The 72089-nt window shown below is 32.1% G+C and overlaps 2 protein-coding genes across 2 annotated transcripts in view; both read right to left on the minus strand.

The window, feature by feature from the left end:
- Positions 1-29796: 29796 nt before the first annotated feature.
- LOC134717997 (uncharacterized) lies at positions 29797-58175 on the minus strand. The gene is made up of 5 exons (XM_063580495.1): positions 57974-58175; positions 56705-56884; positions 53547-54433; positions 52611-52702; positions 29797-29965 (listed from the first exon to the last, which is right to left on the minus strand). The coding sequence occupies exons 1-5, from the start codon at positions 58041-58043 to the stop codon at positions 29797-29799; spliced, it is 1398 nt and encodes a 465-aa protein (XP_063436565.1). The 5' UTR covers positions 58044-58175.
- Positions 58176-71542: 13367 nt separating this feature from the next.
- LOC134719683 (uncharacterized) overlaps positions 71543-72089 on the minus strand; it is a 6194-nt gene continuing 5647 nt past the window's right edge. The window contains exon 9 of the mRNA XM_063582657.1: positions 71543-71650. Coding sequence (XP_063438727.1) covers positions 71618-71650 — 33 coding nt within the window. The 3' untranslated portion in view covers positions 71543-71617. The remainder of the gene's footprint in view (positions 71651-72089) is intronic.

The following is a 72089-nucleotide window of genomic DNA, read 5'->3' on the forward strand; positions in this document are numbered from 1 at the left end:
ACATGTAAAATAGATAACTGGAAACATTCAAAACAGTTGCTATCAACCTTTAAAGAGAAACTCATGCGGAATGAGCAATTTCTATGAAAACTAAATAACATATGAAGTTGAATTTCATTATTGTTCAGAGGTTGCAGAGTTTTGTCGATATGCCCATTTGTTACAATTTGACACTGCAGATATTATCTGTGCGTTTATATTTTAAATAATTTAGTTATGTTTTGTTTCAAATAAACGAATCAATATAGTTTTGACAAAAAGGCATTGGCGTGGTTGTTAATAGATAAAATATCAATGAAATACATAATCAATTAGAATATATCAAGAGGAACAGTTCGTTTGTTTCTGATTTCAAAATAATTGTTTGATCGGTAATTAGACACTAAACAAATTCAGGAAGATGCTGCGTAATAAATCATGGGATTTTTTCTCTTTTTTATTTAACCTGACCATATGTCCATTCTTGGCTATACTTTCGGTCCTTTTGGTTGATCAGCTCTTTTACGTTTGTATTAGATTCAGGATTTTCAATATTCTGACTTTTAGCATTTTTCAAGAGATATTAATTGTCGAAATACCGGTGCAGTAAACTTTACTGTTTGTATTATTAAACCACCTAATTTGTCGGGTTGAGGGTAGTTTTGGTTGTTAGTTACAATATTGTTTTCATGTAAGCTTGTTTATCTTAATTAAATGTTATGAAAGTTACTAACGATTAACACATGTTTTAGTGTACATCGTGGGTAATCCGTTGACATAGGATTTTTGGTTTCTTCCTCCGTCTAGATATGCAATCGGAAAAACAATCAAATACCTCACAAAACAGTCTTAGAAAACAATAAAGTGTGCAATACGAACAACACCATTAGATGATGTCAGGTGATTTGGACAGATTATAAGATATTGCGCCACTAGCCACAGCCACCGTGCTACTGATGATAATAACACATTCGGTGATGTCACAATCCAGGAAAATATGACGGGAATTTTTTACGACAATCCGTCGTTTTCGGCATTCTGGTAAATTTCGAAAGTGTACAACAAAGCGTCTTGGTTGGTTAACAACGTCATAAACAATTGAAATTCAACAATTGACATGAAGTTATTTTTAATTTTGGCGACGAACAATACAATTAGCCATAGTCCTTTAGATTCTGAACCAGCCTATTGGAGAAAGTCTGTGGTAATACATGTGTGTGACACTGATATATTCTGTATCGGTCACCAAACTAGTAATGGCGTCTGTTCGACGTCCGAATGTATAAAAAAAAATTCTACTTGGACCTTTTGGTTCATAAGCTTTTAAGCATGCAGAAATCCTCTTCCAAGAAAATCTTCATATGAAACACATATTATTTTACCAATATTAACGATTCTTAATTCTGCTTTTCTTGTAATACATATTTATACGCGTGAAAGGCGGGAAGTAGGATGTTATAATTTCATTTTTTTAATAAAAACAACGTCATAGAGTTTTCACGTATCAACCAAGTTGCATAAGTTGATGCGCATAAACAATATGCTGTTTGGTTTATAATGAATAAACAACTAATTCTCAAAAGGATGTTTAGTTACATTTACGGATACTGTTCAATCGATTCATCAATTGTCTTCAAGGGATTTTTCTATTGGGCCTTTCTACCTCTTTATATTCTAGCTTCACTTATGAAGTTTGTTAGCGAAACGCATCTGACGTACACAATTATTACCCGGGTATCTATAGCTATGATGAGTTTATTTATATAACAACTTGTTTACTCTATTTTGCGGATTTGATTGTACTCATAATTGTTTACAGAAGTCTCACCCTCATCCAGCAATGTTTTCAATCAGTTTACCGGATATGTCCTGTCTATTAAAACGGCTCTGAATATGATCAAATACGTTTCTTAATTTTGTATACAAGGTCAATTCATGAAATTTTGTCAAACAAGTTTATCAAATAATGGAACTAAAACATTTCTATTGATTAGTTCGTTAGATTTATCAATAAAATGCTTATACATTTTTTGTAATAACCAACTGAACGTTAAATACCTGTCACAATCGAAAATATGACAAGATAAAGGAGAAAAAGCAGAATGTCGACTTATAGTTGAAAAGTTAGAAAAATAATAACTAAATAACACGAATAATAAACGAGATTAATAGGTCTTACTTTTCCCCGTTACATACATAGTTGAGAATGAAAATGAGAAACATGTCCAAGAGACAACAACTCATTCAAAGAGCAGGCAATAGTCCATGGCCACCAATGGTTAAAAAGATCTAGCACCCAAAGGTGGTGCTCAGCTGACCCTTACATAAAACTGTATATTAGTTAAATGAAAATAGATGACATACCTAATTTAAGAAAATGAAAATTAACTAAATTTAAAAAAAAACCAGACAAGACTAGCAAATGCTGAAGGCTCCTGACTACTTTTTTTTTATGTAAAATGTTGTTACTATAATGCAAAACTATACACAATTAAAAACCAATTGTTCAAAGAACAATTGAAGGTCTTTCCACCAATAAGTATCTATTTTGATATGAAAATATTAAAATTCAGTTGAAAATGTCAGTTCCTATGGCTTAATGATGTATAAATATGAATTTCAAGCAAAGGTCAAAATCTAGAACGTCCAATTAACCTATGACCTTGACCTCAATTTTAAGGTCATAAACCAAGGATTCCAAATCAAAAGACCCTAGGTCTGTATTATGCATGGTTCATGAGTAATATCCCTTTACGCATAATTCTGAATATAAAAGGGGCAAAAACTCCCATTTATTGTCTACGCACCCTTCCAATCAAAATTTATAAGTTACGACATGTCGCAACTAACAACTTATTAAAAATAATTTGTCGAAATCTTATAAAGTTAATGAAAAAGAGTGAAAATAAGCCAAAATCAAAATTTAGAATTTGACCTTGACCTTTGACATTGACCTAATTTTCATTTTTTTGGACCAAGGACCTCAAATCAAAAGATCCTTGGTATCTAGCACTTATGGTTTACAAGATAGAAATGCATATCACTTATATCAAATGCATAAGGGGAAATAACTCTCATATGGAGCGTTCATATCACTTCGTTTAAAATAGGACAAATCATGCGAAGGATATAATGAGCAATTTTGTAAAATAAATAATTTGTCATAATATTTTACTGTAGCGAAGGAGTTGCGCTCATAAGGAAAACAGTGTTTGGGGAGATAACTCCTACAAAGAAAAGTATTCGTTTACGCAGGGTAAATTTCAAAAGCGCATAAACTGTTGGATATCATATACCAAATATCTAAGCGACATATTGTGAAACAAATGTTTATCGCAAGAACAAAATTAGGCGGAAGAAAAAAAAATAATCAGAAGAAAAACAATAGGTCTTTCCACAGAAAAGTGGAAAGACCTAATGATACATCTGTACAATTTCACAGACTGTTTTATGAATCTTCTAGTTCATTCTCTGACATTGTCTTGAACAATTAGTTGCCGTTTTATACCTGCTTCCCTTTGACAGTCATTTCGTCCAAAAAAAACCCAGTGATAAACAGAAGAGAACATTGGTTTGTTTCCTTATCACCCATGTGTCATATAAAATTTCCAAAGCATACATTTTTGCCGAATTGAATAGGTATTGTTTCCGTTTTCCCTCTTCTGTAGATATAAAGAAACATAAATCCCAAGAGTTCATCGTAATCCAATTTTTTTTTAATAGAATAGCACTTAAGATGTAATAAGATTGGAATGAAACATCCAAGCGTAGAACATTGTGTCCGCGCAACAAGTAATGTATATTTTGTACAGCATTTGCAGACTATTCTGCCCTGCCGAGTTTCTTATTAATTAAATATTTGAGTAGAAAATAAAAAAAATATTGATGTCAATAACGGCATTACAGTGCCAATGGCACAACCTGTAAGCTATTTTTATTTTTTGTATGGAAATACCGACAAATCTGAACATTTCATACACTAAAGCGTCGGGGGTGATCGGAAGTTCGGTTGGTAAAAATGAAACAAAAGTAGACACTTGTAACAGTGAAGATCTGATACCATACCCCAGTGCATTTAATGAATAACTTTAAATGAATCTACAAGTACAATATGATGGAATGCACTTAATATGTTCCTCATCCATGTGGTCCAACAACCATTCACAATCTTTATGCAATTTAGCAGAGTACAGTAATGACAAGACATTCAGGTATCCAGATAAACCACTTTTATTAAATAAAATTGAGAATGGAAATGGGGAATGTGTCAAAGAGACAACAACCTGACCAAATAAAAAAAAAAACAACAGCAGAAGGTCACCAACAGGTCTTCAATGTAGCGAGAAATTCCCGCACCCGGAGGCGTCCTTCAGCTGGCCTCTCAACAAATATATACTAGTTCAGTAATGAAAGAATATTAACGATCCAAATAAGCGAAAATCTCTAGACTGTGTATTTGGAATTCGAATAGCTTTTGAAGAAATATAACTAGCCGTATAGATACGGAGTAACAGTGACGATAGAGTATTGTGTGTTCAAAAATAGTTTCACTATGTTTAATACGATCTAAAGTATCCCAAATAAATTTTATAAAATCAGTAGTAATTTCGTTTGAACGTGCAAGTATTCTTTGATTAAAAACTGACGACGAATGACGGAAGATCGAAGTACTTACTGTGTACAAAGACACATGTGCTTCAACTTTGTACTTGTTTGGCTTTATAAATATTTTGATATGAGCGTCACTGATGAGTCTTATGTAGACGAAACGCGCGTCTGGCGTACTAAATTATAATCCTGGTACCTTTGATAACTAATTGCACTGTTTGTTTTTAGCAAAGTATTCCGTTTTACAAATTCACGTGATCTGAAATAGGCAAATTTGTTATTCATTTTGAGAAAAACAGACAATTAAATCCTATGCTAAAAAGATCTAACAATATGTTTTGCGGATTATAATCTAACACTATCGTTTAGCTTTCCGTCAAATAAATTTTCTGTTGGAATGAGATAATTAGGACAAAATTCAGATATAATCCAGTGCACATTTTAGCGATACATAGCTGTATACAGTCAAATAGCTGTTCCTTTTTCCAAATATTGTTGTTGTTCTCTTCTATAACATAAAATAAAAATGTTTTAAAATAGAATGAACATATGCACTCTAAATTTATAACTTCCCGATTTAACATTTAAGAACAACGTAACATTTAAATATGACATCAAGTTTCCGATCCTGCAAAGAGAGGGATATTCTCCATTCTAGATCTATTTCAGTTGAAAGTGGCTGACCTTTTCTTACACCAAAGAGTACAAGTGATTTCAGCTCTTGAATCATATCGGGCGTAGGCCATTCAAAATATCTTTGACGACATAGCCATTCTCGTGCTCATTCACTACAAAAGTCATAAAGTCTGAAAAGACCAGTTTATGTCTTGATTTGCATGAACTTTTACTTGACATTCTCCAAAAGAAGACTCGTGTCTTAATTTTTTCTTGACAAATTCTCATTTATATCAAATTTGTATGAAATTTACTCGACATATTCTTGACATTCTGAATATGGTCTTAAAATTTCTTGACAATTTTTTGACATTTGAATACTGTCTTGACATTTCTCGACATATTCTCGACATTCTTATTCTTTCTCAGTATGGCTTGAAATATTCTGAACATTTTGAATTGTGTCTTTACTTGACAGTTCTTAGTTTTACAAATCATGACCAATATTCATAATATAACTTCAATCTTAATTTCTTTTTACGTAATATACTGTTATTTTAAGTTACACTTCTCACAACAAATATGAAAGTTGGGCATGTAAAATAATTGAAAATTTGAGTATCTAAATAGTTTCACAAATGCAAATATGGCTATGATATCTAATGTACTAAATAATTTAAATGAGGGTGTGTTGATATAAAACAATTTAAATGTGTTTTTTTTTTAAATTACAAATTTTGTTTCCTAAATCATATTAATTTAATGATTAAAACCAATCATACGGTAGACATATTTCACTCTACATTCATAATATCCAATGTTAATACGGTAAATGCTTATGATGATATAAAGATTATTCATTTAACAGAAGAAAACTTTGTGTAATGTCATCTGTTGGAATATATATTAAGTATTACACATGGACAGGATGTTCCCCATAAAATAAAGTATTACTCATCCCAGAATACACACAACTGTCAAATAGAAATTACTTATTTACCTGTAAGCAGCCATACAACATATCAGTTGACCTGCCATAATGATTCAAAAGATTAAAAGAAAACTATTATCTTCACAAGGAATAATAATAAAAAAGTATTTATAATGGGTCCTATTAATGATTTCTATTTCTTATTTCAATTTGAGTGTTGAATTTTATAATTTTTAATCAATGATTTCATTGGTCTCAAACATACATACATAATATAGATCTAAACATATTTTTTTTCTTTTCAAGAAGGATTAATCACAAATTTTTGTGGATAAAAAATTATAAAATCAGCCAAATCAGTAAAAGGACTCAGAGCTTTGCATGAGGGATAATACATTCCTTATTTTATAATAATTTCTAATAGTTTGTAACAGCAAATTTTAATAACATAAAAATCCGTATTTTCATGCCAGTACCGAAGAACTGGCTACTGGGCTGGTGATACCCTGGATATAAGGTACACTTTGTTGGTTTAGACGGAGGACGTATCCATAATACTAAAATAACAAGGTCCAATTTGTCAGACGTCATCGCGATGAATCAACGAATTTAACTTTATATATAACTAATATAGTACAATGGTGTTGATTAAAAATTACACCACTCCAGGATAATTTGTTTTCAACGTGATTAATATTGCCAATAATAAAGAAGTTCCGTGTCGAGTCCGACACCAATATCAATAGTATATTCACCTGTTACATATTGCCTTACCTGTACCTTCCGCATCTGACAGGTGAACCACCAAACGGTGTACTTAGAATTTTGATGTATACTTTTGTATAAAAAATACTTCATTCCAGGCCCTTTTGTTTTCCAAATTATTAATATTATCAATAATTAATAGGTCCTAGGTCGACGACTTCAAATAGAAAGATTTAGAAAGCAGAGAAAACTGTGCACCTTATAATTGGCATGACTTTATCTGATGACAATACCAATACTAAAATAAGGCATACGAATTGTTATATACTTTAATTCAGTCACGGACCCGCGAAATCACGGGTTCTTTCATTTTCTATTTAAATTTACCTGTCCACCTCTAGTTGAATACCTGTAATATTGACATATTGTTCACAACAAGTCACAATAAACGGAATGGTTCCCTTCAGAATTCGACCAAGTGAGGATTACCAAATTGTTGAGTTTTTACTGATAGTATACTATTGATAAAGGTCGTAATCAAATACTTGTTTCAATTCAGGATATTCCCGCAATTAAAAGGTAAGAACATAAATAATAAATAAGGAGACATTTCATAACATATGTTGCAGTTCGTATTTAGTGGTCGAACTTAAAACTTGTACCCATTTTGGTAATTAGTTACCAAAAGTAAAAGGATTATAATTTTATACGCCAGACGCGCGTTTTGTCTACATAAGACTCATCAGTGACGCTCAGATCAAAACAGTTAAATTAAGCCAAACAAATACAAAGTTGAAGAGCATTGAGGACCCAAAATTCCAAAAAGTTGTGCCAAATACGGCTAATTAGACGTTTATCTACTTCGTCTGTCGATATATTTTCCCTCTTACATTGACTGTCTAAAATCTAGACCCCTCCCTATTTTCCGAGTCTTGATTCCCCATTCAATATTTCATACGCACGACTGGCGTAAATACAAAATTTAACCCTGGTATTTATGATGAGTTTATTTATATGTCAGCCAGTCCTGACGAAAGGGTACAAATAGTCCTTTTCATAAACTTTACAGGACACGTTATCAAAGTTTGTTATTATATTTTTGAAAAAAAAAAACATTTTATCCTGAAAAAATAACATTAATGTAAGCATTCATAGGATTGTCAATTATATTCAAAATTTTTCAAATAAAATAGAAAAAGACGTAAGATATCTGAATTTTGGGTATTTCAACAAGTGTAAAATCGTTTGTTCCCCGGACTAATGCTATACCAACCAGAAATGAAATAAATTACGACACTAAAGAGACAAAAGTCAATAATTTCCTTCAGTTCTACAGGTTTACAGAAAGTAAGACAACATTAAAACATGAGGGAAAATACAAACAGTATGACATCTTGTGTTTTAGAAATTGAAATTTAAGTCAAGTTAAATTATTTAATATAATATAAAGTAACCTTCGTTGCACTGGATTCGAACCGTTGCCTGTTTTGATTGCATTGATATCAGCATCGTAAGCGATAGTCTTACTTCAACTGCTACCGGGGTTAACATTATCTAATCAACCCATTTAAACTGTACTTTGATATTTGAAATATATGAAATAGTTCATTAACAATCTTGATAAAACTGAAAAAGGAGGGAGGTGGTCTTAACACTCGCAGGTGCGTGTAGTTCAAAGATTAAGAATATGAGGAGAAGTAAATGTGTTTAATAAATCACAAGTCTACTTCCAATAAGTATGCACACTTTTTAGAATTTCGTAATTTTTTCGATTTTGTACCTTCTCGCATGCACTCGCTCATGCTTTACCTAAATCGTTGATTTAATTATATCTAAATATCTATTTCATTATCATGATGCAATTATATAAAATCAATTATAAATACATACACGCATCATGTACTAATATATTTTTATAAACGTGAAAAAAGAAAAGAAGCCAAGTTCAATTACTAATATTTCCTTCCAAAGCTATTCCTTTTAAGATTTTTTAATGTTATATACTACTCCATAAGTTGTTAACCTTTTATTTCTAAAGGACGAAATTTAATATGTTTTGGTTCTTATCAGATAAATATATTTATAGAAAACACTGCATCAAAATATGATTCTTCTTACATTGAAAATATTGTAACTGGGTAAGCTACTTTTAACCTTTTTCGTATAATAACACACTCTGATAAACCTGAATGTATGGACTATTTAGGTATTAAAACTATTATTTACCTGTCAACATATTATATGGGGTATTTTCAACAAATGTATGGTCTTTCTGTTTAATCCTAAATGATATAATACACACATTTAGGGTATTTGAAAATGACCGTACTTTGCGAAAAAGTAAGTAAGGAAGTATAATTCACTTTCAAATCATAAAACGTAATTCTTTCATCACGAATTTCAAACAAAATAATGGAAAGTAAAATTAAGCTAAATTCAAAACAGTTAATAAATAGTGAAAAATTCAAACTTATATAAAAGAAAGAAAAAAAAAGTTTAACTTATTTGTTGAATGCATAATAAATTAATATTTATAATAAAGAAACTGGAAATATTCAGATTGACCATGAAGTAACTTTTTTTTATAATCATCAATAAATTTAAGTTTTAGATAATGAATTACACTTGTCCGAATACAACTTGACGTCGTTTCTTAATTGCGTCCTCAATGTTTAGCAGTTTTACGTGGAAAGTTGATGAAAATATGATATAGTTTTTCGTAATTGCTCATTTGCACATTTGCAAGTAGTTGACATCTGATCTAATGTCTTTGAAGTGTTCATTTTTAAGCTCAGTATAAAGCGAACAGTAAATAACAAAATGTGATTCGTCTACAATTCTGTTTTCGGTACAAAAATGCGTTCCTTTCGTTGTCCACCAATGAACCTTCCAGTCTCTTAGCTGTAGAATTCCACACCGTAATTGTGCTACACACAATCGTTATGATATGTTGAGATTCAGCTTAAAATATGATTATTGTTTTCAGTTTAACGTCTGTTCTAAGCTTGGAAACGTTAATAATGTCCCTTTTCCACATATATAGGTAGAAGTCTTGTAATCGTAAGTCCAATAACGACATATTGATGATTACTTTGCGTTCAAAATGGCTGACTAAATCTATTTAAGAATGGTTTTAAGTGAGGTTTTGGAATTTGAGTCAAAAGTTCGGACTCCTTGGTGTTTTTCCATACACTACAATGTAAAATATTTGCCCCATAACACCTATTTTTTTCATATAAGACCAAATAGCCTATGAAAGGTCAATTCCCAAAATTTTAGAAGATTCTTAATTTGTGGTCCTTTGTTTTGAAACCTTATAATACCAATGCAAATATAAGGTAAAAGTCGGAGTCAGTCTTTTCCAGCCATATTTTAAATCTCAAATATCACAAAAGGAGCTCCATGACCTATCAATATTTTAGCTTATTTTTATCCTTAATTGACTCTCTACCAGCTTATGGTATCAATTTTAACTTCTTAATTTACATATTTTCACCTAACCTCATCTAATTACATCCATAATAAGGATGTTTTTAAAATCAAAGCACCAAATGTTTCGGCATCTCTCATATTCAAATTCGAAAGCAAGTTTTGTAATCCGCTGATCGTCGAACGATATAAGTATATTCCAAAGACGGGCTATGTTAATGTAATATCGAAAATGACAAGGTAGCCATCCGATATCACCATAAATCGCCAATAAGGGTGCAAAGCGATGTACTCCTAAGAAATAACGTATAGCTCTATTTTGAATATTCTCCAAAGCTTGGAACTTAAGGCATTCCCAAATTCCTGATCCATAGTCCAATAAAATTATAGTCACTACACAGGCATAAAACAGTTTTTAGTACGATGTAATTCAAAATTTTTTAAACCGGTGAATACTTGATATTATTTTCGTCTTGATTCCTTTGATAATGCTTCAGTATGCGTTGACAAGTTTCCATTATAATTAAACACGACTCCTAAATACTTATACTCATTAACATTTTTAAGTGAATATTAAGTTGAGGTTATAATGTAAATAAACAAATGTCAGAAGAGAAAAATTTGGTTAACCACGGACAGTACAACAAACTATCTGTCTTATGATTGTGTTTATTTCAATTCGTTGATGTAAGGCAGATTATTTATCAGCTCATTTATCAGAGGCACTTACTATAAATTGTTTGATTATGATTCTATTAGATATCAACTACAAATAATAACATTAATTTAGGTCTACAATTTTTGAAATAGAGCATATATCATCTACACTTTAAAAACCTGTGCTACAAGTGTTAAATTTAGTAGGGCTTATACTTTTGTTCTATCAAATATCTAATTACTTCGTGAATCACTCAGTTGGCACACAATTACAATAATATATAAAAAAATATCACGTTTATTCTAATTCGCCAGCTCAAACGAATATAAATTATTTAATAAATAAAACAACACATAGATGGGATAAGAGTGCCTACAGCTGTAGCATCCTTTAATTAAATTTTATATTCAATATGATTCTCAAACTAAAGTCCTTCACTATTAATTCAGACACACTACCAATCTAATCATACAATAGCACTGTAATATAAAGGGAACAGGGAAAACATAATAACCAATGCTGCTACGTTGAACTATAGGCAGACTTAGAATAACTTTATTTTCTTAAACTTTCCCCTTACGTAATACTTAATCGTGCTTTTCACGAACATCTAGAGGGCATATTCCCGTAAAACCGACATAACGGGTGTATGCCATCCAATCAAATACAAAACACACACACGTGTTTATAGTAAACAATCACTTGACCCTTACAACGTCATATGACTTTATATATATAGTATGGCAAGCGTTTACATTATTTTAAACTGAAAACACAGTAAGATGGTTTGGGTGTCTTTCGTCAACTTTGATTGTAAAACACAGCGATTCTAAGGTTAAGATTTTTAATCAAGTAAGCTCAATTTGATGCAGGAATGCAGATTACTAGACGTAAGTGTGAATTTTCATTGAAAAGAACAAATTTACATTAATAATAAAGTGTTTATAATTTTGGTTGATTTTTTTTCTAATTGGCATGGTAGGTAACTGTTAAGCTGTGCGTTTTCTGAAGAAATCGAAAAGGAAGTTTCCTATTTTTTTTAAGCGTTACGGTGACCCTATCTTTACTTTCGATATTCTGAAAATTTAAAAAGCTACCGTTTTAAATTTATTTTACACTTCTATCAGTAAGATTACTTTCCAATAAAAAAGAATGAATTTTCTGTATAATCTACACAAAATGTGTCATTTTGTCACAACCTGCAGCTTGGGAAAATGCAGATTGACCTATCATTTTTATTATATTTTTAAAAATATATCAATATATACTACGTCTAAGCAAAGTATGAACAAATTCCATCATTTTTATTTAAGACTTCCATTCCACCTACGTATTAGATAAACTTCATAATACTCTTTTTTTCAGTTGCAAACTGAACTGAAGCGGCATATAAAATGAATGTCCTGACTACTGAAAGCTATATATCAGTATATTATATTTCCAGCTTGATTGAGTCTGTTTAATAAAGTGCGTAAAGAATTGCTAGATTATTACATAGACAAGGTTTAAAATATAGCAAATCCTATGTATATTACATAATTTGACTCACCATTCTAATACGCCAGACTCTTTAGCTATATTAAAAACTAAATTAATATCATTGTTATTTTCAAAAGCTGTATACAAACAACTTTTGTCTACTCTAGTTAACAAAAATGAACTCACAGGAGGAGGGGGATAGCATGTGGCTGTTTGACGTCCTTGAACATATTGGTGTGAACGATGAGTATAGAAGAACTTGGCAACAAACAGGCATCACGTGTGAGATCCTTGACACTGTCAAATCTTTAATCACTAGTAATAACTATGGAAAGGGACATGAGACCACAGTGACACAATTCCAAAGTTGTGGTTGTAAAGAGACTTGTCTGAACGCATACACAATTTGCAAGTTTCCGGATATCTTCGAAAACATAAGAACCTTTTATTTCATGGGAAGTATAGTTGAAGCCACATTTACACCAGGTGATATATTATACTTAAATGCAGTCAACTTTAGCGTTTGATAGTTCATTGATAACATTCTGGCGTATCACAAACAAAAAACTTGGTACGTCTTATTTCATTGGGCAAACTATGTAAATACAACAACAATGTAGTCAGTGTGCACGTGAATTGACACAGGTGACCGACAATGGAATTTACTATGTTATTTAGAACGTAAAAACAATGATTTGTATAGTTTACAAACCTTTGGTCAAAAGAATCAAATAGTGGGGTCGAAATATTAAACAGATATTTTGTTTTAAGTGATATTCTAAGTTCTTTATGCATGAAGCAACTCAATTATCTTGCACCCGGCATGATGAGAAATATAAGGATAAGATAAAATACAGGTGCCGCTTTTATACTGATGAATATATGAACCACTTTTAATTTCTTTTATACTGACGATAGGTTATAATCCTAACAATGTCGTTGGCACTTATAATAAGTATCTCATAATACTGATCCATGACAATAATTAATGAGGGGTTGCACTGACATTCCTCTTTTATTATTTTCATGCTATAAAACATACACACAGTAGCTACAAGCATATCAGAAACGGAGGATAGAAACAAAATAACTTTCATTGCATCATTTGTGCTCCTGATTGAATTCAGTGAAGGCATGTTGTTGGGGTAAATTGAAATGTTACATCGGCGAAGAATATTTATTTTGCATGTGTGGAACTAATTACTAAATAAATACTTGTGAGAAATGTCGTAGTTTATAAGGAATAATTCTCGTTTGAATTGTTTTACATTGTCATTTCGGGGCCTTCTATAGCTGACTATGCGGTATGGGCTTTGCTCATTATTGAAAGCCGTACGGTGACACATAGTTGTTAATGTCTGTGTCATTTTGGTCTCCTGTGGAGAGTTGTCTCATTGGCAAGCATACCACATCTTCTTTTTAACATATAAATGTACTGTTTTTGATTTTGAATGGATGAACATTTAACTTTTAATTTTATATTGTAAGAATAGAGCTGCATAACATTGTTGAACTATCTGCTAAAGTATATGTACTATTTATTCGTATTTCAAATGAAATACAAAACGAAACGTGTATAATCAACTGATAAACAAAAGATCAAGAAATTAAGGATGACTAAATGCATGTACAAGAAACTCACCTTGTTATCAATACATTTAAATGAAACAATGAATAAACGCTTTTTTTTAAACTGTTTGTTTCTATTTAAAAAGATCTAGGAAGAAGTGTTGAAAGTGACAAAGAGACAACTCTTCATCCAAAAACATTTATAAAAGTAAACAATTATAGGTCAAGGTACAACCTTCAACACGGAGCCTTGGCTCACACTGGACAACAAGCTATAAAAGGCCCTAAAATTACTATTGTAGAAACATGCAAATGGGAAAACCAACGGTTGAATATTTACAATATATAATTTGCGTTCTTTTTTTAATCGAGAATAGCAAAACCGCATGAAGTATATCGTTAGAGTTTATAAACTACATTTAATCATCCCCTGTGCCATGATTGGCCATCTCCGTTTTTTCTTAAGAAAGCGTGGCTGGTTACAAATAATGAATTTACTTACAATTTCGGGATTAGTTTTCTTCAAGTAAACGGAATCAGAAAAAAAATTCACTATCCTTTGTCCAACACCTAAAACTTGGCAAAGAATATGAAAAGTGTTTGAAGTAAAGAACGGTTTGATTTCAAGTTCAACGTTAATTAATCTAGTCCATTGAGTAAAAGAAAAGGCGGGATAAGTAACTTGGGAGAATCAATGAAATATATGTGAATTGAATATTTTTTATACCCCCGCTTTAAAACAGGGGGGGGGGGGGTACACTGTTTTACCTCTGTCTGTCCGTCAATCCGTCCCATGAAACTTTCGTCACATTTTTCTCAGGAACTACAATACAAGGATTTCTGAAATTTGGTTTCAGGATTTATATAAGTCAGCTATACCGTGTGATGCGTTTTCAGATTCATCACTCAACAACTTCCTGTTAACCGAACACTTGCATATTTTTACACTATTAATATTATCCACTTGCGGCGGGGGTATCATCAGTGAGCAGTAGCTCGCAGTTTCACTTGTTTATCCTATATTGAACTTTTGATGTCGTCCCTTCATCTAGAGGAGAAATTACAATTGAATATTTTAACACTTAAGATTTTAAAGTTTAAACTTTACTACCTATTGCAGAAAATTATAAAACCAATGAATTTCACGTGCATATTTATAAAAGCTAGTATTGTGATTGGAATGATGTATGCGAATCCGACGATGGAAGCTTTAAACTTGACCAGCTATGTGAATATTAATCAGTCCATTCAACGTTATAGTACGTGAGTTCTATTTTCGCAGGTGTAGGGTCGAAGGTTTGAATTGACCAATGAAAACGATCGTTCCTTAGAGAATTAATCTAATAAAGTTTGTTTGGCTGATTATGTCGCACGACCTTTCGCGAATCTTGACCGCAGTTAGGTGTATTAACTGAATAAGAAAATAAATTAGTTTATAAATTATTCTTTATTTGTCTCAAATATGAACAATGATTTGAGTTATACATACGTGGTGTCTTCCTAACAAAAACAGGTTGAGTACACTTGCAACTGTCTACCAAAGTCAAAATGAAGTGATATAAGGATTTATAGACCACTAAAGGCAAAGGCGAAAATTAAACAGTTCAAACAGTCATTACCCGCCCGACATAGATACTATTAAACAATTCAACTTCAAAATTGTCATATAATGCTGATCAGAACATAACGCAAAACAATGCATCTTCCTATTCACAATAGACTAGCAGTCGATTATCAATATAGCTTACTCGACAACTTTTGCAGTTATTTGAGAGATCAGATTCACTCAAAAAAAAAAATAAACTGCTTTTGCAAAATATTTAAATATTTTCTTTCAAAGTATAAATACTCCACTGTCTGTTTGATACGGACGTGTCCACATCCGAATTCATTTTGGTCGGGGTTATACAAGTTTTCAAAGATTAAAATCGGAACTTACCGTGAATAGAATGTAAAGTGTTGTTTTATTTGAACTTACAATATCAAGGAACATCAGAATGAGCGTTCATGTTATTACAACTATCTACAACATTTCAAAATATTGTATCTGTGATTTAATTGTTTTGTTTTTATTTTAAGATGAACGACATGACATAGATACCATAGCATGCCAAGAATGGTTCCCTGTCATCGAAGACATTTCAAAAGCTGAAAAGAACAAATTGTCGTTATTAATTGTTCGAGAACCCGAAACGACTGGTGGGTATGTGAAACTACAGGTCGCATCAATAGAAAAACCGTTAACATCTACAGACTGGCCGCACGTGAAACACATGTTTCCAAATTTTTCTCATTGTTTTAAAATAGACAAATTGAAGAGATTGGTTTTATGTGACTTCTTTATGGTGGCCGAAGGTATACAAATGTTTTCAAAACGTGACAATAAGCCTGCTCTTACACAAGAAAATTATTATGGTATCGATCATGATTTCGTTATATCTTATCGCGGCAAAACATGGCCTTCAATGGCAAACGAATGGCTCACACGGTCACGTTTTTACGGCTGGCCTTCAAAAAATGTGATTCAAGATTTGAAATCATTAGGATTCTTTGTTGTCAAAAAAGGTCATCCTCGTTCCTTAGAAAAGGATTTAGAATGGAAAATATGTCTAACATTGCAAGAACGGAAATTAGTGTACAATCTTACAAATGTTCAACATAAATGTTACGTTTTTCTTAAAATGATCAATCGGGATTTTATAAATTTGGAATGCATAACTTCCTACCACTGGAAGACCTGTATATTTTATGTGATAGAAGGAAATAAAGAGGATATTTGGGAAAAACGATTACTCTTTCATTGTGTTATATTGTGCGTAAAGCAAATGTTGAAATGGGTGAAAAATGCTGTGTGCCCTAATTACTTTATCCCTGCAGAAAACCTATTTGATGGAAAACTTACCAACTCTCTGAAAGATACTTCAGAGAACAAATTAGTCGAACTTTTAAAAATCGGATTTCTTTGTTTACTTTGGGTACAGTCAAACAATATATGTGACTATTTTGTGTCACGAAAATCTATTAAACGTTCGGAATGCATTCAGGAAAAATCTAAAGAAGCATATATTAAAGCTTTATACTTTGCAAAAACAACAACTTTCCGTTCTGTACATTCTAATTTCAATATTTGTATCTTATCCTATCACTGTGAGCAAACTATTGACGTACATTCCAATTTCATTAAATTTCTCTGGCTTTCTAAAGATCGTATTCAAAATATAAGCACCATTTTCGAACATACAGCACAGGAAGTGAAGTCTGCTCAAGCATTACTATTACCTTGTATCAACACGTGTTTGGCAAGTACACTTTCTGCATTTGCTTTGAAAATTACACAGTTTGACGCTAGAGCTATTTTGTTGTTAGGATCTTTATCATACTTATTTATAAATGATGATTTATCAGCACGCCTTAAGCTTATATCAATATTATTAGCTGCTGAGTTGTATGCAGACTGTGAATGGCACTTAGATCAACTAGACGAGGAGAATATCAAGTGTATTACATCATTTTGTTTATGTAGAAACTGTCCAACTGATTCATACGTCCTAATGGAACAGTACACTTCCGCTGTGTCTACATGTCTTTCATTTCTGCCAATAGAACTTGCAATTATCCCAGACGCCATGAAATATGAAATGTTTAGATTTGTCGGTACTTCTTATCACAAAATCGATAACATTAATGGAGTTTATGAATGGCATTATAGGGCAGTAGTTGACTGTAATATTTACTTTTTCTTGCTGAAATATTTATTAAAAAAACAACTTAGAAAGGTCAAAGAATACAATAAGGCTAAAAACGAAATAATAAATCTGCTGCACGGAAAAAATGTAAGACATCGTGATGTGGCTTTCAACTTGTTGGCTTCGATATGTATTTCGGAGTTTAACACGCATGACGCACTTACGTATTTAACCTATTCATGGAACATAATGATCTCTTCTGATTTATGTTACATGGTATTAACAGAGGAAAGTAAACGAAAACAGTACCTTTATAATGCAGCCAAGATTCATGCGTTGGTCATATTATACAAAACGTGGTTTGCAAGGATTCCATCCGACGACTACTTTTGCTTTCAGTGCTTTTGTAAAAGCGAAACTAGACTAAAACAATGCAGCAGATGTAAAGTATCGACATATTGTGATAAACAATGTCAAAGAAAAAACTGGAAGATTCATGAAAAGACTTGTAAAATTGCCAGAAAGCATCATACTTTATTTTCGACAAGTGTTATACCATTCGTGTTTCAAAAATAAACATTTTGGGAGCGGATACCTTATCCGGAAATCTTTGATATGAATATTTGACCTTATCCGGAAATCTTTGATATGAATATTTGACCTTATCCGATATATTAATCCGTACTTTTAAACATATACTTCACAGCAGAAATAATGTGCAACTAAGTTTTGTCCACATGTATTTCACTCGAATTTATAGTTCTTTCGAGTGAATATTTCAAATGAAATATTTCTGTCAAAAAGAAAACATGGTCCCTTAATTACACCTTATTTAATTTATACTAAATTGAACTTTTGTACAAATATGTTTCCTTTTGATAAATGTATGAAAAAAAATAATTATTTGTATGTATGAATTAAGGTGCAAATGTTTACATCAAAATTAATAATATTGTTTTAAATGTAAAATGTATAATGTATATTTCACCTTCTGAAATGACGTTCACATGAGTCAATGTTTATGTGAATTATTTTAAATGATTCATTCCTGTAAATCAACAAAAACGAATGCGAATTGATTATTTTCCAGTCACGTTTATACCACAAAAAAAAATCACAACTTTTGTAACCATTTCTGTTTTTTTGCAATAGTCATGCTAGTGTTCATTCCATATTGTTAAAATATTAGTAGGTTTTTCTATATGAATGGGATTTTGAATAAATAAGCATACTCACCTGCGGAAAATGATATTCACCGCGCAAAACGTCGCGTGCTTTTACGTGTATAATTTTGGTAAAAAAACGTTTGATGTACATTTGGTTTTGGTAAATATTTTCCATTGCATTAATTTCTCTCGGAATATGGAATAAAAAAATAACTGTCTTTTGTTTCAGTAAATATGTGGTTTTATTGACTTTTGAAAAACTGATATTCACTTCGGCCGTTTGCCGACAGTAATTGTATAATATTTTCGAACTATCAAATTGTGTAATTTATGTATATTGTTACTGAAGATGTCCATACTTGGTGTACATATCATGATAATAAATATGTATAACTGAATTAACTCCTTTTTATTTAGATTTCAAGCAACTACAGAATACTTCACGCACACATGATGTGCATTCCTTATGTCTAGTAAACTTATGACATTTGTGTGAGGTTAATAGATATAGGAAGATGTGTTGTGAGTGCCAATGAGACAACTCTCCATCCAAATAACAATTCAGAAAAATTAACCAATATAGGTCAATATACGGCCTTCAACATGGAGCCTTGGCTCACACCGAGCTACAAGCTATAAAAGGCCCCAAATAGCTAGTGTAAAACCATTCAAACGGGAACACCAACGGTTTAATCTATATAAAAAAACGAGAAACAAGAAACACGTATAAATTACATAAAAAAAAAGACAACTATTGTACATCAGATTCCTGACTTAGGACAGGGCAAACGTTTGCAGTGGGATTACACGTTGTAATGGTACCAACCCATGTTAACTAAAATGAAATTTTTTTTATAAACAACAGTTTTCAAAGCAAAACATACCATGATAGGTAACATAGGTATAGTCGAGACGAGTTCTAAAACATAGGACTGATATCCGATGTGCCGGAAGCATTAGCAGAAAATCGATGAGAGAAAGGTTCAGTAGGCATATTTTGAGTTCATTATTCTGAGTTTAACATTTTTGTGATTTAATTTTTTTTTCAAATTTAAGGATAGAAAAAACACCTATGCAAAAAAAGAAAATCAAAACAAAGCAGTCAAATACAAATACACAAGATACAAAATAGAAAAACTAGTAACTAAACTACATGAAATCCAGCAAAAACTAAGCTGGATCTGAGGTTCTCTGGAAGGATAAGCAGATCTTATACTCTTATGACTTTTGTTTCAAGGTAACGAAACTGCAAAATTAAAAGATAAACAACAGTTCGCAAATCAAACAATCACATGAATTTTAAACAGATCATCATTTACTTGTCGCCTCTATTGTATTACACATGTAAATTCGACTTCGTTGATCAGTTAACCTTGTAGGAAATAGGGATGGATTTGGGATTGCGAGGATTTAAACATTTTTCCTTGAAAAAGATATTCCGTAATATTACTAAATGACCAACGGAGAGGTGGCAGGATGCAGAGTAGATGGTGGACTAGGGACTGACAGCCTTAAGCTTATCCAAGGCCCCTCATGATTCTGTCAATTGTTCAGCTACATTTAAAGCTTTGAAATAATAGTCCTTAATATTTTTCAAGAACTACTACATGTAGTTGGTCCCAGGAATACAAACAACATCACATAATACAGACAGACAACTTAATAACTTATTGAACACCAACGGAAAAAAAATCTACGATTGACTGCCATATAGAAATGATGAATAACAAGAGAATTATAGAAATATGACGGTTCGTACTATTCAATTCCTTTCCTTACCTTAGCTTATACCGTAGCAAACCGTTGTTTGTCTGCAATACATACGTCACGACACGTGTTTGTGCGAACGTAACCGTGTCATTTCCGTATCAAACGGTGTCTAACCGTAAGAACCCGTATCACTCATGTCGCTTAAATCAACCCGTCCTTCATTGTCCGTAGTATTTACGTCAAAACTCGTAGGAACATTTAAAATGAAAAGTTCTTAATCATATGGCACAATCAAAAGCTCAAACCTAGCAAACGAAGGGACAACAACATTACATGTTGCTAACTTAGAACAAACATTTTCTTATGTAAAATAGGTACCAGCAGTAGTTCTTTGAAGGTTGTTAATAAACCAATCATAGATACCAGGGCCCGGTTGTTCAAAAAGCCGGATAAAGTTATCCATTGGATAAATAATGTATCCAGTGGATAACTTTTGTCCTTTGGACAAAGGAGTAAGTTCGGCCCCAATTATAAAGATCATATTTAAAAGACAAAACATGTTTTAACTTGCCTTAAAGACATTTTAGAAAGTTAAACAGCACTGTTTTTGTCAAAGTTTAATTCTAACACGTTGATTTTTACATCCAAAAAAGGTCAAGATAAGGGATTTTGGTGAAATTTGACAAAATCAGCTAGATTTCAACCAAATAAAGGACCAGGAAACATAGAGCGCAGGCGTCGACAAGCTTAAGATACAAATAAGACATGTGAAATGTCTTCACAAACATTATTTTAAAAGATATTTGTTGTCGACGTATGCGCTCTATGTTTCCTGTCCAATAATCTATGGAAATTTACCCATTTTCATTGATTTTTTCGTGAAAAATCAATATCAGTAAAACTTGTGACGTCATTATGAAACGCAAAAACGTAAAATTTTCAACAAAGATGTTTATATCCTAGCTCTATCATTTATCATGATATTGGTCGATTAATCCGAATTTGAAATTAACGCTATAAAAGAGGTCCAATTTAGGACCTTCTTGAAAATACTCCTTTGGTTGTTCAAAAGTTGTCCAGTGGTTAAAATAGCTTAACCATGGATAAATTTTGTCCAGTGTCTAGGGCTTCAGATAAGTTCTTATCCAGAGGTTAAATATGTCTGTCCGTTTTTTGTTTGATGTACAGCAAAGGTATAAACCACGTATTTATAGGGAATTACTTTGTGCAGAACCATATACAGCTAGAGTCTGAATTTCAGGCAAGATATAGGTTTTCGAAAGAAAGCATTCAAGTTCTGACAAACTTGCTTAATGATGATCTTAAAAGACCTACCAACAGAAGCCATGCTATTCCGGTGGAAACTCAGATTAAGATAACTTTGAGATACTATGCTTCTAACGCATAGTTGTTTTAAGTTGATTTGATGTAAATACTGCATGTATCTAGCTTCGTATGAGTAAGGACGTATGACTATAAATATAAGTCAGTGGTATGGTATGAGTAAAACCAAGGATCATGTGTATAGTAAACTATACAAATCCTTGGTAATACTTGACTTTGAAAATTTAAATGAAAAACACAAAAGTTAATCATGATAATTGTTTCAAACAGATTTTCCCCTTTGATCTGAAACAATTGAATACAAAATTATAGCAATACACTAACCAAAACTGATTAAAATTTAAGATTTATTCCACCCAAATATCCCCGTTTTCAGAATCGCACTTTATTTAGAAACAATGGTTGAAAATATTTTAAGTTAACAATACACTACTAGTATCCAAAAACATGATTACGATTTATTTAACACCGAAAAAACGTTGTCTCACTTTATTTTGAGACAATGACAACAAATATACTAATAGGAATACACTTGCCAAAACTTGTATAAAGTTATTAATCACAAAACCAATAAAAAATTGGGTTCGAACGTGTAGGGTACTTCAGTTTATAAAATTAAAAGGCTGTTTGTATGACAGTATGTCAAATAATTTTTTACATCAATAACACAGCAGGTTGTACATCAACCTTTAACTGCTGTGTTTTGGAAGGATAAGGACTCTTTTTATTTTTATATTTACAACTGATTTATTGCTATATAATTGACAATTTCAATTTCGTTTTACAAGGGCGGCTACATTCATTTTTTAAATGGGGGTTCTTACATATGCATATTGTTATTATGATAAAAAGGTGGTCCAACCACATCACCTCTATCAAAACCTTAAACAAGCGGTTGTTTATCCACCACTAATTTCATTTGAATGCGATCGTTGTTGGTCATATTTGTAGAATAAATCATATCTTAGCAAACTATCAAACCACGCCATGACTTCATTTTGAACAAAAATGGAAAATAATGATATATCTGTTTCACATTTGATAGGTTTTATGATGAGTTTATTTCCTATCTCGCTATAATGTTTTGCTTGTGGAAATTAAGTTTCTTGCAACGGTGTTTTCCGATAGACAAAATGCAGGTAAAAGTTGTGTAGGAAAGTATTTACATTCAATATATTTCTAAATGCATAATAAATTACCATGTGGAGCAGGATCTGCTTAGTCTTCCGGAGCACCTGAAATCACCCCTAGTTTCTGTAGGGGTTCGTGTTTTTTATTCTTTAGTTTTCTATGTTGTGTCATGAGTACTATTGTTTTTTTCTGTTTGTCTTTTTCATTTTTAGCCATGACGTTGTCAGTTTGTTTTAGATTTATGAGTTTGACTGTCCCTTTGGTATCTTTCGTCCCTCTTCTTTTACAAGTTTATTTATATCAATTTCAGGAAAATTTACCAATATTGTTGCCAAGTGGCCAGGGTCAACACATGACAGCTTCATTTTCCGAAATTCTGATGTTAGGATACACTTGGACCAAAACCACAGAGGCTTTGATGTTGATGGGCTGTTGCTATGATATAGTGGTTATGCCTGTAAACCGTATCGCATGACCCCTTATTTAAGACCATCAACAAGATATTTTTCTACTCAAGTAAGACAGTATCTGCGTATATCTAAATAAAATATGTAATAAGTATGGACCACATTAATATCTGATATTTTACCAGTTTAAATATGATCAGTTTTCGAATAAATCACATCAATGAAGATAATTAAATACAAAAAATAAATAGTTGGTACATTTATTTTTTTTCAACACAAGCAATAGGCGTAATTAAAAAAAATACATGTAGTATGTGGTCTTCTTCATTTTTGTCCATGGCGTTGTCAGTCTATTTTTGATTTATGAGTTTGACTCTCCCTTTGGTATCATTATTTGATAATATAACAAGTTTTTGTGTGAATATTTACTATACTTATATTTTTTCAGGCATCAAGAAAGATTCAACAGTGTACAAACTAGGACACGATCAGTCATTGAAAGGACTTTCGGACGCTGGACACGACGATTTCAATTGCTACATTCAGAAATAAGATTTACCCCTGACAGAGTTTGTAAAATAGTCATTGCATGTGCCATTCTGCATAATTTTACTATTTTGGAAAGAGAGCCAATGATTGATGACCGGGGGATTTAAGAAATTGATATTTGGACAGGATTTGGACCGTCAAGACGGAACGAATGTCCGCAATTTAATTGCTACTTCATATTCTTAAAGTAAATAACGTAAATAATTATATCAAGAATTTTTTTCGGACATTAGTTTACTTTTTTCTTGGATTATCCTGGACTTGTCAAATTTTAAAACTTCAATTTGCAACTCCTGGTATGTATGTTTTGTTGGCTTTGGTTGTGTCTTGGTTACTGCCACTGAGTACTTCAAGACACTTGCTGCAAAAAATCAAAAATATTTGTCCTCACTATTTTGTCAATCCTAATTCCAAAGAGTCATTTCTTGAAATAATGCCAATGAGCATCAAATTCATATTTTTTTTTAATAAACTGACAACTAACATACATCCAAACATGTCAGAATATTGTCGACAACCAGTGCATACTTTCTAGGGTAAAAAAGTCGATGAAAAAGGCTCACAACTGTAGAAGAGGTCAATGGACCGAATCATTTACGTTTTTAGAATAAATTGAGAAAGGAAATGGTGTATATGTCAAAGCGACAACCACCCGACCACAGAGCAGATAACAGCCGAAGGCAACCAAGTTTGCACAGTATTGTATTATTATACTGTATTAAGTTTCATGCAGGACAGAAACAAATAGTTTGAGTGACAGATGGACTGACAAATTAGTATATAATTGTAGACTGTATCAACTTGTTTTAGATTTGATGAAAATAATGAGATGTGGTATGATTTGCTAAAGGGAAAACTAACCACTACAGTTATGATGACAAAGTTGAAACCAATTATAGACCGATTAGTCTTCGCCAATACCAGAACCCCATACGATATATTCAACAAAAACAAAACAACAAACTGTTAAATTATTTGCAAATGGATGAAATCAATTCATCGACACGAATAAACGTGTATTAGGATCTTTGAGGAATTTACTAAAAGTTTTAATACCACAAAATAAATGTATACAGTTAAGAAATGAGATGACAAAAATGGTTAATGTACTTCAGATGATAGTTTTGAAGATTTGATAATTATTCAAACATAGTCAACCTAGCTCATAGGCAGCAAGAAACTGTAACACCGAAAACATAAACAAACGCATAAGAGACAAGCCACTGGTATTAAGAAATACGTACACAACTTGTAGATTCTTGTCCTAACACACCTCTCACCCGATGTGTTGGTGAATCGGCTGTGGTAATAATCTGTCATCGCTCTGTGTTGCAGGCAACATAATTACTTGGGTCATTTAGGACCACCAATTCAGAAGCATCATTTTCTGCAATAAACAAAAAATACATGTATTAGTTAAATTATTGTGTTATTGATGAATGGGATTGTTTCTATATAAAATTATATTTACAATTTACTGTGCTTTTTCTATAACAACTTATTATATATATTTATAACTGTTTATTCTTCTAGTTCTGTCATGGTATGTGTCTTTTTTACGTCTGCTGTTTTGAAGCAGTGTATCCCAAAAAACTCTGTCTGATTGACAAAATGTCAGAACAAAAATTCATTAGGACAGACAAATTTTTTTTTAATTGAGAATGGAAATGGGGAATGTGTAAAAGAGACAACAACCCGACCAAATAAAAAACAACAGCAGAAGGTCACCGACAGGTCTTCAATGTAGCGAGAAATTCCCGCACCCGGAGGCTTCCTTCAGCTGGCCCCTTAACAAATATATACTAGTTCAGTGATAATGAACGCCATACTAATTTCCAAATTGTACACAAGAAACTAATATAAAAATAATACAACACTAACAAAGGCCAGAGGCTCCTTACTTAGGACAGGCGCAAACATGCGGCTGGGTTAAACATGTTTGTGAGATCTCAACCCTCCCCCTATACCTCTAACCAATGTAGAAAAATAAACGCATAACAATACGCACATTAAAATTCAGTTCAAGAGAAGTCCGAGTCTGATGTCAGAAGATGTAACCAAAGAAAATAAACAAAATGACAATAATACATAAATAACGACAGACTACTAGCAGTTAACTGACATGCCAGCTCCAGATTTCAATTAAACTGACTGAAAGATTATGATTTCATCATATGAACACCAGGCACAATCCTTCCCGTTAGGGGTTTAGTAGCATACCATCATAACATATATGAGAAGAACATAACCCGTGTCATGCCAACAACTGTTTTTAGAATAAATGTCTTTAGTTCCGACGCAAAGACCTTATCAGTGACTCAATATTAACGCCAAAATATGCAACCTTTAATGACTTGACAACAGTATCGTAATTATATCCCTTCTTAATCAGTCTATTTAAAGGTTTTGTAAGTTTCTGAGGTGAATACTGACACCTTTGTGCTTTATAAAGAATATTTCCATAAAAAAATGGATGTGAAATACCTGAACGTATAAAAAGTCTGCATGTTGAGCTATATTTACGAATGATGTCTTTATACCGATGATAAAATTTAATAAAAGTTTTGACTAGTTTGTGATATCGAAAACCCTGGTGTAATAATTTTTCAGTAATACATAAATTTCTCTCGTTAAAATCTAAAACATTGTTACAAACACGAGCGAATCGTACAAGTTGAGATAGATAAACACCTAAGATGGTGACAAGGGAACGTCCCCATCTAAAAACGGATAATTAACGATAGGAAATGAAAAATCATCCCTTTTATCATAAATTTTAGTATTCAGCTTTCCGTTAGTGATATAGATATCAAGATCGAGGAAAGGGCAGTGGTCATTATTAGTATTAGCTTTATTTAAAGTAAGTTCAGCAGGATAAATTTCATTAATATACATACTGAAGTCGTCATTATTGGGAGCCAAAATATCATCCAAATATCTAAAAGTATTATTAAATTTGTTTATCAGATGTTGTTTTGATGGGTCTTTGCTTATTTTTGTCATAAATTGTAACTCATAACAATACAAAAAGAGGTCCGCAATAAGTGGTGCACAGTAAGTTCCCATTGGAATTCCGATAATCTGACGGTATACGGAATCCCCAAAGCGAACAAAATTGTTTTCTCGTAAAAATTCAAGGGTATATATAGTATCAAAGCATGTCCAATTAACATAGTTTTTTTTATTTATTGCTACTAAAAACTGATTTTATTTTTATTTATTTATTTTTTTTGGGGGGGGGGGGGGGGGGTGCTTTTTAAAAAAGAAAATATATCCGCCACTGAATATATTTTAGAAAAGTCCAAATCATAGTTCTAGTTCTCTTTTGGTCAGACAAACCCTCTAACAGTTTAGCAAAGACTGTATGCAGTACAATACAAATTTATGCTACTCTGTTAAATTGATGACATTGGTTTATAAACATAAACGACCAGGCTTATCATTTTTAAACAAAAGCGGTCCTTCTCAACAAAAATTAAAACGAGCTGAATGCCATTATAGAAGTAGAGGAAATGATAATGAAATTACTGTGTTTGTATTAGAATTTGATTAACTTTTAAGTTAGCAGTTTGAAATGCTAGTGCAGTACCTTTTTTTGTCTGAGTAGTTGACAATAAATGCAATTGTGTCATGCACCATTGTAGGAACATCAATAACTGAAAAATTGATTTCACTGAATGTGCTGAGGAAAGAAGTGAATTCATCTCTTTCAGCTTCGGTAATGCCCTTTGTTGTGTCCACATAATTGTAAAAAATGCTGTCTCCTACTTTTGGCAATGCTTCTCTTGGCCTGTTATCTTGTAAAAATTGCTGAATTTCTACATTCATTTCTCTTGCTATTTGAAGATGAGATTTAACTTCTTTACCTGAAGCAAATATGTTTGTTTATTAACCTTCATGTGCCCTGGAAACTTAATACATTAGATGAACAACAAAAGTTTAATTGATAAACTTGACAGGTCTCGAGACAGAGGTATATAATCATCGTTGTTAAAAATTGTGCTGTAAAATAGTGGCTACCCAAAAAAGATTAATCAATACACGAATTGGGGGGTCTTCCCAATAAGTGCTTATGTTTGAAAAAGTTGGATTTATAAGTTTGAGTGTTTTTCAGTTTTTTTGTTGTGTTATGGGGAATCAACTTGTTGCACTGAAGTTTCGTCGCTACTTTTTGTGCGTTCCAGGTTAGGGGAGGGTTGGGATCCCGCTAACATGTTTAACCCCGCCTCATTATTTATGTATGACTCTGTCCCAAGTCAGAAGCCTGTGATTTAGTGGTTGTCGTTTGTTTATGTGTGACATATTTGTTCAACGTTCATTTTTTTTACATAAATAAGGCCGCCGTTAGTTTTCTCGTTTAAATTGTTTTACATTGTATTATCGGGGCCTTTTATAGCTGACTACGCGATATGGGCTTTGCTCATTGTTGAATGTCGTACGGTTACCTATTTTTGTTAATGCTTGTGTCATTTTGGTCTTTTGTGGATATTTGTCTAATTGGCAATAATACCACATCTTTCTTTTTATAGTTACTCAAAAGCCTGAAATGTATCAACAAATGATTATGGTAAGTCATAGGTGAACCCAAATGGAACAGAGCATAACTCTTAAGTTAACTGAAGGGGAAGGACCCTTTCGGGACGTCGGCGTCGGGCGTTTTTGCGCTCATGATTTCGGGATTGATCCTGTCGGGGTTCGGGAATTCTTTTTTCTATTTTCGGGATGTCAGGAGTTAAATTTCTTAAAACTGAGGACCTCGGGATTTCATATATTTAAGCCCGGGATTTCAAAATCAGGACCTTCAAACCCGCTTCTTATCTGTATGAAAAATGGTTCAAGGTTTAAAAACCTTTAATGCATTGCGATTTTATGCGAGAAGCACAAAAAGTGGCGACGAAAAGTCAGTGAAACAAGAATCCATATAACACAACAAAAAAATAAAACACTCAAACTTACGGTGACTTATTGGGAAGACCCCTCGGGTACTGATTAAATAGTATTTAACATAGTTTGAAGTTAACTTACTGTCTCTGATACAATCCCCTGTTTATTATTGGATAAACCAGAATTTAGAGGTTGTATAAAAGATGGTTAATTCACTCGAAAGTAGGTGAGACATGCGGTGTAGCGATATAATGGTATGCACATTGAAGGTCCCAATTGGGGTACTTCAATCCTACATTCTATTTTCCATTTCTCTATATTCTTTGTTATTCATATACAGTCTGTTATTTATTTGAAAAAAAATCATGATGCTTCTAATTGTGTGTTAATTGTTTTTTTACAAAGTAAAATCTAGTTCTAGCACAAAACCTAAAGCCAGCAATGGGAAGGGAAATCTATACGAAGTGTTGATTTAAAACATATGAACACGGAATGTCAAAAAAAACTTCTGTCACATGGTCAAGGACTCTTGTAAAAACAAAACAAAACCGCAGTTTTGAAAGTGAAAGATGAAGAAAATGCAGACACAGGGCAACCGGTAAATGAAAAGTACAACAGGCACCACTTAATGTAGTGAAGGTGAACATATTACGAAATATAAACATGCGTATGTCTATATACTACATACATGTATATTTTGGTCAAATACCATGTAAAAATTTAAAGCATATCAACATTTAAGATTTAAATAAGGCCGCTAATAAGCAAACGACACATTCACGGCCGTTTGTAGTAGTCATTACATGAGCGTTTGTGTTTTTAAACCAGTGTGAAAATATTGTATATAGTATTACCATTTAATCCAAAAGGGTTGTTGATTGTCTTTAGTGGCAGTGGCATTCCTATTACGAAACCTCCATCAATCCCAAAAAAAGTTTGATGCCCCCTAAAGCAGTTCCAAAATTTTCTGTGTAACAGGGTCTTTTGCCTTGGCTGGAGGTCCACCACCAGTCGTCCTTGCATGGGCCTTGTCCTTTGCTGCCTCCTCCTTTGCTACTACATACGACTTCCTCCACTTTTCCTTAATTTGGTTGGCAGTTCTCTGGGCCCCACCCCTGGAATTCAATTGCTTGGCAATGTCTTTTTATACCTGTTTTTTTTCTTTGATTGGTAATTGTGCTTGTGAATTTATAATTGATTATGTTTATGTTCCTTTCTACCAGCTCCGTAAGGAAGACCTTGTCTGCCTCTGTAAAATTTGCAGCTCTTTTCCCCTTTTTTCCATTTTGCAAATGTTACAGGAAGTACAAAGAGTTATGGGACTATTTTGTCCAGTGGATAACTAACCGATCCTTAACCACGTTTTGAACAACAGAATTTAACCACTCGATAAACATTTATCCAGTGGACAAACATATTCAGTTGATAACTTTATCCGGCCTTTGGAACAACCAGACCCAGGACTAAATTTAGTATATACGCCATAGTATATATCACCACAATAAGTTTAAATCAACCGTTCAATCTTGACACTATAAAAGAATGCTTTATCCAAAAGGCTAGCTAAACTTGTCACTTGTATAACAAATGCATTAAATTTCATTAAATTTAAATGTAGTCATCTACAAAACATCTATTATTACATTGCATCAACATGCATGTATTCACCAAAATCAAGTTTATATTGATAGTTTTTGCACATGTCTATATCTCTATGAATAGACACAACAATTACTGCAGAAATTATTTGGAAATGCCAGTGAGTCGGTACACGTATATCCTTAAGCATGTACGATTGTCTTGGTTGATTTCTATTGTTGATGCTTTATTTTGAATATGTCTATTCAAAGAGAAGGGGAAATACGAGAGAAAAATTCAAAGTCATAAGTCGAACATACACTGACAAGGCAATAAATCGCGAAAGAAAAATTATGAAAAATTATGAGAAAAACATTGTTTTCCTGTTTTATTATGTATTTCAAACGTGTCAATTTTTATTGGGGAAATCAGAGTCCGACTCATATCCCATCTCATTTAGTAATTATCGTAGGACATGTAAAAAAAAAACCAGTCCGTTCGGAAGATATCTGAACTTAAGTATCGTAATGCATATTTTAACACATTGGAGTGTATATAGTTATCAAGGATACCAGTATGTGTTCAGATGTTATTATATATTCTTTAATTGTCATTTTCCATAGTGGACACAATTGTAAAGCCAACACATATTTTGAATAACAAAATTTACAATAAAAATTGGTCCCTTCTAAAATCTTAGTACATATTTCTCAGTCTGACCTCTGACATGCATGTAAACTAGTCAACCTCATCTTATTAGGTCAGAAATAAACCATTATTGTATTCAAATATGTAAAGAAAAACATATAACATAAGCAACATTCACACTTTTGTATTTTTTTCAAACTGGTCACAGAAACAATTTCAGAACCTTTATTCACTGTAGTGAATGTACAACATAGTGTAAAAGAAAATCAAACAGCTATACCGGAAGAAATGTTATCAACATTTTTAAAATGTTTATATATCATGATGTCCTTTTTGCTAGGAAACAAAGGTAACGACAAACGACTATCTTCCATATTTTGGAAATGACCTATATCAAAATCGTGGTCTTCAAAATTTAAGAGAAAATATGTTTCAGTACTACAAACATACAAAACCTACACATACAAAAATGTTTAAATAAATAACCTTATTATTTCAATTATCATGCAAATGACTAGTGCTGTAGACCGTAAACTATTATTTTAAAACCATTATCAATAATTGTGATATTTTAGTGCATCATATTAACCAAAGACTGAACAACTACTCATTCGAAAAAAAAACTCAATCAGCTGAAGGCCAACCTATAATAATTGTTAAGAAAGAACGATTAACATTTTAACTGTTATTCATGTATATGTTTATTTTGTATGAGATACTGTGCATCAAATAAACTGTATGAACGGTGTTTTTTTTCAAGTAATCGCTGACAGTGACCCTTTCGATAACAAAAGAGTTCAACTTTCTCTTGATAAAACGAACATGACGTGTACACGGTGTGTTACCGGAGAAAGATTATAATTTTTTGTCGTAATATTGATCATTGAAGTATGTTCTGATTTTAAAATAATTAATTGTTATCGACGTACTCATACAAGTATTAGATATACTACAAAGATAACAAAGAAAAAGGACGATAACAACCGTTGTCGGAAAGTTTCTCTGCACGATTAGTCAGTTCAGGGTCCGAGGCGAAAGATGAGGACTTTGACCTGACTACAAGAAATTCGAAGTTTCTTGGGCTTTTGTTTCAAATCAAAGTTATCAAAATATATTGCAGGGAGATAATTGATTTCGTAACGTATCGAGAAGACAAGTGTTTATGTTAACGTATGCAAATGATTTAGAAAGCTGACAGAGCGACACCCTTAAATGAAACATCACAAATAATTTATTTTATGATTAAATGGATTATAAAATTATTAGTTTTTTAATTTGTTAACATTTAGAAGAAGTTTCCTTTCTTTAATTGCTTGCTTCAAGGAAACAATTCACCGACATATTTTCCTGATATAAATTACTTAGTGTGACCCTACTTGTAATAATCCGGCGAACGCATGGATCTGTCATTAGAACAAGGTATTATCTGACTGTACAGGTAGCCAATATACATGCGTCTTTGTTGTTGTTCATTATAAGTTGACAATCGGTTAACTTAAGCTTCAAAACAGAGCAATTAATTAGCTATCATATTTTTCACATCATTACAGACATGTTTGCGTAGAAATTATATAATCAAATCATTCACTGAAGACAAAGTTTATGATATATTCATACATCGATTCAAAAATTGGATAAACAATATATTTCACCAGTCACTCGTTTAATATGACTTAAGCAGTATCAACAATCTTCTGTCAACACCAGTTTGAATACCCTATATTGTACTGATTACTTTCATTTGCATACATGATAATGTCTGTAATGTTGTATATTAAAACACCTTCGAAGGTATACAAAAACAACGGTTACCATTCTTTTCAGTTGTTTTACTATTTTGTATGACAAACATACAATAAGAACAAAAGTGTATAAACAATTTTTTTTGGTACTGATTTCCAATTATGAATCTTACAAGAAAAGAATGACACAAACACCTTTCATACTAGCTTCAGTAACGTGTTTAACATTGCACGATATATTTTGGATGTTATGATAATGACACCTGATCTTAAACAATTGTCTAAAATTGAAATAATCTGATGTCAAAAGTGGTGGAATATATTGGTTGATTAGAGATACATATAATATAAAAAAAAAAACATTTAAAGGTATAATGGCATAGTTACTTGAATTTATTTCATTATATGCCGGTAACTTCGCTTGCAGATTATAGTAGAATTCTATTAATGATGTGATTATAGTAATTAAGAAACTATGATGATTGATTACAAGTCAATTTTTGTTATCTTGTTTATCTTCGCTTATTTAGCTATGCAGAACAATCATTTAATTACCTATCTTTTTTTATGGAATACAAAGTACTCAGATACAGTTACAGAGACACCGTTACAATTGTCAGGGTAGACCTTACTCTTAAGTATGTGATATGTATTACACCCCATGGCCAGCTATATTGTTATACTTCATAGTTACTTTTTTTGAAACACTTGTAAATTGAATAGATCTATTGTTACGAATAACAATGGTTTTTGACCACATGCTGTGATAAGCGGGGTTTCTGGAAACCCTGCTTCTACATCCCGCTAACAAAGTCCATTGTTATTCGTAACAATAGACATTGATTATTCTTTAAATAGCATAAACACAAGAAATTACTTACAGTGTTCACTACTAATTCTTTCAAGATATTAAAAAAAAACATTAAAGGAAATTCCAATAGCGAAAACAAAATTAGGCGTTTATTTTAAAGTAAAAAAATCCTTCAATTACTCCTCTGCTGAAAGTAATATTTTTTTTATCCCAGTCATATGTTTCTATTATAAAAAAAAAGGGGGGGATTCTAACTCTCGACCCAATCCCCCCACCCCACCCCCCACCCCCGTTATCCAGTGGTCGATCCGGGATAGAGATTCCGCGGGTTTGACCAGATTTAAATGATCAATGTATTTGACTTATTTGAACCCCCGCCCCTTTCTGTTTAGTTGGGAACCCCACCTGGATCAGCCCCTCTTCCACAAAAGAGAGAGTTACGGAATATTAAATCTATATCTTTAAAATTGAGAAAGGAAATGGTGAATATGTCAAAGCGACAACCACCCAACCATAGAGCAGACAACAGCAGAAGGCAACCAATGGGTCTTCAATGTAGCGAGAATTCCCGTTGTATGCTGAGCGTCCATGGATGTCGGGTTTCTATTGCAGACACACTTATCCCTTTGTAGGTCCGAATACGAATGTTTATTCATTCTCGAGAAGAGGTGGGCTTTTTCCCCATAAAACCGTCAGATAGAAAATATAGTTATGAATACCTTTTTAAACTGATACAGGTAGGTACTTTGAGTTATAATATTGCCTTTATGTTTTAAATTAGTCTCATCTACCAAATCTAACGCTTGCTAAGAAATGTCGGCCGTCTCATACCCGTCCATATTGACAACTGCATACAAGGAGAATCACGATTTTTTTGTTTTTGATATGAATACACGATATGGTCAACCTTGACCTTCTGATTAATATCAACCCAAGGATTTATTTGGAATATGCAAAACAACCTTGACATTGGTAAAACATACTCACTTGTCAAAGTGTGAACGAAGATAACCAAAAAGGTAACTAGTGGGTTTTCATGTATTAACAAAAAAATCTTATAAATGAAGGTTTAATATTGTCAATAAATCGTTGGTTTTTTCTTCCATTTGATAATCAATGTTAACGATATAGAGTTAAGAATGGGGTGTAAGTTAGTTATACACCTCGGGATACGACATGCCTTTCTCTCGGTGTATAACTACTACGTATTTAAAAATATCAGTATAGTTGTGACAATCAAAATTAGAATAACGTAGAAATATGTGTACAGCAGATCTTATATCGGATACAAAATATTATCGTGTCCTAGGTTCCTCTTACCTTTTTGACAAAAAGTATGTAACCACGTTTAACTTTTTGATTAAGTTTGTCACTTTTGTAGACACGCAAATTTAAAAGTTAAATTGTGTTTGTTATAAAGGAAAATGATTATACTTCAATAAGCTAAAACTATTATGTATAGAATATAAGAATATTTATGACATTCAATTATATCCGTGGAACGCAGGTATCTAAAAGTAAAGAATGTTGTAGTGATAAGTTAAATTGCATAAGTTGTAACATGCATACATTATATAGATAAATACACACTTATCGGTAGAACAGTACATGTTCCAAAAGCCTATTAGACTACATAAAAAGAGAACAAATGTAAAACTATCTCGGTGATAAGTTTGTTCTGTTTATTAAGAAACTATAAATGTTTGTTATTTGAATATTTATATATATTAGCAGGTCGCCTAAGTAAAGAAACAAATAATTGGAATAATGAAATTCTTTTAACAGGATAAGAAATCACTAAGAAGCATCTGTTTCTATGTTCATTGCTGCTGTTCGAAATGTTTGTTAATGTATAAAATATCTATTAATTGTCAGTGTAAATGAATAGATTACAATAAATGTAATTATGATCATGAATTAAGAAGTGTGAGAAACACAATGTTTCATAAATTCCCCAAAATATATACGATGGATGGGAAACATGAGATTATCTTTTTCCCTTTGATTCAATCATCAACATGTCTTCTATAGATACGAGGCATTATGGTCAGCGTTTTCAAAAGTTGACAGTGTAAATGAATACATTTCAATAATTATAATCATGAATTGAGAAATGTGGGTAACATATTTTGTCATCAATCCCAAATATATATGATATTTGGGAAACGTGAGATTATCTATTTTCTTTTGATTCAATCATTATTATTTATTTAAATGTAAAGAGGATGTATATGGTTAGCGTTCTCAAAAGTTAGCATGCGTATTAAAAGCAATAAATTATGTTACCTCCGAAATCTGATATTGTACTTTGATATTTTATCTTCACTTCAAACAATAATAAACTGACCTAAATATTCCATTAAAAAAGAACACGAACACTTGGGCAAACAACCGTTAAGAACAACTGTATGAATTATCTAAAAATACAAGGTTAATTTGGATTTTAAGTAGATAGTTATTAAAATTGGCATAAACACAAAAAACGAGTGCATCTCTTTTAAAAACATTTCTTTTCGTAATAACGTTTTAGTCTGAAGAATCTCAGGATCTTGGTTAATCCAATATTTTGAATAAAAAGAGGACATGCTGGCACTATAAAATGATGAAAACAAAATGTGTTTTTTTTTCTTTTTCCAATATTGCTGTCATTTGCATTTTACAATCCATCCTGGCTAAAAATGCAACTGTATTACTCTGACCACTTGGGTTCACTTGAGTTATCATTGATTTGCTTATAATTATAAATAAACTTAAAATAACTTTTTTTAAATTTTTAAAAAAGTAAGGCTTTTCTACCTCAGGTATAGATTACCTTAGCTGTATTTGGCAAAACTTTAGGAATTTTTGGTCAATGCTCTTAAACTTTGTACTTTATTTGGCCTGTTATAATTTTTTTGATTCGAATTTCACTGATGAGTCTTTTGTAGACGAAACGCGCGTCTTGCGTAAATAACAAATTTATTCCTGGTATCTATGATGAGTTTATTTGTATATAGATTTACATGATGTAGTGCAAAAATTGTCAGTTTTAGTTTAAACATATTTATTCATAGTGGATTGGGAAAAAAGTTATTTAATTTGGTTAATGAGGTCAAATCATTTTGTTATACGAGTCATCCTGACTCCCGGAATGACAAATGTAAAACAATTCAAACGTGAAATCTAACGGCCTAATTTATGTGCAAAAAATCCATTTTAAAATATCTATTTTGCAATTGCTAAAGGACTGTACCTTCTATTGTGTTATTGGGTGGAAACAAGAAAACATGTAGAATCTCTTAAATTTTATTTATCTTTATCATGTTCTGAGGTTTGAATAAGAAATACAAATTCAGAAAATCGGAGGACTAATATATGATGATTCAGCATTATATCACAGTTTAAAGTATGCCAAGTTTACTTTACGGCCCGCAAAGCCAAGTGAATTCATAATATATGCATCGATTTAATTCAAATTATTAAGAAGTGCTCGTTTTAACTCTTCGCAGTCATACAAACTCACAGATCCATGATGATAATTGTTGATAGAGTATGTTTACCATGTCTCTTGTTACCGCGGCATTAAAAGTACAAACCAGGGATACACAAATATCTCTATAATACAAACAATAGAGTATTACATCTTAAGAATATACTAAATGTTCAATATTCAAAATCACACAATAAAACACTTAAAAAGTTACAGTAGAATTATGCAGCTAACTTGAGGCCACTGAAGCAAATATATGAAAAATCTTTAACCCTGGGTTGCAACACAGCTATCTTAACTTGTAAAGGCTATGATTGTATCATTATTACGATCTTTCGTATAGAAAACAACCAACGTACTTTGAACCTTTAATGAATCTATATACATTTGGTATCAAACTAGTTACTTCTTACATAAAATTTAAAAAAAAATGGCTTTGTTTAATCCTTTTATACCATATATAACCCAGATTATGTTAGATATACAAATTAAGTATAACTTATTGTGACAAGATTTCTGAACACCAAGATTGAGGCAGAAAATTGCGATAAAAAATTTAAAAAAAAACCTGTCAATATCAAAACCACCATCATACATCGGTTGATCTATACGACGTATCTTTGACTAAACTAACTAACGACATTTCATCACATTTATATTGTGGGTTACCAAACACGTCGTCTTATTAACTAAGTGCCGAACGTGACCTTTTCCCGAATAATTCTGTTTTGTCGAATGTCAGATTTGCATCGCTATACGACTTGTCTGGGTATTCATAAATCCAACATTCGTGTACTCAGTTATAATGTTTATTTTTTTAATCTTATTAAGTATTGTGTTAGATTCTACCGTTTGAGAATGAAATTCAGTTTTTTGTTCATGGTTGAAAAATTACTAAGATAACACCATCACTAACTCAATCCTTTTTTCACATTTTTTTTAAAAACGTTACAAAAGAGTCACGATTTGTGGTATTGATACATTCGTGTGACACACAGTTTATAATTTATTTATGCTGTCCTGATTTAATATCGTAATTTCATGGGATGTGTCTTTTGTAATTCTGAGATTTAATTACATTTTGAATTTACTGTTAAATTATTTATTCACGTTTTTACTGGCCTGAATGTTCTTTTTTTGTTACTCCTGTCATGCAATGTTCAAATTTAAGCGGCATGTTAGTTTTATCATATAAGCGAGAGGTTTTGCTAGCCATAAATTCAGGTTCTACCAATCATTTTGTTTTAAAATGTCCGGTTCCAAGTCAGGAATATGGGAGATGTTTTCAGATAGTACCTTTCTATGTATTTCGGCTTTTGTTTTTGATTTCAGTGCAGCGTTTCCGTTGTTCCGTAGTTTTCCTCTTTTCAAAATGATGTGTTTTCTTCTGTTTTTTTGTTGGTTGTTTTTTTTTGGGGGGGGGGTCTAGCTTAGTGTTCCCCTAAATCGACTTATGGCTACTAAACAGCGGTATACTACGACTGCCTTCATAAAAATACTTTATATAATTTGGAATGATGGATTGATAAACTATTAAAATTTTACGTTTATATCTTTTTAAAATGCTTTTAATTTGAGATCAGAGTAATTTTAAACAGGTTAAGACATTTCGTGTCAGAAAACATGCACGTATAAGAAAAGCTGACAATATTTATAGAATTGTTTTCAGATTCTTTGAACACTGAAACAGGGATTTAATAAACTGTCTAAGGAAAGTTAAAGTATATTCAATGAGTTCATTTAGGCTATTATTCTCTCATGTTTCATTGATAAGTATAGTTGTGAGAGCAACATTTTCCTATACAAATAAACGTTATTAAAGGCTGTATTTTTTTAAAATACAATTGTTCACTACTCCTTTGGGAAGAAATATAAAAGTCATGACTATTTTATTTGTTTACCTTGTGTTTCCATGATACGACCTTTATGCTTCATCTCGTCAAGCCACAACTTTATAGTACAAATAAACACGGATAGCGACCAAATTGAAGTCTGAGGAAAACCTAAATGTAAAGAGAGGGCTAGTTCAGACTAATAATGTAATCTGTAATAATACATATTGTGACATGTTGTCTGTAGGTGAATACACTACGAACCAGTAAAGTTTGCATTTGACTGTACTCATTTTACTCGTACATTTTGATTGGTTCAAATTCTACTAGCTATCACTCAACTGTAGTGTAAAAGAGGGACAAAAACTACCAGAGGGACATTCAAACTCACAGATTAAAAATAAAACTGACACCGGAATGGTTAAGGTACATGTGGACCCTTTGGCTAAAATGGCCGTATTTTCACCTCAAAATTTACTCTGAGTGCCAACAAACCTGTGCATCTGTTAAATTTGTTAGGCATAGCATGCCCTAGATAAATAAATTTCAAATATGTTTATGTTTTAAAAAAATAAAAACTTACCAGGATTTTGCAGTGCTCTTTTTTCATTCCTCAAGAATGTGCCAAAATAAACTAAGTTTGGAAACAGGTTTGAGAAGTTCCCCGCAGGTAATAGTTAAAATCATTGGTATTGATTGACATGGACAATAGATACCTGACAATAATTGGTGATTTAAATTGAGTACCTGAGTGGACATTATCAAGGAAACGCCACTCTTTGTTAATTTTATCATCTTCTGCAAGGACGAAAAACATTGCGCGGGAAAATCCAGTTAGTAATAAATTGTCTTAATCATACAATACATTTTACTTCTAATTATCTAGGACATGCTATGCTCTAAAAGTTTTCCAGATGCACAGGTTGATCTGTAATCAGAGCGAATTTTAAGATGAAAATACATCCATTTTAGCCAAATGTTCCACATAAACCTTAAAAAAGACACAAATAAAAGAACACATGACACAACATTAGAAATACTAAAGAATGCGCAACAGGAGCCCAACCAAACACTGGGGATGATTTCAGGTGCTCCGGAAGGGTAAATAGATCCTGCTCTACATGTGACACCCTTTGTGTTGCTTCTTCTATCAATCTCCGGCGCAGAGATCACATATCCGTTCTGTTCAATACTTTGTAACACTACACTCAATATTAAGTGCAGTATTGCAAAGCATGTATGGAACGGATATGAACTCTACGCCGGAGATTGTTCTTCTATAACAAACCGGGTAAATAGTATAATTTGTAAACATGGAACGGGATTCTTTACCAAATAAAGAACATATCCGATATCATATGTGAAACTAATATTATATGACGGTCAACTAACTCGTGATGGTGTATTTTAAAAATCCGAAAGGGATAATTCCCACTTCACCATTTGGAACTCTTAGCTAATAGCTTTCTTGTGAGCAGCAACCCTCTATCGAGAAAATCATGATATGGATTTCAAGCCCGGGAATATAGTATCAATTTGGAGATATATACATATAGTCCGAATGCAGGTGCTGATGGTATATTGCTTCATAGAAATTGAAAGTTAACAATTTGGGAGCCAAAGTAATCTCTTTTGTCGGAAAGGTTTGTTTTCAACCGATCCCCATTTTTAATTTATAGATGTAAGTCAAAATATGAGGCAGATTCAACTGAACGTTTGAATTGTTTTACATTGTCTTATCGGAGCCTTTTGTAGCTGACTATGCGGTTTGTGGTTTGCTCGTTGTTGAAGGCCGTACGGTGACCTATATATGTTAATGTTTGTGTCATTTTGGTCTTTTGAGGATAGTTGTCTCATTGGCAATCATACCATTTCTTCTTTTCTATAATATCAACTGTATCTGTTGTATCCTTTATCATTTTCCCCACCTGAGAAGCAATATTCCAACTTCACCTGCATATGGGATACACATTTCGCAACTTATTCGATATTCAAGACCTTCCAGGTCGTACTCAAATGTTGTAAAACGTCATCAGTATCTGAGCATAAAGTTTACGAACCAGAGGTATGTCCAAGAACGTTTCGTCCTTTTATCTAAACATCGGAAGGTACCAAGATTTGTTGATAATAATTTTGTATGAACTATAAAAACAATACATGAACAACATGTTATAGTGTTCTTTTGCATGTTTTTGTTCTATTATTAATATTACTTTTATTGTTTGGTCTGTTTTCTTTGATATTCATTTGACGTGGCTCGGTACTTATACATCCCGTCAATGTGTTTATGTTATCTTTCATTTTTGCTGTTGTGTTTTGTATGTGCTTATTGTGTTTCTTTGGTTCAGAGGAAGGGACTCTATACTGCTAAAGATTATTATGTTATTGTTCTATCAAAATATTGAAAATACTTTAAACAACAAAATTATTTTACTCGCGAAGTGGTTTTAACCATGTGTGTATTCTTAATTTTTTATAAACACTTCTGGAGAGTTTTTAATTTCGGTCTTTTCTGAAATTAGTTTTGACATTAAATTTGTATACAAGTGTGCGAAATTTTAATTGTTTTTAAAAATACTTTGAACGACAAAATTATTTTATATTTCTTCCTATGTGACGTTTACAAAGCAATGAATGTCGCTTTCAATCTTCATGATCTTATAGATGCTTTTTCTGCTTTTTTTGTTAAATATTTGGTGTTTTTTTGTGACACAGTGATAACTGCTGTACACATATTTTGACTATTTTGCCTTTATTATACTTCACGTAAAAATGCCATATTTTGATTGGCTAAGACGAGGGTGTCAATTTACACTATCACATGGCTGAGCGGGTGACAATTTTTTTTATGTTACCCTCTCGTCCAGACCAATCAGAAATCGATAATTCGAAGAACAATGAATTGAATTTACATCAAGGAATTAAATTCAATGCTCAAGTTCTACGTTTTTATTATCGACTGTTAAAATAAATAAAATAAAACATCTTGCTTGACTTTTGTTTTTTTTTCTAATGCCCGTAACGTTGTTATGAACGTGACGTCATAGGAAATACTTTTAAAATAAAAGTAATCATTTAAAGCCAATAATGATAGGACATTCAGTATAATAAATTAAATAACACATACCTGAGAGGGTGATTGAGCAGATTGTAACCCCTCGAAAAGGCGGGGTCCGCTCGACAGTCCGACGGCTCGATAGTCCGACTGTTCAATAGTCCGACGGTTCGATAATCCGACAGTTCGATAGTCCGACGGTTCTATAGTCCGACGGTTCGATAGTCCGACATATCACACTGGATATGATATAAATATGTTACAAAACAGACCTGAAAATGGTCCCTTCATTAAGCTAAAATTTTTAGGAAATCTATTGAAGAATTAAATAGTTATTCTAATTTTAATATATCGACACATATACGGGCCCAAGTCATTTCATGTCCACTGTCAGGTCTTTGGTGTATCCCGATATGGACTACTTAGCCCCTAAGAAAGACTATATACAAGAAAGATCGATTTGTTTTGGAAGAGAAAGTGGCTTAATTACACCACATTCGCCAATTAGTTGAAGCGTTAAATAAAGAAAGATGCTTATTAAACACAGGGTACATTTTATATCTAAAAAACCTTTACAGCTAGGTATATTCGACGTTCCGAATCCTCTAGTCCTATTATATAAACCTTCGTAGGTATATATCGTCATTCGACTTTTTTAATCGGATCTTTTTTACTATCAATTCTGAACCACGAGACTTTTGATTGTTAAAAAAAATTCCGATAAAAAAACGTCGTATAAAGACGATATGAACCTACGAAGGCTTATACTATAGGACTAATAATTGTAAGGCACTATGTGCAATTGTGCATTTTTTAAACTATGATAAAAAATTAACTGATCAAGATTAATGGTTGCATTTTAACTTCATATACTTTTTTAATACATCAAAAATGCGTCGGATATGTTTTTTAAAGATATATTAAACTTGTCAAAAACAAAAACGAATATTGATACTTAAATTATCATAAAAGCGATTACAATTGCAGACACGTTTGTTGCGAATTCCCACTTTTTTATTTATTTTTTATAAGAAAATATTCTTTCATATATCAACCTATTTTAAGCTATTCAAGAATTTCTCACTTTGCACGTGTGTAATAACGGTGGTGCGCGTTACCACATTGATGATGCAAGCACAGGAAGTGTCAATATATGGCACTGCATTGGCCCCTATTCCTTATATGGAAATGTCAATTTTGTTTTGAAACTGACATCTTTGAGTAAATTGAAAGTTCCCATGAAAAGATGGTATATAAAGGACTCTGTTGCCCTTTACCATTACATCTCTAAAATGGCTGCTAGGGTCATTGCTGGAAATCGCGGAGGAAAAGTGTTAATATACAACGGTTTCAAATACTAAAAAACAGTTTTATACTGAATCATGTATAGATAAGCTAAATTTGGATGGTACTAATAATATTGATTAATAAACAATAAATTTCCCGCAAATGTAGGAGCTTTTATAAGCTCCCGCATGAAGCTTATTTGGTAGAATTGTCGATGTGTGCCTTTGTGCTCATAGTTAGATGATTTCTTCAATTAGAAGTAGAAATCTAAATTCCGGTTTTGTGTTAAGACACAGAATGCTTAAGTTTGTTCGTTCGTCCTAAGGTCCGTCTTTACGTCACTGGATTCGTTCACAGCTGTAGTTATACTGTCCGATATTTCGTTGAATCATTTTTCATGGAAGATATGGATACATATTTCCAAATAACAATTTTTTTTAAATCTCCGAGTAGTGCGATCACGTGAAAAACAGTCATTTGAGACCGGAACTGATTATGGGAGGCCTTCATCTTTCATGATGAAAAACAGGAGTGATCGGAAGTCACGTTCAGCTTACCTCCGATAGATAAGTAGGATCACTTTTCATTTGGTTTGAACTATTTCCAGCAAACTACTGTTTCTCTGGTTCGTCTTAACAGACGATTCAAATGAACCAAACTTACGGTTCGTGTTCCACTTCCGGTTCAACTGCGAAGTCGGTACGAGCCTCATAATGAAAGCAGCCTTTCAAATGGCCGAGTTCACTGGAAACTCTTCAATCGACTTTAGAGTTAATAGATTATCACGCGAACGCACTAGAGTTGTTATTCGGAACAACTCTAAGCAACTCTAGGGTAAGGCCCTGACCAAGCATAACAAATAAAATGTTCTCATTGGTTTGACGTCATTCAAGAGTTTCTTGAGTTCAACCCTGGCTCGGTGAGGGTTGGAACTAGGGTACGAGGGTTAACTCGAGTGGTTGTAGTAATATCGTTTTGTTGAAACCCGAGTTAGTAAATTTCACTCGAGAGTTTCAAGTGAACTCGGCCATGCGACTTTCATCACATATGCGCAGTACCCTCATTCCACACGGGACTTCCGATTCAAATATAAAAGCAGAAATAACACTGAACTGTCGGACTACCGAACTGTCGGACTATTGAACTGTCGGACCATTGAACCGTCGGACCATCGAGCTGTCGTACCATCGAACCGTCGGACTATTGAGCTTCGCCGCGGTTGACAATCACTACAAACTGCTCAGAGTCTGAATTGACCAGTTTTTGTGCTCGACCAGTAAAATCGAGCACACATTTTACTCGACTAGCCTCGACATTGTCTCGACTGGACTTAACTGTACTTAAGTGTACACGACTAGGTCTCGACTTTACTTAATTAGTCTGAAATGGTCTTGACCAAGGCTCAACCTGTCTCGACCTGTCTTGACTAGTCTCGACTCTGTTTGAACCAGTCTCGACCTGTCTCGACTAGTCTCGACTCAGTCTGAACCAGCCTCGACCTGTCTCGACTAGTCTTGACCTTCAAATTTAGTTTTGACTGGTATAAAGAAGCCCATCTAACTAAAATAAATATTGATCTTACAAAATTCAAGCTTATAAGGTAGTTTGATTACTGGCTGTGAAATAAAAAAAAGAAATTTTTACAATAGGTAGAAATAAAAATTATTATATGAATTCAGATAGGCATCTTTAAATTTTCTAATAACTTTTTCAAATCAACTTTGATTTTCATCAAACTATGCACCTATCTAAGATATATATCAAGCTTACTGAATCCGATTTCATTTACTTTTTGTTGTAAAGCTATGAAATTTAAGAATTAAAGTCATCTCGGTAAAAAAAGCTAGATTTGCAATTTGGACAAAATAGAGATAGGCGTCTTTAATTTTTTTAATAACTTTTTTCAAAATCACTTGCATTTTCATCAAACTATGCAGCTATTTTAGATATATATCAAGCTTCTTGAATCCCATTTCATTTACTTTTTTGTTGTATTGCTGAAAAATTTAAGAATTAAAGTCATCTCGGTAAAAAAAGCTAGGATTTGCAATTCAGACAAAATAGAGAAAGTACACTTTAAATTTTCTAATAACTTTTTCAAAATAACTTGGATTTTCATCAAACTATGCAGCTATCTTGAATATATATCAAGCTTACTGAATCCTATTTCATTTACTTTTTTGTTGTATTGCTGTAAAATTTAAGAATTAAAGTCATCTCGTTAAAAAAAAGCTAGGATTTGCAATTCAGACAAAATAGAGATAGGCATCTTTAATTTTTTTAATAACTTTTTTAAATCAACTTGGATTGTCATCAAACTATGCAGCTATCTTAGATATATATCAAGCTTACTGAATCCCATTTCATTTACTTTTTTGTTGTACTGTTGTAAAATTTAAGAATTAAAGTAATGTTGGTAAAAAAAGCTAGAATTTGCAATTCAGACAAAATAGAGAAAGTACACTTTAAATTTTCTAATAACTTTTTCAAAATAACTTGGATTTTCATCAAACTAGGCAGCTATCTTAGATACATATCAAGCATCTTGAATCCCAGGTTATTTAGATTTTAGTGTATTGCTGTAAAATTTAAGAATCAACGTATTCTAGGTAAAAAAGCTAGGATTTGCAGTTTTGACAAAATAGAGAAAGTACACCCTAATTTTTTCATAACTTTTTGAAATCAACTTAGATTTTCATCAAACTCTCTAACTATCTTTGCAATATTTTTGCTTAATATCTTACTAAACCATAAGTTGTTATTTAGTTTGGTGTACTTCTGTCAAATTTAAGAATTTGATTAATCTACATGTAGGTCAAAAAGCTTTGATATTAGAAATATATCTTTCTTTAAATACAAATATTAAATTTTTGTTTTAACAAAAAAAAGTGTCTTTTTTAAGATTTCATATCTTTTTCAAATTAGCTTAAACAAAATAAACCCTTTTTTTTGTAGTGAAACAAAAAATTAATATCATGAACTTTCATAACAATCCTTGATAACCTTTTAAAAAAAGAAATGTATTCCAAAGTTACAGTAAAAAATTATTTTAATCAAATCTTAAAATATTTTTTTGTCAAATTTAATGACATGGCACTATACATGGTTTGATTACATCAGTACACCTGAGTTTTACAGGTAAAAAGAAAGCCCTACTTTTCTTAAACTCGTGTATTACGTGTATCAAGAGAATTAAAAAAGTCTTGCGATTTAGATTTAACATGATGTTGCAACTTTGAATAAATGTTATTTAGAATTTAAAACTCTCTGGTAGATGTGATCTTTTTATTTGAATAATTTCTTTATTTTTTCTTTGCTTTTTGATATATTTATAGGATATATATAACAAAAGGAATAAAACATTAAAGAAATTATATAACTAATTTATATATACTTTTTCCAAAATTATGAGGAAAGATATATATCTAATATTGTAGCTTTTTGACCTACATGTAGACTAATTAAATTCTTAAATTTGACAGAAATACACCAAACTAAATAACAACCTATGTTTCAGTAAGACTGATACATCACCAAGGTAGCTATATAGTTTGAATAAAATCCAAGTTGATTTGAAAAAGTAATTAAAAAGTTTAAAGTGTACTCTATCTCTATTTTGTCAAAACTGCAAATCCTAGATTTTTTTACCCAGATTAAACTAATTCTTAAATTTAACAGCAATACACCAAACTAGATAACAACCTGGGATTCAGTAAGATTAATACATTAACAAGCTAGCTATATAGTTTGAATAAATCCAAGTTAACTTGAAAAAAAAATATTAATATCTTTATTTTGTTTGAACTGCAAATTCTAGCTTTCTTGACCTAGATTAATTAAATTCTAAAATTTGACAGCAATTCAACAAAAAACAAAATAACCTGGGATTCAGTAAGCTTGATATATATCTAAGAGAGCTGCCTAGTTTGATGAAAATCCAAGTTGATTTGAAAAAGTAATTAAAAAGTTTAAAGTGTACTCTATCTCTATTTTGTCCAAATTGCAAATCCTAGCTTTTTTTTACCGAGATGACTTTAATTCTTAAATTTTACAACAGTACAATAAAAAAGTAAATGAAATGGGATTCAGTAAGCTTGATATATATCTAAGATAGCTGCATAGTTTGATTTTGAAAAAGTTATTAAAAAAATTAAAGATGCCTATCTCTATTTTGTCCAAATTGCAAATCCTAGCTTTTTTTTACCGAGATGACTTTAATTCTTAAATTTTACAGCTATACAAAACAAAAGTAAATGAAATGGGATTCAGTAAGCTTGATATATATCTAAGATAGTTGCATAGTTTGATGACAATCCAAGTTGATTTGAAAAAGTTATTAAAAAAATTAAAGATGCCTATCTCTATTTTGTCTGAATTGCAAATCCTAGCTTTTATTACTGAGATGACTTTAATTCTTAAATTTTACAGCAATACAACAAAAAAGTAAATGAAATGGGATTCAGTAAGCTTGATATATATCTAAGATAGCTGCATAGTTTGATGAAAATCTAAGTGATTTTGAAAAAGTTATTAAAAAAATTAAAGATGCCTATCTCTATTTTATCCAAATTGCAAATCCTAGCTTTTTTTACCGAGATATGACTTTAATTCTTAAATTTTACAGCAATACAACAAAAAAGTAAATGAAATGGGATTCAGTAAGCTTGGTATATATCTTAGAAAGGTGCATAGTTTGATGAAAATCCAAGTTGATTTGAAAAAGTTATTGGAATTTTTTTTTTTTTCACAGCCAGTAATCAAACTACCTAATAAACTTGAATTTTGTTAGATCAATATTTAATTTAGTTAGATGGGCTTCTTTATTCCAGTCAAAACTAAATTTGAAGGTCAAGACTAGTCGAGACTGGTTCAGACTGAGTCGAGACTAGTCAAGACAGGTCGAGACAGGTTGAACCTTGGTCAAGACCATTTCAGACTAATTAAGTAAAGTCAAGACCTAGTCGAGTACACTTAAGAACAGTTAAGTCCAGTCCAGACAATGTCGAGACTAGTCGAGAAAAATGTGTGCTAGATTTTACTGGTCGAGCACAAAAACTGGTCAATTCAGACTCTGAGCAGTTTGTAGTGAATGTTTTCTCGAGGTAACAATCTGCTCTATCATCCTCTCAGCTATGTGTTATTTATATGATTATGTCTGTTTTGTTCACGCATCGGTGTATATTCAACAGAATTGAAATGCAACTGTCATACAAGTGAGAGGTTTAGCGCTATAAAACTACGTTCAATCCACCATGTTCTACTTTTGAAAATTTCTGTACCAAGTCAGCAATAGGACATTTGTAGTCCATTCGTTTGATGTGTTTTATCATTTTATTTTGCCATTTGATTAGGGACTTTCCGTTTTTAATTTTCCTCTGGGTTTTTTTTTTTCGTAATTTTACTTTTTATCGCTAGGATATAGATATTACAACATAGTCACCGAAAAAAAAATAGTGGAAGAACATATCTATCATGCAGAAAGTAAAGTTAAATGATATCACTTAATTTGTATCTTCCTTACTTCAAAGTTCCTGAACAAAGCCAGTCTCATAAGAATAAAGAAAAAAGTCAAGAATATGGGCACAATTAAATTCCATGGGAATCCTGATAGCTTGTCAAAAAACACGTCCTCCATACGTAACAATTATGTTGTCAATCAAGAAAGCAATCATCTAAACGCCTTTCGTGGAATTTTAAGAGTCGTATAGGAACTAAAATAAAGAGAGATAACACATACAGCTTTTATAATGATTCACTGGCAACAATCGAACTGTGATTATACAAGTAAAGTTTGTTCTATCAATTTAAAAGAAATAAAATAGTTCCTAACACTAATAGAAAATGTATACGGTTCTTTAATTTTAATTTGACAGCAATTCAACAAAAAACAAAATAACCTGGGATTCAGTAAGCTTGATATATATCTAAGAGAGCTGCCTAGTTTGATGAAAATCCAAGTTGATTTGAAAAAATTATTAGAAAATTTAAAGTGTACTATCTCTATTTTGTCCAAATTGCAAATCCTAGCTTCTTTTACCAACATTTCTTTAATTCTTAAATTTTACAACAGTACAATAAAAAAGTAAATGAAATGGGATTCAGTAAGCTTGATATATATCTAAGATAGCTGCATAGTTTGATGACAATCCAAGTTAATTTGAAAAAGTTATTAAAAAAACTAAAGATGCCTATCTCTATTTTGTCTGAATTGCAAATCCTAGCTTTTTTTACCGAGATGACTTTAATTCTTAAATTTTACAGTAATACAACAAAAAAGTAAATAAAATGGGATTCAATAAGCTTGATATATATCTAAGATAGTTGCATAGTTTGATGACAATCCAAGTTGATTTGAAAAAGTTATAAAAAAAATTAACGATGCCTATCTCTATTTTGTCTGAATTGCAAATCCTAGCTTTTTTTACCGAGATGACTTTAATTCTTAAATTTTACAGCTTTACAAAACAAAAGTAAATAAAATGGGATTCAGTAAGCTTGATATATATCTAAGATAGTTGCATAGTTTGATGACAATCCAAGTTGATTTGAAAAAGTTATTAAAAAAATTAAAGATGCCTATCTCTATTTTGTCTGAATTGCAAATCCTAGCTTTTTTTACCGAGATGACTTTAACTCTTAAATTTTAAAGTAATACAACAAAAAAGTAAATGAAATGGGATTCAATAAGCTTGATATATATCTAAGACAGTTGCATAGTTTGATGAAAATCAAAGTTGATTTGAAAAAGTTATAAAAAAAATTAAAGATGCCTATCTCTATTTTGTCTGAATTGCAAATCCTAGCTTTTTTTTAACGAGATGACTTTAATTCTTAAATTTTACAGCAATACAACAAAAAAGTAAATGAAATGGGATTTAGTAAGCTTGATATATCTCTAAGATAGCTGCATAGTTTGATGAAAATCCAAGTTATTTTGAAAAAGTTATTAAAAAAATTAAAGATGCCTATCTCTATTTTGTCCAAATTGCAAATCCTAGCTTTTTTTTACCGAGATGACTTTAATTCTTAAATTTTTCAGCAATACAACAAAAAAGTAAATGAAATGGGATTTAGTAAGCTTGATATATATCTAAGATAGCTGCATAGTTTGATGAAAATCCAAGTGATTTTGAAAAAGTTATTAAAAAAATTAAAGATGCCTATCTCTATTTTGTCCAAATTGCAAATCCTAGCTTTTTTTTACCGAGATGACTTTAATTCTTAAATTTTACAGCTATACAAAACAAAAGTAAATGAAATGGGATTCAGTAAGCTTGATATATATCTAAGATAGTTGCATAGTTTGATGACAATCCAAGTTGATTTGAAAAAGTTATTAAAAAAATTAAAGATGCCTATCTCTATTTTGTCTGAATTGCAAATCCTAGCTTTTATTACTGAGATGACTTTAATTCTTAAATTTTACAGCAATACAACAAAAAAGTAAATGAAATGGGATTCAGTAAGCTTGATATATATCTAAGATAGCTGCATAGTTTGATGAAAATCTAAGTGATTTTGAAAAAGTTATTAAAAAAATTAAAGATGCCTATCTCTATTTTATCCAAATTGCAAATCCTAGCTTTTTTTACCGAGATATGACTTTAATTCTTAAATTTTACAGCAATACAACAAAAAAGTAAATGAAATGGGATTCAGTAAGCTTGGTATATATCTTAGAAAGGTGCATAGTTTGATGAAAATCCAAGTTGATTTGAAAAAGTTATTGGAATTTTTTTTTTTTTTCACAGCCAGTAATCAAACTACCTAATAAACTTGAATTTTGTTAGATCAATATTTAATTTAGTTAGATGGGCTTCTTTATTCCAGTCAAAACTAAATTTGAAGGTCAAGACTAGTCGAGACTGGTTCAGACTGAGTCGAGACTAGTCAAGACAGGTCGAGACTGGTTCAGACTGAGTCGAGACTAGTCAAGACAGGTCGAGACAGGTTGAACCGTGGTCAAGACCATTTCAGACTAATTAAGTAAAGTCAAGACCTAGTCGAGTACACTTAAGAACAGTTAAGTCCAGTCCAGACAATGTCGAGACTAGTCGAGAAAAATGTGTGCTCGATTTTACTGGTCGAGCACAAAAACTGGTCAATTCAGACTCTGAGCAGTTTGTAGTGAATGTTTTCTCGAGGTAACAATCTGCTCTATCATCCTCTCAGCTATGTGTTATTTATATGATTATGTCTGTTTTGTTCACGCATCGGTGTATATTCAACAGAATTGAAATGCAACTGTCATACAAGTGAGAGGTTTAGCGCTATAAAACTACGTTCAATCCACCATGTTCTACTTTTGAAAATTTCTGTACCAAGTCAGCAATAGGACATTTGTAGTCCATTCGTTTGATGTGTTTTATCATTTTATTTTGCCATTTGATTAGGGACTTTCCGTTTTTAATTTTCCTCTGGGTTTTTTTTTTTCGTAATTTTACTTTTTATCGCTAGGATATAGATATTACAACATAGTCACCGAAAAAAAAATAGTGGAAGAACATATCTATCATGCAGAAAGTAAAGTTAAATGATATCACTTAATTTGTATCTTCCTTACTTCAAAGTTCCTGAACAAAGCCAGTCTCATAAGAATAAAGAAAAAAGTCAAGAATATGGGCACAATTAAATTCCATGGGAATCCTGATAGCTTGTCAAAAAACACGTCCTCCATACGTAACAATTATGTTGTCAATCAAGAAAGCAATCATCTAAACGCCTTTCGTGGAATTTTAAGAGTCGTATAGGAACTAAAATAAAGAGAGATAACACATACAGCTTTTATAATGATTCACTGGCAACAATCGAACTGCGATTATACAAGTAAAGTTTGTTCTATCAATTTAAAAGAAATAAAATAGTTCCTAACACTAATAGAAAATGTATACGGTTCTTTCATTTGCCATTTTAGTGGAAATACCAGAGCTTCTTTGTCAATTCTTTTGAAAAATGGCCAAGTCAATCGATGACATAGGTATACATCAACGTGGTTTAAGTTTTATTCAGTCATTATTGGTGCAGCACCAGAATGTCCTGGAAAGGCTTTTTTTCAACACTGATATTATAAAACTCGTAAGTGTTTGTGAACTAACATCATACATTGTGGAAACTTTTTACAAATTCACAAACATGTTTATGAATCTTCCAGTTGTTTTCTTGACATTGCTTTGAACAATACCTGGCTCTTTTACATCTGCTACATCTAAATCGACTTTGGAAAAAACACTGAATACAAAATTTAATTCTGGGAGGGGTTTTTGTAAACCACGTGTTGTACAAAAAAACCAACGCATGAAACTTTGCTGAATTAAATTGGTATGTTTTCTTTTTCATACCTTTGGTACCGGTCTGAAAACATATTTTGAGAGAATCCATTACCTTCCATGACTGGTATAATCGTATTAGAGCGAATGGTGTCATCCCAATACTGAAAAAACACCAGGCTTGCATGTTAAATGCCACATCAGGATGGTGACCATTTGTTATGTCGTGAATTTGAAAAATGTCAAAATAATCATCAATGGAGCAATCAGCTCCCCTGAATTATCTGTTAGTTAGGAACCTGAGAAGAAAATAGTAAGTATTGCTTACAACAAAAGCCCCACCCTCAATTAATGAATATTTTTCACTTGAATTCAATGAAATACCGACGTATTTGAACAGTTCATACTTCATTGCGTCAGGAATAATTTGAAGTTCCATTGGCAAAAATAAAAAAGATTTTGAGTAGAACATTTTTGGAGTTTCAAAGAAAGAGGGATTATTTTCTTTATAACGATTTAAGTGCCATTCACAGTCTTTATAACAACCAACAGTGTATAATACGGATATAAACTTTAGGTATCCAGTTAAGTCACCTTTCCGGAAGTATGTCAAAGATCCCAACAGAAGGAAATTGCGAACATCAAGATTCGGTTGACGGATGGACATTGCAGAAATTATACTTGCCAAGTAAGTATAGATAACGGATGCTAATAGCGATAGAGAACGTCGTGTATCTTCCGTTGTGTACGCAAACATATTACCCGTAGCTTGGATGCTATCTAGCAAACGCAAAAGAAAGTCTATCAGGTTTTTACTGTTTTTGGTGGATATATATACACTAAAAGAACTTAGTGCACTTGTGGCAATTTTCGTATTCATATCATACAAAATTTCTCTACATGCTTGTATACCCTTTTTTTAAGCTTTTGAAACGATAAGGGATATTTCCGTACTTCAACAAAGTCACATATGTGATTTGATTTTACTTTACGCAAACAATGATATACGTCATTTAAAAGTTCTAGTAATTGTTGTTCTAATTTTAAATTTTCAGTAAGTCTTATATTAAAAAGGTTTTCTTTTGGGATGAAGTAGTTTGGGCAAAAACTACGTTTAATCCATTCTAACATTTGCTTTATACACAGCTTAACACAATGCAGAAGAAGGTTTTTTTTCCAAACATCCAATTTATTCTTCTCTATCACATAAAATAAACATGTCTTCCAATGGTACGAGGTTATGAATTCATGATTTATAACATCACGATTTAACATCTTAAGAAGAACGTAACATTTATATTGGACATCTGTTAGCTTAAACATAAGTTTTCGTTCTTGTAATGTAAGAGATATCCGCCATTCTAAGTGTATTTCTGGTGAAGAATGGTGGCCTTTTCTAACAACAAAATACCCAAGTGATTTCAGCTCATTAATAGTACATTGTGTTGGCCATCCTTTATAGCGACGTCTGGTTAGCCATTCCCGTGCATCTGCTGGCCATTGTTTGCACCGATAAGACCAGACCAAATCACATTTTCCTGTTGTATCATTGTTTTTATCATTAATACAAGCCCCGAGTTGTGCAGCACACTTGTTATGGGGTCTTGAAAAACGACGTGACCCTGCTCCACTATTATATGCAACATCAGCCAGAACTATTCGTTCACATTTATCAAATTTGAAAAAACGTTTATTATTATCAATTTCGATAAAAGAATCATGTTGTTTTGTGTATGGTACACTTCTCTTAACGAATTGTAGTTTACAATACCCATGAGATGTATCTTGGTCTTTAATGATCAATAGTGAATCTCGGGCTTTTTCAGCTTGTGATATGTCGTCAATAACACGAAGACTGTCATCACAATAGATAGCGTCAAGGTCAATTAGTATACCTGTCAAAAATATATAAATAGTGTTCACATAGTTTGTCTCATATGCAATCTAAACGTTCGTTGCTGATACACCCATATTAGGCAAGGGGCGAATTACATTCCAATGAAATGCATAATATTACAATTACTTGGACAAACCCATGCATAAGATAACAATTGCAAAAACATGCTGCATTTATCTAGGTAATGCATTACATCACAATGTATTTTGCAAGATAATGCATTAAGTAACACAATATATTTGTAAAGCTATTTCAGTAAACAAAATCAAATATCTTGAAAAACAGCCTGAAGTCACAAAAGATTCCGTACACTGATCCTAGTAGTACCGTGTTTAAAGTCTATTCACTGTTTTTTACATGTTTTATAAGTTTTATAAATTTCTTGTTCACAAAAGTATGAACTTTTCGGAATCCATAACATACATCATCTTAGTTGTATTTTGCACAATTTTTGGGAATTTTTGGTCCTTAATGTTTAAAGTTCTGGTAATTTTGATATCTTTTATCTCTACGTTGAAATCACAGAGATGGAGTTGAACATAATATGTTTTTAAGCTTAAATGTTACTTCACTTTTATAAATATACCTTTGATTTACTAATTCCAATCAAAGATTTTTTACTAAGAGTTACTTCCGTCTTGAGGTAATGAAAAAAAAAATTGATTTATGACAATGTGTCAAATAGAGAAAAGGTTCATTGTTTAACAAACTAATTAGTGTTTTATTACAATAACTAATTTTCTTTAATTTAATCACAAGGTATTCATTGACGATCTGACAACAATAAAATACTTTTACAGTACTGTAATGCTTTTCAAATAATAAAAAAAAAAATATAAAAATGCATTTTAATCTTTTTAATAAATCAAGACATTTTAAATTCTGCTTTAGCTAAATCTCTAACAATCTGTGAAAGATATATAGTATTTGAATAAAAGTTTTCTTTCCAGTAATGTACTAAATTACAATTGATACGGGGAGAAAAAGGGAACAGCCAAACATTTTTGCGTTTTTTTCGTACGCTTCGACCTATACAAATACTGTATGTGTCCTATTAGAATCGAAATAATTCCTTCATGGCATGCTCTATGCTCATTTTAACATGGGTAGGCATTATATTTGATCACATTTTACACCTCGCTAACGCTCATTGTAAAATATCGACAAATATAATACCTGCCCATGTTCAAATGAGCATAGAGTGTGACATTAAGGAATTATTTCTCAATTAACACATTTGATACAAATTACTTTCATTACAAGCATGAGTACATTTTTGCTTGCCTTTGCATAATCCGAACAATAAATTTATATACACAATTTATAAAAGAACAACATATTGTCGACCATCAGATAAACAGTTAAAACGATTAAATTTGCGTTTAAAAGGTACGAAGGGGAAACTTGACAACAATTAACACTTCTCCAGTATAGTAATGATTAAGTTCATATGGCAAAATCATAGGTACTTCATCCGTGTGATTTGGACCACGTAACTTTGGCACAATTGATTAGATTATTTCCCTTAGTTGCAGATTGAACAGATAGATTGTACCAAATTTGCGAAAAATCCAGCCCTTTTCAATCATGAATCTTACACGGTGTCTTTGAAAACTTCCTGTGGCGAATATTTACAAACATTTCGTTTAATTCATGGCAAAAATGCAGGAATGGGAAAGATGATATCATCATTTAAAAAAAAAATGGAAAAAAACTAAATAAAGCAGGTATGCAAGTTATTAACCTTGAATTTCAAAATATAAGTTTTTTGGCAAACAAATCATAAACAATATCGTTTTGCATCTTTATATCTTTTTTCGAATCTTGCTTTTTTTACAATTTGTAATCTTGAGATTTCATGGTGACTAAACCTTGTGCACAAATAGAATAAGGGGATAAATTTGATTGGTTAACTTCCAATGATGGTTATTTTCTTATATGCAATCAAATGTTATGTGAAATTTTTTCTATAGAACTGGAGAGGATAAAAATTTACTCATGCCAAGTATTTCTTTATTTGAAACAAAGATAATTCTGCACAATTTTTTGAAAAGTGCAAATTTAACAAAGATTTATATGGGGAAAATCAGTGGTGGTATTACTATAGTAATCAAAAGTACTTGGATTATAATTTTATACGCCAGACGCGCGTTTCGTCTACATAAGACTCATCAGTGACGCTCAGATCAAAATAGTAAAAAAGCCAAATAAATACACCTAATAATGAATAAATACATTACGTTCTATTTTACGTTATACAAATAGTCACCTGGTGGATTTGAGCCTTCGACTGTACCTCCAACTATAAAAAAAGAAATTCCTGGTGCATTTAGAAAATTTTGGATAATCTCCCGCGTTATGTAAGATCGTTGACAAGTCTTTCTATAATCATCGTTCGCTCCAATAATATCAAGGACTTCAAATAACCATATGCTATCATTTTCTTCACCTGAAAATATTTGTTGGTTGGTCAAAATGTACTGAATTGTTATTCAACATAAATGTAATAAATATAGAAATAATTTTTAAATGCATTGTCTTTTGATTTCATGTAAAATAGTATTACAATGATGTACATATTTTTTTTTTATTTAGGACTCTCGTTTGATGTCTTCAACAATATAATGCGTACAGTGTCATTTGAACAAGCATGCGTTATAGTGCAAGGGAAAATCATAACCATCAAGTACTTAACTTAAATCAAATTTACAAATAACGCTATCAGTATATTATCAAAAACCAACATAACTACATTGTCATTTAAAAAAGAATAATCGATTGTTTGTGTCCATAAATGTTCGACACTGTTTATATGTCTCTTGAAATCAATACTGCATACCTGTAAACTTTTGAAAGTGCCCATGGGGGTTTTAGTGCGCGACAACAATTTCAAAGGTTAAATTTTTACGACATATTTTGCGCGTGTCGTTTTGTGGTCTAGAAAAAGTGTCATATCTGTATGAATAGGAATATTCGTCAATCAACCTTTGTCTAACTCATAAGGGATATTCGGGACTCTTGTTTTAAATTTTTTGTTATATATTTCGAAATTCCCTGAGGTTTTTTTCCATATAGTGCCATTATATATTTTCCCATTAACTCCTACTACATTTTTTCTTAATTCTATTATAAATAGTTTTTAAAGTCATATTTTTAGAAACATCAAATCAATCATTATTATAGATAGAGATAGATGTAAACATAAAAAATATCAAGCTAAGAACAATCTACAAATTAGTCAAACATGACCAAAATCGTCAATTGTCATCTAATTGGAGATATTGTCCTTGTAAGTCATTTTCTGGAATTTATTAGTTATTTTTGTAAACTGTTTTCACAATCTCCTGCTTTTGATTTCTGGGCCAAATTTAATCAAACTTGGTCTCAATAATTTTTATGTTATTTTATACTATTTATTATGATTTCAACTTTATTTTGCATGATTTCCAGAAACAAAGTAGATAAAGGTTAGCGACATACGCTCTACAGTGCCTCTAGTTGAAGTTCACATCGATTTAACTTAAATTAAATAATTTACCTTCATCATATTCTTTTGCTGTGAGGTTTTCCTCTGACTGGCTCATTCCGCATTTACTGTCTTCTTCCATGGGCCCTCGGTGAATAAATATCTTATTTTTTTACATAATAAATCAATATCCGGGTTTTTTTTCATACACTATTAGAATTCAAAGGTGAAAACTCAATCTTCTAATGAAGAACAACTTCTGCATGCGATATGTTTAAAGTGTGACCCTTATATGATTGCGCTAAACATGCACAGGTATTTAAGTGACTTTAAAAATATAAACCAGTAATATTGTGAGGGTTTAATTTGTGTTTATTTTCGTTGTGAAGGTAAACTAACATGTTTGCAAAAGAGCATAAAATATTTAAACTGTGCGGAACGATAAATTTGAAAAAAGGAATGTCAAATCAAACCGCTTCAAAAAAATAATGTTGAATGGAAAATGTCTGTCAATGTATATGAAAAGATCAAAAACTTCAAACCTTTTAGTTTAGATTATTCTTTATTTAAATTTTACATAGAAATATGTTATACAAGTCATTACTTCAAATGAGGTATGTTTTTTTTGGTTATATAATCGGAGAAACCTATTTACAAAACTTTTGAATTTTTGAAATACTAAGGTTGTTCTACCTCAGGAATAGATTACCCTAGCTAAAGTTGGCAAAACTTTCAGGAATGTTGGCCCTCATTTCTCATCAACTTCGTACTTTAATTGGCCTTCTCATTTTCTTTAGATTCGAGCGTCACTGATGAGTCGTTTTTTAGACGAAACTCGCGTCTGACGTAAATACAAATATTTATAAATTAACCTTTTACAAAACATTTGAATGTTTGAAATACTAAAGCTTTTCTACATCAGGAATATATTACCTCAGCTGTACTATGCATAACTTGTCGGAATTTTAGTCCTCAATGCTCAATGCTCTTCAACTTCGTACTTTATTTGGCCTTTGTAATGTTTTGGATTCGAGCGTCACTTATAAGTCTGTTGTAGACGAAACGCGATTTTTGGCGTTAATACAAAATTTAATTCAGGTATCTGTGGTGAGTTTATCAAGTGTTCATGATCGATGTTCATCACAGATATTGGCCCATCAGATGTCGGTTTAACTTCCTTAAAATAGTAAGGAATAATACGCTTTTTTATGTAAATATTTGCAGTTTGGTGAGACAGCGATCCATTTTGAGAATCTAGTATTCAAATATTCTAATATTAAAATGTCTTTCCGGACATTCTTTCTTTATCACATTATCTTTAACTCATTGGAATAATAATAAACGAAGTTAATCAATATTGCACCACTTGATTTGCTGAGTAAAGGTGAGATTTGGTAAGAGATTGAAACTTCTTATACTAGAATAATTTGTGTCTAATAAGAATAGAGGGACAGCATATATAGACAGTCATTATATTATCGTCTTGGTAAGAGCAAAAACACATTAAATAAGTGAAAATAAGTAAAACAATTACACAGTATAGCTAGGAAAAAAGGGGGAAATAGTCCCAAACTATCCACCCAAAATTAAGATCAGTTCGAGCGTGACATGTGATTTTAAAAGATGTACCTGAATGTTTTGACCTCTCCTCGAAGGAACGTAAAACTACAAACCTATGTCTCGTCCTCGGTCAAATGAAATAGCTGAAGTATCTTTGAAAATCTCCAGATGCCTTCTCATCAATAATATTACCAGAAACTCTCCAAAAATGTCTTCAATATTTATATTTCTCAGTTCTATATCATCCGCTAATGTTTCTAAAACTTTTGATAAAGTAATAATGTCCTCTTATAATTTATGCTAAAATCCATCCATTTCAGATTCTTTTTGAGCAGAATCATTCAATGCGATGTTTTGCAGGAAAACTGTCATGTGTGAAAACACTTATTGACCAATCAAATCGGTATATGCATGTAATATTCACGAGCGGGATGACCTATAGTTCCGAACTCCTATGACGTTAAGGTCCAGTCGTGCAGATTACTCGATGTATACCGGATTGCTTCCAATAATTATAGCATATTAATCAGTGTTCTATGTTGTGTCATGTGTACTATTGTTTGTCTGTTTGTCTTTTTTTTTGTAGCCATGGCGTTGTCAGTTTATTATCGATTTATGAGTTTGACTGTCCCTCATGTATCTATTGTCTTTCTTTTAATGAAGACAGAGTTACTAAATAAATGAAACACCTACCTCCAATGCCAGACCCTTATAAAACTGAAGCTGAAAAGACAATACGGATATTTTATTGGCTGTAAATAATTTTTACAATGTTTATACATAACATATAGTATATATAAAATGTGACACTTTTTAATGAGTCTCTCAAAAAGAATATAAAGCGTCACTCACCGACCTTTTATCTTGTGTAGAGTGGATAATACATATAAATGCTATATATTCTGACAATGAACAGATTAATGATTGTTATAATGCAACTAAGTTACATCATCAAAACGTTTAGTGTGTTACGCAAAAATTGGAATTCTTAAAATTAAGGAACTGTGGAATGGTTTTGTCATGTTTATAGAACTTAAAATGGCTTTAATGTAAACCACGAAAAGGACCCCAAATTTATCTGTGATGCGAGGATAGAAATGTTTAAAAAAAATAACGCTCGTTCATCATTTGTAATTATAAATGTTTAATCTAGGTCTTCTTTTATATATCAAACATGTAGTCATTTATCATTGTCGTATTAATAATAACAAAATAGATAGGATACATGACTTTTCCGTAATATGTACTTGATTTAAAACATATGATTTTGTATCGTCACTATGTAGTACTCTTCTCCGAGACATCATGGTATAGCTACGTGGCTATTAATAAATAATTTTTCTAGAAGCTGGATTTTTTTTATTCAAATCTGGATGTAAGTTTCGCTTTCGTACGTTTGTTAAAAAAAAAGAATTTTAAGTATTTTACAATACGTTTTTTTTTTGTAATTAATTTTTTTATTATTATTATAACAATTAGAAGGTTTTATTACTTTTGGTGGGTAACATATGGACATTTTAAACTTTGCCATGTAGCAAAGACAGGATGTCTGGAGCATGTTCTAATGATATGTATTGTAGTAACATAGCCACGATGTTTATAAAATTGAATAATCTTTTCTCTTAATCAATTTTTATTAAATTATTAGCTGTTTGTTCTTCTCCTGTTTCAATTTTACTATTAGTTAAATTCAAAATGCAAAGTTCAAAACATAAGTAATTCTACTAGCTAGTTTGTACGTTTGTACAAAAGAAAAGACTTTTTGCAATAGATTTTTTTTCTTTTCTTTCATTTTTGTGTAAATGAGATGAATCACAATAATGATTTGTTTAACATTTTAACTCAAAGGTTTTCTTTCTTTTGGAAGGTAATATATGGACATTTTGTAACAATGGCAAGATGTTTGGAGTGTGTTCTAATGGCATACATTGTAGTAAAAAAAACAGTATCTCCTCAATGATGTTCATCAGCTATCTCTGACATGCAATGAGGTTAGAATACATCTGAGAGGTGGTACTGTTTCCCTGCTGGAACATCATATCGTGTTTAGTCTTTATTTTTCTATGTTGTGTTCTGTGTACTGTATTTGTTTGTCTGTTGGTCTTTTTCTGTTAAACCATGGCATTTTAACTTATATCGACGGTTGAGTCTGCTATTGTTCGCCTCTCCATGATTTAGCAAAACAAACATGTGGACATTGTACCAAAAACTTATTTCCAAACAAAAATACCGAGTTCTTGGATAATGTAAAAAAAAAGGGAGAAATCCATAAATCCTGCCGATCTACTACTCGACTATATTAAACCAAAGGCACAAGTTTAATACGGACATAAATGAAACGAGATTAGAAATATCTATCCGTGAACAATGTGTTTGCACCTGTCCTAAGTCAGGAACCTAATATTAAGTGGTTGCCTTTTGGTAATGTGGATCATAAGTGTTAGTCGTTTTTTTTTACATAGAATGTTTTTTTATGTTTGAATTGTTTACGATAGTCAATGTAGGACTCCTCATACAGTGGAGATCACTTCTAACCTCTCATTAGAACTGTCAGAATAATCTGTCATAGAACTGTTCTAACCTGTCCTAGAACAGTTCTAGCTAGAACAGTTCTACCCTAGAACTGTTCTAGGTAGAACTGTCAGGATCAGTTCTAGGTAGAACTGACTAAATCAGTTCTAGGTAGAACTGTCGGGATCAGTTCTAGAGTAGAACTGTCAGGATCAGTTCTAGGTAGAACTGACCAAATCAGTTCTAACCGTAAAACTGTCAGTAGAACTGACCAAATCAGTCAGGACTGAAGAACAGTTCTAAATGACGTCACTGCAGAAAGGGCACTTTAGAATTTAGAAGAAAAATCAGTTCCAATTACTTTACTATATTTAATAGCAGATTTTTCTATATTTTTTACTGATCAAAAATTAAATGTACAAATATCGAAGTGAATAGGCGGTTATCCAAATCATCGGAGAAATATTTTTATAAGATTGCAAATGAAACATCATTGTTTACGTTTATTCGTTCTCCGTTTTAACAGTCTCTTCGTAAATATAACTGTGCATTTAATTCAAGGAAATTTAATCTTAATTTACCTTGTTTGCCTTGGATTTACTTTCATGATTTATGATTCTGTTTTGACAAATGTTCAAACGAAAATCGTACAGTGGATGAATTATGGGATTAATGAAAACAGTGTTGTTAAACGTAAAAAAACCTATGTGCATTTGCCTGTTTGCATTACATGCATTATATCGTTGCCAAACTTATCTATAACGATTATCATGATAATGAATAATATCTTGTAGTCTGGAACGTCAGAAAAATATACTCGATCTGAACATGAATGAAATATTTGCCACTGGACGTTAGGCTACAAACAAAACCATTCACTGTCCTTCTTCAAATTATATCACGTGAATTATATTAACAGTATAGTCAGTATACTTTTCCAACAAGAGAACTTCTCATACATGTACTTTTCATTTTAAAATAAAGTAAATGAATAAATCATGTGAGTGTTGGATGATGCCGTTAAATAGTTTTGTTAAAAAGTCACTATTGTGACGGTTCATTATGTAATAATTTAATTTTGGATGTAATGGTCTTCTGACGTTATTTTGTTATTAGCGCCCATAAACAAAAGTTAGTCATGTGACCGTAACGTCATCAACGTTTTTTCATGGTTTGCCAAGGTTTAACATGTTCAACATTTTGTTAAAATGGAAATTATAATTAAATTATAAGAAATGACTGTAATATTTTTTTCTGTCCATTGAGTATTCGAAATAACATAAAAAATGTGGTGCACACTGTTAAAAAACCCGCTACACACTGTAAACTAATGAACATCACCACATTCATACATGTATTAAAAAGTCCGCATCTACGTCAAGCGTTTTCAAACGCTTTTTGACTTGTCATGTCATGTCATGACATGATTTTCTAGTACACACATTTTTCAGTGTGCACCAAATTTGTTATGTTATTTCTTCATAGACAGAAAATTTTTACAGTCATTCCTTAAATAATAATATTATCGATACAGAGAGGAAATAATGGCACTCTAAATTGATGTGGACAAAATTTGGTGTCCAGGCTCTTTATCATACAATATTTGTCCTGACATAGAAATATTATTGGTTTAAAATGAGGCCATATATATTTACATGATAAAGAATATATGTTCAGTTTTAATTGATGCGGTCAAATAATTTTGTTATTAAAACGACTCAGTCGTATATATCAAAACTACTGAAATTTGTTAACAGTTCAATATTTTGAATAAAAAGAGGACACGCTGTCAATTGAATTATACAATCCATCGTGATCGGTTGTTGTTTTCTGCTCTATGGTTGGGTTGTTGTTGCTCAGACACATATTTTTGTTATATGAGTCAGTCTGAGGTATGAAAACTAAATGATGTTTGTTTCTGATGCAATATTTTGAATAAAAGTAGGAAATGCTGGCAATCTCAATCGATGCGATTTTTAGGCAGTGGTTGTTGATTTCCAATATTGAAGTTATTTATAAACTACACTCCCTCTTGACCTAAAATTATAACTGAAGTACTGTCCAACTATATAGACTTGCATAAATAAGCAAATATGGTCAGTTTTGGTTGATGCGGTCAAAAGATTTTATTACAAGACTCAGTCTGAAGTATGAAAACAACTGATATTTGTTTACGATTCAATACTTTGAATAAAAGGAGGATATGCTGGCACTATGAATTCATTCGAACAAAATTTTGAGGTCATTGTTTTCCAATATTGCTGTAACTTGTTTGTTACAGTCCCTCTTGACCTAAAATTATAATTGAATTACTGTGCAGCTATATAGATTTGCAGAAAGAAAGAGCAGATAAGGTCAGTTTAAATTGATGCGGTCAAATTTTATTACACGGCTCGGTCTGAAGTATGAAAACTACTGATATGTGTTTACGATTCAATACTAAGAATAAAAAGAGGTCATTCTGGCACTTTAAATTCATGTGAACAAAATTTTGAGGTCATAGTTTTCCAATTTTGCTGATACTTGTATATTACAGTCCCTCTTGACCTAAAATTATAATTGAATTACTGTGCAGCTATATAGATTTGCAGGAATGTTTTCCAATATAATTGGTATCCTTGCCTAAAAATAAACTGGATTCCTGCAGTGTGCAGCTAAAATATATAGATTTATATTAAGAAATCAAATATGATCAGTTTAAGTTTATAGTGGATCAATGGCAGATCCAGAGCGGTGAGTGGGACCCCCTTTATTTTGACGTCAATGCATTTGAATAAGAACATTTAGTTGGACCCCCCCCCCCTTTCCTGGGTTGGGACCCCTCTCCCCTTTAAACTGCTGGATCCCTGTTGGTTTGGGCCGGAATAACATATTACATTAAGGTCAGATAATTTTGTTAACGGTAAAACGAGCCATCCTGACTCCCCGAATGACAAATGTAAAACAATTGAAAAAATAATGCCCCCCACCCCACTATTAACGGCTTAATTTATGTTCAAAAAATTAAAGAAAAACAAATAATTTATGTAACACATCAACAAAAGAAATCACTGAATAACAAGCTCTTTACTTGGAACAGTCACATACATGCAGAATATGGCGAGTTAAACATGTTCTCTTACCGACGAAAAATTTGAAATAAAACCGGCAAAATAGCAAAACTCCTTATAAAATTAATCGCTATTTTGCCGAAGCCTTTATATTTATACAAAGGGTTCTTAAAACTTATAAATCAATTATAGACGTAGAATTTATAAATCAATTTTAGCCGTAGGAATTATAAATTAATTATAAATTAATTCTAGCCGTAGAATTTATAAATAAATTCTAGCCGTAGAATTTGTAATCAATTCTAACTTCAGAACTGTTCTAGAAGTAGAACTGAATAAAACTGTTTTAGGGTAGAACTGTCAGGACCAGTTCTAGGTAGAACTGTCCAAATCAGTTCTAGAGTAGAACTGTCAGGATCAGTTCTAGGTAGAACTGTCCAAATCAGTTCTAGGTAGAACTGTCCAAATCAGTTCTAGGTAGAACTGACTTAATAAGTTCTAGCTAGAACAGTTCTAACCTAGAACTGACAAAAAGGTGTCAGGCTGACAGTTCTACGTACTGTTCTAGAACAGTTCTCCTGACAGATTCTGACAGATTTAATGAGAGGTTAGAAGTGATCTCCACTGTAGCTTAATGCTAGTTGTGAACAAAGGCTCTGTGTTGAAGACCTTACGTTGACCTTTAATGGTTACTTTGACAAATTGTGACTTTGATTGCAAATGGTCTAATTAGCACGCATACCACATCTTCCTATATATAAATATACAATATAAGTTATAGTCGATTGATTGATTAAATGTTGGTGTTAAGCGCCACAGTCCGCACTTTTAACTATTTAGTGGCGGCCATTTTTTGGGTGGATGAACTTTAGTGACCGGAGAGAACCACACACTTACGGTAAGAAAACAGTGATAGTCATGTTCATTGAAATTTATTACGGATTTTCAAAACACTACATTGATCAACAATTATTCGAAGCAGACAAATTACAAATTCAAACTAATCAGCTACACAAAATGTATGTATTAAAAACAACTCCATTATAGACCATAACCCTTATGAAATGACAAATAACAAAGAAATGTAAAACACAATGATTGACAGATACATTTAATTGACATTAAATTACATCATGCATAAAAATTATATATTTGTATTTAAAATATTAAGTTAAACAGAAAGGTAAAAACATGAAATTACGTTTGAATTGGTTTACCTACATTTTTTTGTATGAAGTGGCAATAAAGAAAAAGGGTAAAAAGTTTAGAGCAGTTTTTAGAGTCTTAATAGTCTTTTTTGTATGACTTGTGTTGCATTTGTCCTGTCTATGCCTTTAAAAGTAAAATTCATGGTATCATTCACTGTTGAAGTCAAAATTTCACCTAGTGAAAGAAAGATAATTCAATTTAAATCCTGTTCAATTGTCTTTTTATGTGGGTACGTTCAGTCAATATATTAAAACTGAATCGTGTACAACATGTGCATGCTGTCTCTAATATAGAATTACATATCATCCTGAAGAATAAAATCGAGTATTTACTCTATTACATACTAACCGGCCTACACCATATTGTACATAAACACTATGTACGTTTACCATAATTAATATACAAATTAAGAACAATATTAATTTTGCCGACTAGCCCGTCAAGTACGCTAGAAAACTTACAAATATAGGGGGAACCGGAAGTAATGAAAAACAAAAAATTGTTTACAACCCCAAATGCTTGGTCACTTGCAGCTTTTTATCAACTGAATCCACAACGTAACCATCCTTGCTACTGTCACTTTTCCAACGACCGTGTCGTTTCCATACCCTATCATTGACATCCGAATTTGCTGCAGCAGTAGCACCACCTGACCGCATTGAATGCAATCCAAGCTTCAGGTCTTTTGAAACTAGTTTCAGTCTAGAAATAATGCTTTCTCTGGCTGTAGAATAACTAAGCTTTTTGTTTTTATATATAAGTTTACAAATACTTTTAGAACGAAAAATAGGTCTAAACAGGAAAAAAATTGATTCCAAATTGACACCTGAAAGATTTACATATTTCAAAAATATCTCATATGTACAAGCAATGGTATCCCCCTTGGAAATTAAAACATCATTACCATTACGATACTGGTCAGTCTTACTCTTCTCTATATACAAAATTAAATAATCTGATTTAACTTCAACATTTTTACACAAAAGAGAGCTAATCTCATCGAAACGCAAAAACCCAGCAAAAGACAGTAAAATCATTGTTAAATCGCGAACCACAAGTAAATCTTGGCTGTCTGAAAACATGCTACACAATTTCAATAACATATCTAATGAAACGGGATCCTTCTTGTGTTTCTTAACAGTAGCCACTCTCTTGACAGATTCTTGTAATGAATGTAAATATGAATTTTTAGTTGGATCTGCAAAATTACTCATTTCATGCACCCATTTTATACTATATATAGCAGAATTAATAGTGTTACATGTAGCACCAGTGTCAAGCAAGTAAGTTATATATAAAGCTATATGAACCGGCTGTGCTGGTAAAGCTTGAAAACCATGTTTTTTAATAAATGTTTCCCAACGTTTAAATGCATAAAAGTACGATTTTGCTGTATTATCACTTCTACTGTTCACAATATAACTGGACATATGTTCTGCATACTTGAAAAGTTCAGATTCCTCGTCTACTCCGGCTTCTTTAACATCATCCTTAATTTTGTCTCTCAAGCCTATTCCTGGAAAACAGAAAATCAATCTATGATAATCTTACAACCTAAACTTCAATACGCATAGCAACGAAATTGAAATTTTGTTTAATCATACCAAATATCCCATTTCGCCCTCTTCTTCTATGAGTTATCCCTGAACCCGGAAAGATCTTATGAATCTTAACAAAATATTTGAATCTGTTACCCTCTGACAAGACCGGCCAATAAGGAGCCGACTTCCATTCGGGTATAACTAACGTACCAACTGCTCCGTCTTTCAACATCTTTTTAACTGTTTCTGTAACTAACGAAGGAGGTGGGACTAACCAGTTATTTTCTTTACCCCAGTGCTGTTTGAAAGCATCAACACCACTCGTTCCCTGACACCAAAACTTTGAATTAAATTTATCACATTTTTTGCTATATGAAGCCGCAAAGCGATCTACTGTATGAGAACCCCACTCTCTATCTAGCATACGAAACAGCCATGTTTGTACACCCCAGTCATCGCAATCGTTCAACCTACTTAAAGTGTCTGCATGTGTATTATTTTCTCTTGGTATCCATTGCGCAAAAAACGAAACAATGCTTTGTTCACATGCATTTTGAATTTCCATATTTATATCTTGCTAGTGAGTCTTTTTACTACCGACCTTCAAAATAGTTTCAACATTCTTATTATCAGTATGTATTTTTACACTTTGCCCATTCAATGTAGGCAAATTAGTTTTCAAAACCTATGAACAGCCTCAAGTTCTCTCCAAGTAGAACTCATGTTTGTTTCATGTACATCCCATGCACCAAACATTTCTACCATTTTGCTGTTCCCTGCCTCGGCTATATATCCTCCATAGCCTTCACCTGAGGCATCCGAAAACATGTTTACATCACATGCTCCGTTTGTCAACTGACTAAATAATGCACCATCCGCATTTAACCTTACTATGTTTGATAACCAAAACTCTAGTTCTACCTCTGCTTCTGGAGTAACCCAGACCGGTGCCTCCCATGATGTTCTTTCCTAAACACAATCATATGCATACCGAGTCCTTAACCTTACAGTTGTACCCAACACACCTTGTGTAGATATTAACTGACCAACAACTGAAGCTAACAGTTTTACTGATATCACACGTTTGTCTGGTAACCTGTTACAAATGCAGGATATACATTTTAATATCCTGTTAATTCTCTCATCCGTTATTCTAATTCTACCTTCAGAAGTATCCCATACCATTCCCAAAAAAGTTATCACCTGAACCTGGTTCCAGTTACACTTTTCCTCAGCAATAATGAAACCAAAATCAATTAAGTCTGCCCTTATTCTATGGCTAACTTTGGTGCATTCATCATAATTGTCAGCACCCCCTAAACCATCATCAAGATACATTAGGATCCTAATACTGTTAGATCTCCAATACTTTATAATCTCTCTTAAGACTTTTGAAAATATAAAACCTGCTGTAGCCAAACCGAAACACAAAACATTAAATATGTAAAATTTAGACTCCCACTGAAAACCCAAATATGTTCTGTCTTCCTGCTGTACCATTATATGATGATAAGCTGACTTCAAATCAAAAGAAAACAGATAATCACCCTTAGAAAACAATTTTCTTGCAACAGTTGCATCTTCATATTTATATCTAAACTGATATAAATGTGGATTGATGTGACGACAGTCAAGCACTAATCTAAGTTTTTACTGGTTACCTGCAACCGTTAATGGATTGACAACCTTAGGCTTTACAAATACTTCTGATATACACCCTTTAGATAATAATTTCTCGATTTCATCTGTACAAATGATTTGTTTTCTTTAGCTGATCTATTATTATCTAATAAAACATTCTCAGGTAAAGTTTTTAACGGTAACATATACCCTTTTTCAATAACATTTAAAATGTAATCACTTGCTTGAATGATTTTCCATTTGTTTATGTGTTTTCTCAAACTATTAACTGGTGATCTAATTGTATCAACCTTTGTACGTAAATTATCTACGTGTACTTCTATATTATTCCTATATAAAGTATTAATATTACTTATCTTATCATTTTTTCTTTGCTGTTTCTCAGGACATTCCTGTTTCCAATGACCTTTTACACCACAATTAAAACATCTGCCTGGTTTTCTTGTCATACTAGTAACTGCTTGTTCTGCTGGTTGTACGTAGGGATGCACTCGTCTAGCTTTCTTTGTCTTATCAGCTTTCACCTTTCTTTCCGCTCTGTTTTCAGCCTTGTACAATTTCCTTTCATCCTCAGAATCATCTGCAAGCGGGTTGGTTTCATATTCATGTACAACTCGCCAGCCCAGCTCGGATGAATCAGCAATACGTATTAACTTTTGTCTATAGTTCATTAAAGAAATACCTTCCGATAACTTCTCCTTGGCTTTGCATACGGTATCTGGCGTTGGATTGTTACCGTCCAATATACTGTCTGCTTCTTTCATTTTGCTGAGCACCTTCACGTTTTGCTTAAATTGCTCTTCATTCCCTCGTTTCTTGAATTTGGGTCCATCCGTCAAGGTAGCTTCTATCTTTGAAACCTGTGTTTCTGCAAGCTGTTGTTGCACATGCATCTTTCCCATTTCACTGGATATAATCGAACGCATTTGGTTCATCATGTCATTTTGGTTTACCGTCAGAATATTCGAGACTTGAATTCTGATCTGCTCTTGAAGTTCGGCGTCCATTTTGATGTGTACACTTCAAAGGACGGCTAGAAAGTGAGATACATTTACATGTATACCTTTTACCTGTAATCAATTTTGATTACAAAAAAATCCTGATTGGACAATACCTTATTTACAAACCGTTAATACAGACATTTTCCCGCTATTACTAGTCGAAACGCGGGAAAATTCATTTATATTGACTTATGTAACTTACCAGTCTTCTTATTTGGATAACTGTGTTCTTGCTAAAAACAAATATTTCATCCAGTATACCTTTAATTTGAGGCGGTCGTTTGAATTTCTTTTCGGTTGAAAAGGGCGTCATACATCTATATGTACAGTTTATGATAAACGATTTAAAAATTTCCTGCATCCACCCTCTTAAAAAACATTATTGGTCCATCATTTTAGTGCCATCATACTGAACTAGCTTGACATATATGCCACTGGACGGCAAGCAACCAACAATCAACTTAAGTTTGTCTTCCCTTAAGGTTTGACAAAAAAGCTTTGCATGAAAAGAAACCGTGAAGTTAACTTCTGTTCAATTATATTTTGAACTAATTTACCGTAGTAATGCAGTTTCGTATCAGATATATACAACAGCGTTGAGGGCTCGGTAAAATGGCAAAATAACTCAAACACCGTTTTTTCACCCAGATGTGCGGAAACAAAAAGAAAATAAATCCCTGACCCACCCCTGTTGCAGTTTAAAAAAATAAACCATAACATATTAATCTTACTAGCAGCCGCTCCAGTTTTAATCTAACTTTTCAATACGGCGTGTTAATTGGAAAAGCAGCAGATACCAATTTTGTTAGGAAGAAAATCGAGACCAAAACAGCCCGCCCTTCAGGAAAGCACGCTCCAACAAACCTGCCTGTCATTTAGATGTAAAAATAATTGCAGTTGATATTCTCAATCGACAAAAACTGGAGGTAAAGACTGAATAGTTACCATCTTAACACTCGTTAAAATTTTGACTACAGTTTGGTGTTTAATGGATACTCATTGGTTTTTTTTGGAGGCATTAAGGATCAAATCATTTTGAAAAGTTTAACCTGTGACTTTTTAAAACATAACACATTATAAGTTCCATACCGATAAAAATGTACATATTTATTTTTTTAAAACATCAAACAGCACTTGTCTCAAATTTTCAATAAATGTCCGTTGTCTATTAAAAACAATGAAGACATGGTAAATACGGCGTCGTCAATCCTCGAGTTTAATTTCAAGTTTGGTTGCCTGAAAGTAAACAAATAGTATCATTTGTTTAATATATCATAAAATTGACGTATAAGGAACAATGTGTCTTTAGTAGTATCAACAATAAATTAACAGCACGAACATGCAAATGTCAATAGAATATTATTACCTACTTTTGATTAAAAAAATCCTTTATATTGGTTTACTTAAATCATGTACAAAACATATCGAATACAATATAAGGTCAATGTCAGAAAAATATCAACTTTTTTGTATGAGGCTGAGAAACTGGGGAAAGGCAAAGGCGAGGTTGTACCGAGTAGAATCTGAAGTTGATATTTTTCTGACATTGGCCTAATATGGTTTTTAAACTGTAACTTAAATAAACAAATTCATAGCTATTTAAATTGAAACATAAATGTCAAACTTATTTTCATCCCTTAAAAAACACCTGACTGTGGAAAAGTGTTCCATGATG

Source organism: Mytilus trossulus, chromosome 5 (assembly GCF_036588685.1).
Source record: "Mytilus trossulus isolate FHL-02 chromosome 5, PNRI_Mtr1.1.1.hap1, whole genome shotgun sequence".
Taxonomy (NCBI): domain Eukaryota; kingdom Metazoa; phylum Mollusca; class Bivalvia; order Mytilida; family Mytilidae; genus Mytilus; species Mytilus trossulus.

What these genes read in the sequence shown, in the direction of transcription:
- LOC134717997 (XM_063580495.1), bottom strand. Translation starts at nt 58,043, where the DNA reads ATGGAAGAAGACAGTAAATGCGGAATGAGCCAGTCAGAGGAAAACCTC. An exon ending in AGCAAAAGAATATGATGAAG is followed by an intron (nt 56,885 to 57,973) that starts GTAAATTATTTA and finishes AAATATTTTCAG; the next exon opens with GTGAAGAAAATGATAGCATA. An exon ending in TTTTCAGACCGGTACCAAAG is followed by an intron (nt 29,966 to 52,610) that starts GTATGAAAAAGA and finishes ATTGAATTCCAG; the next exon opens with GGGTGGGGCCCAGAGAACTG.